This window comes from Pinus tabuliformis, chromosome 7, assembly GCF_031772625.1.
Source record: "Pinus tabuliformis cultivar Carrire ecotype Pingquan chromosome 7, CPIR1, whole genome shotgun sequence".
NCBI classification, from domain to species: Eukaryota; Viridiplantae; Streptophyta; class Pinopsida; order Pinales; family Pinaceae; genus Pinus; species Pinus tabuliformis.
In genome coordinates this window covers 180,469,934-180,542,022 of record NC_142293.1, presented here as the reverse complement: position 1 = coordinate 180,542,022, position 72,089 = coordinate 180,469,934, and the positions used below count along the sequence as shown (strand labels likewise).

The window sequence follows — 72,089 nt, the reverse complement described above, 5'->3', positions numbered from 1 at the left end:
CACGTTCTCCACCTCGTCCTCTTGAAAATTCTCAGAGTTTAATCTTGTCTAGATCCCTAGAGATATCTTCCTTTGATTGTCTATAATTAGAACCTTTGGGCTCCACTGGATTTCTTTCCTTAGGCTAAGTTTGTTCTCCTTCAGTATTATATATTGGAAACCCTTTTAATGTTTCCAATACGGCTTCAAATGAGTGCATTATAAAAGTTAATTATGGTGTTGGAGCGATTGGTGTTGATGATGGTCCTGATAGTGGCAGTGATCGTCGTGTTGATGGAGATGGTGATGACGACTGTGGTGGTGTTAATGATGGTAATGCTACCTGACCACGTCGTCATCATTGATACATCCTTACCATCGTAGTGTTTCCAAGATACATAATAAAATTGTAAAAATTTGAGGTATACTTTCAGATTTAACATATAATTTTGCAATTTCAAGTTCATAAACGAGTATAGTTTTTTTTGATATTTTTACCTGCTAGGAAGGTCTTACTGGTACCGAGTTCAAGGAGGGTGGTCTTGCAAATTCCTTGTCCTAATGTAGGGTATTCTATCATAATTCCTAATAATTATTAGTAATATGCATGGATCTTCATAAACCATAGTAATACTTTGTAATATTTGCCTAGATTGAACTTATATGAAATTGGTCTTTTGAAAAAAAAATTGTGTACTTCTGTGTTATGAAACCAGCTCAAGAAAAGATAGAAAAGATAGATCAACGCCTTAGAATTCATCCTATTTGAGGGGGAAACCTCCTTTACATTACATAAATGAACAATTCTTGGATGATACAAATGAAAAGACCTCCTTTCTATATATAGGAGTCTAAGGGGTTATAACATAATCAGAGCCGACATAACAATAATAATGTAAGGGCATAATAATAACAATAGTGAGCTTCTATGGGGCACAATAGTAACAATATGGGCACTACATGGGTACATCAATATAATAAGTGGGTTATACTAATAACAATAAGGGGTTACACTAGTAGTATAAGGGCCTAACATGCCCCTCTCCTTCAAAAAGCGTTGTCCTCAACGCTTGAGTAGTTATTGATGCTTCTGTATAAAATTCTTGTCCTCCAATGTGGAATATTCAGCGGGTAAGTTCTTCCACTTGATGAGATACTCTGAAATTGATCGATTTCGTAGCTGTCGGGTTCTTGTTTTTGTGACTGCTCCAGGTTCTAATATGATTTTTCCTTCCTCTTTAATTTCTGGCAATATTGCTTGAATTGGGATCTTTTGCAACTTTTGAATAAGTGGCCATACTTCTTTGTCCTTCTTCCATTCATCCCTTGCTTCGTTTATCCAATCTGGTTTGATAATATAAATAGCACAAAGCAATGCTTCCACATCCTCATCCTTGAAGAGTCTTCCCATTCGGTAAGGTCGCCATTTTTTAAGTGCATGTAGTATTGCCAACATTTCCTTCTCATAAATAGCCTGCTTGAGATGTAGCAGTAAAAATACCCAATCACCTACATCAAAACATTTTTCACTACGATGTTGATCTACCTGTTGTTTCGTTTGATTTTGCACTGAAGTGGCGTTATCCTTTAAAAGTTGGAGAACTTGCTGTTGATGCTCGATGTGATCTTTCTCTGCTTGAACATTTTTCTTCTTGATATGTCCTTCTATCTTTTGAGGAGTGGTAATTTCTTCCAGTCCTTTACAAGATATGGTCGGATTCATTTCTTGATGCTCGATGTGATCTTTCACTTCTTGAACATTTTTCTTCTTGATGTGTCCTTCTATCTTGATAGTTTGACAAGTGGTAATTTCGTCCATTGAATTACAAGATATGGTTGGATTCATTTCTTCTTTCTTGATGTGATCTTTCACTTCTTGCACATTTTTCTTCTTGATATGTCCTTCTATCTTGAGAGTTTGAGGAGTGGTAATTCTTGCCAATGCTTTACAAGATATGGTCTGATTCATTTCTTCTTTCTTTGGGGTGGTGTCTTGGCGTATATCCTCTTCTTTTGATGTTTCTTGATCCTTTTCTTCCTCCTCTTCATATTCTATGTAAAATAATTTCTTCTCAGCACACCTATGGCCTTTAGTGCATTTGCTATCACAATTGTAACAAATCCCTTTTTCTCTTTTTTCTTCCAATTGTTGTGGTGTAACCCTTGTAGGTTGTGGAAGGCTGGGAGAAACAACACTTCCATCTTTATAGTTGTGAGGGGTATGCTTCCTGGTTTCCATAATTTTGCTTTCCATTATGTCACAAAGCCCTTTTACTCTTTCCAATTGTTGTGGTGTTGCTCTAAAGAAGGTGTTGCTCTTTGTATCCTCATAATGTGCTATCATTTCCTTCGTGAAAATTGACCACGTAACAAGTTTTTTACGAGAACAAAGCCCTTCATACCATAAAAATTGATCTGGTTCTAAATATGAAGATGCAATACATACCTTTTGTAATAGTTGTACACCATGTAGATCAAAATATTGCTCCATCTGAAGTATCCAATTTACCGGATCCTTGCCATCAAACTTCCTCATCTTGCTTTTTCTTGATTTTAGGACCTCGATCTTGAAACGACTGTAACTCTGTACTTGCGGATATTTAAGTTCTGAAATTTCTACCTGTAGTAGCCCTCTATTTCCTCTTTTCAATGCTACTAGTCTGATCCAAATTGGATTCTTCAAGGAAGAGTTATGTGAAATCTCCCATAGTGACTTTTTTTTAGACTGGTTCACTATAGCAAACTTGTACGACGTGCCACGAGTCACTGTTTCAACCTTTTAATTTGAAACACACATGCGAGAAACTACAGTCCGTCTTCTTTCTGTACCTTCTTACGAAATTTCAATCCAATCCCCAGAGTAAAGTTATGACGATTTTCACCAGGTCACCTGTTTTGAGTGTAATTCAGGAGTCTGCAAAAAGACTAACTTCCTCAGATCCTATCTCCACAAATATCGTGCAAAAAGCTCTGAAATTCGGACCCAAGGTTCCGCACGATTTATTCTCAAATGGGTTTTTTTTGTGACTTCTGAAACGTCACAGAAAAAAAGTTATAGCGAAAATGCCACGATGACCTGTTTGGAGCAGCGAAACCCTAGAATCCAAAGCTCTGATACCAAATGTTATGAAACCAGCTCAAGAAAAGATAGATCAACGCCTTAGAATTCAGCCTCTTCAAGGGGGAAACCTCCTTTACATTACATAAATGAACAATTCTTGGATGATACAAATGAAAAGACCTCCTTTCTATATATAGGAGTCTAAGGGGTTATAACATAATCAAAGCCGACATAACAATAATAATGTAAGGGCATAATAATAACAATAGTGAGCTTCTATGGGGCACAATAGTAACAATATGGGCGCTACATGGGTACATCAATATAATAAGTGGGTTATACTAATAACAATAAGGGGTTACACTAGTAGTATAAAGGCCTAACATTCTGAGGGTCATATCGACAAGGATAAGAATGATGTTACAAACATACTCTCTAAGAAATGGAGTTAGGATGGAATAATAACCTAAATTGTTTCAATAAGCCATAATGAATACACTGCAAAATAGAGACATGAATCATGCATTCAACTATACTGATCACATTTTCTATTTTATATAACAATAGCCATTCATTGATCTTAGGATGGAAGATTAACGTATTTTCTAAATGATTCTAGTTCTTCTTGAGAATTATATTGATGTTAATTGAATATGAGTTTTATTTACTCAACTATATCACTTATACCTTCACAAGAGGTTCATGGTTTATGGGGTACCTACTTATATTTGGTCACCCTCGTCCCACTAGGAAGGGTGGAGGTATTACCCACCATTTATCCTCTCAAACTTGGGGTCATGGGAGGACTATGCAAGTCACACTGCTCTATACGTGTGATGAGGATTTCCAGATGCCTACTATAAAATTAGGTCGATATAATTGACGCCATTACCCTTGAGGTTAAAAATGGCTAGATCAGTATAGTTGATGCCATGACATATTCCAGTAGACGACTGATATGATGGAAGCAAAAGAGATTAGGAAGGATAGGGTGATTCTACAATAGCTTGGTAGTCTGTCCGGGGCCAGGATTAACTATTAAAATTATAAACCTATCAATGTTAAAAATACAAATTTTAAAATATACTCACATTAAATAAGTATTCAATCACAAAACGTAATCCTTATATAACTGGACTAATTACTAAAATAATAATACACTATAATTACGGGTATACTATATAAACCTTAACTTCAGGATGAAGGTTTTTTAAGGAAGGGAGTATGTCATGACTCATTTCAATTCTTAAGCAAAAGGGTATTAGCATGTATATTATGTATGCATATGATAACTACATATTCATACATTGCATATCTTGCACTAGTATACTTATTTAATAACTATTCAAAATAACTAAATTATTTAAGAAGGGAAGCCTAAAAATTCGACACATCCAAAAGACACATTAAATATTTCATGATTATAAAGTTACTAAGTAAAATTAACACTTTCAATCCCCTTAATGTAAATATGTACAAACATTTATTTTTAAATATTAATTTTATATATATGTATATAAGAATTGAGAACTATTCATTTATTCTAAAAATAAAAAATTAAGGCTATGTATTAAGACTCATTTGTTAAATGTTATAATTCTAATAAAATCTTGGAAGGGAGAATATATAGATGGCTCTTGTTGTTTCAGGAATTTTCGTTCAAAGTTATTGTCAGACCAGGTTGTTCTAATTTGGATCCAAATCATCTTTCTTGCCTGGGGTCTAGTGATGTGGGAGGATCAGTTGATGGCTAGTTTCCTGATGCTGACTTATTCATAATTGAAGTAGTGCCAAAATATCTTCAATAGATTGCATTATTTATAAAAACTGGAAAGTACCCGAATGATTATATTACAACTCTGAGGAAACGTATGATGGTAAGAGCTGCACATTATTAGCTTATTGTAGGTGAGTTGTATAAAATGGGGCTTGATCATATTTTGCATAGATGTGTTTTGGATCATAAGAGAGAAAATATTTTGTGTGAATGTCATTTTGGAGTTGCAAGACGAAATTATAGGGGAAAAGCGATTGCAAGGAAGGTGTTGCAAGCTAGACTTTGATGGAAAAATATTTTTAAATATATAAAGGATTATACAAGAAAATGTGATGTTTGTCAACGGGTTGGGCAACCATCTCATTGCGATGAACTTCCATTACATCTAGTCAAAGATATCAAAGCATTTGAGAAGTTAGCGGTTCACTTTGTGGGGCCCATAAACCCTCTGGCACGACATTCACATTCTCACTACATCATTACTGCAATTGATTATTTATATGCAGAGCTTAAGCAACCCCTGTTAAGGATTGCACTACTGATACTATTGCTAGATTTATATTTGAAAATATTATCACCATATTTGGTTGTCTAAGGAGTCTCATCAGTGATTAGGGATAACATTTTATTAATGAGACTGTCGCTACACTATTTTGGGAATTTATGATTCAGAATCATAAGAATAGCCCTTATCATCCGCGGGTGAATGGAACTGTCAAAACTTTGAAAAAATTTATGGAAAAGCAGCTTACTAAAGTATGTTATGCTAACCAACATGAATGGGATGAGAGGGTTCAAACTACGCTACGGGCTTATTGAACCACTGTGAAATGTATGCATAAGTATACCCCTATCCAACTGTATATGGTCGAGAAGCAATAGTACCAACTGAATTTATTGTTTCACATCTCTACATCTCCCAAGCCACCAAAATGTCATATGATGAGTCTATTAGAGAATGCTTATAGGAGCTATAGGAATTGGATAAGAAAAAATTACTTGCATATTTTCATCAAATTTTTGAAAAGGAAGGGAAAAACGATTATCATGACAGATCCATAAAAATGAAGTCTTTTTTTGTGGGAGATGAGGTGTTACTTTATGACAACAAGTACCTCAAATACCCAGGTAAGTTGTAGATGCACTAGTTGGGTCCTTTCTTTGTTGCAGAAATAAGAGATTACAGGGTTGTTAGGCTCACTTAGCTTAATGGAACTCTTTTACCTAGTTGGATCAATAACATATGCCTAAGGCCATACCATGGCCTATAAAGTTATTTTCATACCATTTTCCCTTTAAAATGGGGCACTACCTAGGTTTAGGACTGTGAAAGTCACATGAGTTAGTTAGTCAATCTAGTAGTGCCCATTGTCTTTCTATTTTCTAGCTATGACCCATTGTAACTCATTGCGATAAGGAATGTACAAAGTGTTGGTTTTATCTCTTCTTAAGTCATTTAATGTAGGTCTTTTCAAATAGCTAGTCATTTTCCTTGTAATAACTAATTTCGATTTAAATCCCATTTTGACATCTCAACCTACTATTTTCAATTATTTATGTTATCCTATCATTTCCGTTTTTGGTATTTTGTGTGATGTCATATATATTTATGTCCTAACTCTTACTGGTATCTGAAGCTAGCCCAATTTTCCAAGTTGTTGCATTAATTTCTCAATGGCTAATCATCCCACATTTTTTCATTTAGTTTTCTATAATTGTCGCTTCTCATCAGTACATTTCCTCATTGCGCCGGTGTATTCCCTAGAACCTTTCACTAGTTATTAACTATGGCTCACAGTATCAAAATTGCAATTCCTTTTGGCTTCTCAAATATTCATATTGTTCTTACAGAATACACTTTTGGGAATATGAAAAGGCTAACTTGGTCAACGTTGATCTGTCTGAGTTTTCAGTGGTGTATATGAATTCTTATGTTCCTCCTGATCGTGTTGTTAATATGTAGTTCAAGTCTGAGTTATGTTCCCTTCAAAGGTATATAATTGTCAAATTATGGTATTTTCGTGTGTTCAACACCACAAGTAAATTCATGCGCTGCACAAAGTTTCTTATCATTCATTTGCAATGGGGTTTCTTATTTCTCGGAAAGGAGTACGATCTCCATGTGGAGGCTATTCACGAGACTATTGGATTATCTATGAGTGGCCTGGATGTTTCAAGTGCATTTTAAAGTGTTTCAAAGCGTGGCAAGACGAAATGGGATGATAATTTGTATCAGAAATATGGCACTAAGTGGAAAGTCTATGGAGCCATCACCGACAAGATAAATTATGACAAGATGAAATTCACCTACTACATTATTTCTAGGAAACTTATGCGACATTATATAAAGGGGGAGTGCACTTCAGATGATATATATGTTCTGAAGGCATGTGTTTGAGGTGAATCCTTGACCTGGTATAGTTATTTGTAGAATGAACTCTTTGAAGCCTGTAAGGATGTATAAAAGCGACCGACATATTTTATCCATGGATACTCAGTCGTTTCTATTGCAATGATGAAATGATGCAAACCATAGGATAGAGATTTGGCTGAAGTTCCAGATGGTGAGACACTCGCTCTAACTTATTCTCCTTGGAGAAAGAAAATTGATCTTTCTAATAGAGGGTTCATTGGGAAGCATTCAAGTGATTATATACTAAAGTGTTAGATGTTACGCAAGTGTTGTGAAGGGTGCCTAGGCCAATTTTAGATGAGTATGAACATCAAATGTGGTTCAATATGATTCATGGTCATACATATGTTCTCCCTAAAACCATTGGTCCGAATACATTCAAAATGCGACAATTTGCCCACCATATTTTGAGGAGGCATTCCATAATGAACTTCTATCTTGGATAGGAGTTCAATGCATGAAGATACATGACGAAATTTTATACTCTAGATGCAATGCAATCTCATGATCCTTTTGTTGATCAACCATTATCTTCGAGGAAGCACACCGCTTATTTGATGCAAGATATTTAGTCAACCATGAAGAGGTTGCAAGGATGCATGTCTTTTGTTCATAATGCTATGGCCAAAGTTAGTTCCATGGTTAGTTCTATTATTTCCATTCCTTAGATACCTAGCATCGTTCCTTTTACTAGCAAGTCATTTAAGCTGCCAACCCTTCCATTTGTTTCTATGAGCCCCATTTTAGTTGCTCCACCTCCAATTTCTTATACTGACCCTTCCACCTTTGATGCTTTTTATTTCACTCAAGTTTATGAAAAATCCATTCTTTCTATCCAACTTTCTCACATTGTTGATCTCACAGGTGATGAGCCTAAAGACATTATTCAGGCTAATAAAATTATTGAGGAATAACATATATTTTCACTTTCCCATTCTATGCATTCCCTTGGTTTATCACCCCATACTACATCACAATATGCTACTATTTATGATAAACCTGACCCTGGAAAATTTAGTGGGATATTGTTGAGATGGACGTTGAATCAACTGCCAAGGATATTGCACGAATGCAAAAAATTGTAGCCGACCTTGCTTTCCATGGAGAAGTAGTGATGATGTTGCTTGTATAATTTTTTTTTGCATCATAAACAGAGCCCAACATAGATATTTCGGTAGCTCAAGTTGATCTATTTAGCAAAGATATGAATCATTGTCACGAGGTATTAAATTTTGTTTCTGAGTCATAAGATATGGTTCTTATTTTTCCTTCTACTATTATTGGCAATATCTAGAATGAATTTCAACAAGAATAGAGTTAATAACCCAAGACTTCACCTTAGGGACAACAAAAAAAGTCAGTCACAAGTGGTCTCCCTCTATAGGTATTCAATTTATGAGAGGATTTCCCACTCAACTAGAGATCTCTTAGTTCTTACTAACTCAAAATGTAATGACCTTGTTTCTATTCATGAGCAACAAAAGAAAGAACCCATCAATGTGATTGCGAAGTGGGACCAGTTGTGAGGTAAAAAGGGTGAACTGGCAAAACAAATTGAAGACATGAGTTCCAATTTCCAACAAATGTGGCTAACCATTGTTGACTTTGCGCCTAATGCTCTGAAGGATTTTTTATGTGTCAGCCAATTGAACATTGTGAATTCATTGGATCTTCTTGTATGGAATTAGTCACTGCCAATAAAGAATTGTGTGGCACGTCATTGAGTTAAGTAAAGACCTCTAGATCTTGTGGACCAACACAACGAACAAATTTCCCAACAAATTACTCAAGGTTCTTATTTTCTATATACCCTCCAAGAAATTATAGATGACTCACATGAGATCTTTCAACAAGTCCAAGATTGGGATGGTTTACTTGCTAGATGAAATTAACCCTTGTATTATCTAGGAAAGAAAATGTAACAACTTTTTGACCAATCTCTTGCCACTACTGACTTCAGAAACAACAAAATTTATTTAGTTAAGATGAAGCATTCAAGATGAAAGTTCATTAATTGGAGGAAGACTCACATACAACTAATACATGTTGTGAGACCTTTCGCCACTAGCTCAAGCTCGTTTTATGAAAATTTGTAAGCTTAATTATGATGTTGATGTTCAATGGAAGACAATACTTGCTTCTCATCTCGAGTAACCTATTGCTGACAATATAGTTGAATTTGTTAATAAGGTTGTGGAGTTGATTACTTCTTAGAAAAATGATACGAAAGTATAAATATTTCAAAGCTTAAATCTTGTAGATAGTACCAAAGTTGGGTCCTTTGTTTGAAGGAAAAATAACAAATTAGAGAGTAGAATTGTCAACAGAAGTTGGGAAACCATAAGTAGGGCTGAGTGTGCAAACAAAAGATTGACTCAAGGGAAAGTCAATGAAATCTGGTCAGGGCCTATTGAGTCCTTTTTTTCGAGTAAGTTTTGATGAAGTTTTGGTTGAGAAAAGGTTGTAGAAATTATCAACGCGAATGGAAAATTAGGTAGTCAAATAAGCCGAATGTTGAGAACAAAAAAATGGAAAGCAACAGGTAGAGGTTGAAAGTAGTTATCTTAGAATTTTATAGAGCCACGAAAGAAGGACCAAAGTACTAATTTTGAAAGAATGTAGGAGATATGGACCAAAGCACCAAATTTTGTCATAGTGAACCAAATCAAGCGAGTGGGATCAAAGAGATCAAAGCGAACCAAATCAAGAATGAAAATTTGAAGCAGAAAATATATAAAAGGTTGCAGGAAACGAGCTGAAAGAGATAGATCTAATCTATTGCAAAATGTTTTCAGTCTAAAGAACGAACATTTGTGTATGTCTTATGATTGTAATTTGGTATTATTGAGCCTCTCTCTGATAATTTCTTAAAGATCGTGTGCACTCTCGTAGATCTATAATGTAATGGATCAATTGTATTAATAAAATAAGGTTTTGTGGGGATCAATTTATTGTATATGAATTTGGAATGATTATGCTTCAACTGTCCCTTTAAAATTTTTATTATGTTATTGCAATGCATTCTTTGATATTTACTTTTGGGAATGTCGCATTATTAAGTATATAAAGAATTTTTTATCATTTTTCAAATGTAATCTATTTATACCTTGATCCTCAACACTATCCCTCTATCCCCTTCATCTTTGAATGCCTCACATGAGACGTTTCTCCCTTGCAGAGGAATGAAAGTGTTAGTGTTGCACTAGACTACAACAAAGAGTTTTGTTGGCAACCAATGACTGAACCTTGGGTCTTTTAAGTCAAATTCCACAAAAAAAAAAACTCGACATTGACATAAACATCAGTGACAAGGTTATATTTACCTATATTTCGTTGAGCTCAATCTATTTTATAAGCCATGAGTTTACTGTAATTTGAGATTAAAGGCCTAGAATCGAATGTCTCTTTTCTTTCTTGTGTGTAAGTAAAAAATGGAAAGTAGAGTGTGAAAAACTTGCCTCAATATCATCCTTGTACTCATGTTGCAGTCCGATATGCTAAAACTATACTTTCTTTGCCATGTTACAGGTTACATGAGCAGTCACATAGTTGTGGCCTTTTCATGTGAATTGCAAAGGTTATTAGGGCGTGAATTATCACAATTGTGAGACATAAAGGGTTTTGGAGTAGTTCCACAAGAATTATGTGAAATGATAGTAGGAGTTACTTCTTTCTCACAACCAAGAGGGTTTTCAAAACCATTTTGGTGAAGGAATGAATCCCAGCGATCCTTGCACTTAGTCAAATGATTTTTGACTAGTATGCATATTAACCCATAGTGGAATATGAATCCCTTAGGGTTTTGGCTGTCTCTTTGATAAAACTTAACCATTTTCGAAATGATCTTTTGTATATAGAATGGAAGTTTCAACTTAAAACGTATAAATACCATCAAAAGTCATATTTGATATAGAAATACAAGTCCACATCTACCCTCACACGTAATAAAACACCTAATGAAGTAAAGTAAATCCTTCCATTTCTTTTTGAGGAAGTTAACAAACATACCTTTTAAACTGTAGGTGACATCCTTTGAGACGAGAAACTATCACTATTGGATATCCTTTACCGGGAAATTATTTGACCAAATTTTTCCCTTGGTGGAAAGGTGTGTTGCCTTAGCAATGAAGCTTTCATCAACCAACAACTTGGCATATCCAACTTTGGAATTTTGGCCATTATAAGTGGAGGAAAAGCCCTTAACTACATCCTCATTATGGCTTTGGAAACTTTGAATAAAATTCCATAATTCGGGTTCCTGGAACAAAAAAGGGTACTCTTCGTGAGCCTTAATATTTTTTCCTCCAAGCAACTTTATTTGAAGAATAGGTGTCATTACACGATAATCCAGAGAACTCAGTGGTGGTTTTTGTGCATAAGTAAAGTCATACAAGCCAATAATAGTTTCATGGAATAAACTCTAATCTCACATAACGAAATGAAGGGAAAAAATTCCATACCCAAATACAGAGTATGCAAAAATAAAACTATAAGTTTTGAAATGACCGAATGACAGCTAGTACTAACAATACTCAATTGTATTGATAGTGTTTAAGAGCGATAATAAAACCACAAGACTTAAAATGTTTCAAACATATAATTTTTGTCGAAATATTCAAATATACACTTGTCTACTTGGAAGAGCAAAGCCATATCATCATATAACCCTTTGGTTCATTTAACACCACACCCTGCCACATCGATATAAGAGACATGTTGTTGTCCCAAGTGTCATTTCTATGGATTATAGCCTATTTATCACATAGTTGTATAAATATTTACCATTATGATTTTAATTATGAAAATAACCCTATATAGTGTTAGTTTATACCATCTTTGGCCATAATAACAAGTAGTGCAACATAAGTATCGAGATTAATAACGTTAAATGATTTTAAATAGTTTGAAAAAAAAAACCCTTTTGATATAGTAAGGAATATGAAAATCATTATTACATATTAAATAGAGTCAAAAAAACAATTAAATCATTAACATCAAAAACTCTATAACATTATAAAAACACCATTTCATATGCAATCCATAACTAGAGCAAAGGAACTATGCAAGAGTAATATTCAAAACGCCAGGTTCATTTGTGTACCTTCACCGAATATTATCAAGTTGTTCATTAAAAAACAAAATGAATGTGATGTATGTAACTATGTAAAGATCATGTTGCATTCTCTAACCAGCAAAAGAATGAATCCGTAGATGTTAAGATTGAGGAATCAGGACGTGTTCAAGTTGTTTTGAGATCACCATCAGAATCATAGAGCAAGTAAAAAGAGGATTGTGTAAAAGTGTAAAATACAAATAGCACAATCATCACATTGAAACAAATTTTTTCCATGAAAAAGAAATGAGTTATTACTTTACATCAGTAAATTAAAGTAAAAAATATAAAATAAATAAAAATATGAAAAAAACCCCATTTTATTTGAAAAATATAAGGGAATCTATGGGCCAACATACTTGCATCTACAAATAAAAAAATATTATATTGTAGACGGTAAATATTAATTAAAAAAAATGAAATACTTCAATTTCAACATTAAATAATATAATTTGACATCAATTTTATATATAGAATGAAATAAGATAATTGAAAATAAACATTTATAATTTATTTTGTAATCAATAATTTATAATTCTTTCATTATGGATAACATTTAAAACAAAACTTTATGTATTTTTTTAAAATTAAAAATTGATATATGAAGTAGAAAAATTAATTTCTTAATTTCCATAAATTTTGGTAGATAGTAACTACTAATACATACACATAAATAATAATGGTAATAGCTATTAGTAAATATATTTATTTACATCTTTATATCACGAAATATATTATTCCAAATCCTAAATATTAAAAAATAAACTATTAAATATATTTATTTACATCTTTATATCACAAAGTATATCATTACAAATCCAAAATATTCAAAAATAAATCCAACACACCAATTGAAAACATTTAAAAGAAACACATAAATAATTAAAAATACAAATATAATTAAGAAAAAACACTACATAAAAAACAAAAAGAAATGAAAAAAATATATAAAACCTAAATCAAATAACCACCGACCAATAAATGTAGAAAGAACGCAAAGAACTCACTCTAAATTTGTCATAAGCCAAACCATAAATTCTTAATAAAGAAATATCGAGAGAAGAATATTAAGAAAACATTTTAATTCCATTATAATGTTAAAACTCACAATCTAAATGTTCTCTACATGTAAATGTAAGTGGTTGTTATTACAATGATCAGAAATGAAATTATTACATAAATACAGTATTTAGCTATAAGGTATTTATGGTTTTTGCAGGCAAGGAGAATCCGACTGTAATTAAGGAATTATGGCTATACGATAATATTAATAAGTAGAATTCACAACTTATTAAGACTTGTGACATAAATATTGATCTCGTTGCAAGGCTTGAAGGTCCGAGGGGGTGAGGAGCTACACAATCAATTATACCAGAAAAATATCTTGATTTATAATTACAATATAATGATATCTTAATTTGTATAAAATTGAATTTAGCATTATGATAATGATAATTTACGATTTGAATATTATTGAGAAATTCCTTTAAACCCTTGATAATGTTGGTATACATGCAATAATATTAACCTGTCTGATTAATTATTAATTTCATTAGACAGAACCCAGATCCAAAATCACCAGTATGTAGAGGCATCAACTGTAGAGGGACCACTCTATAAAGCCGAAGAAAATAGAGGAAATTGCATATTGGACATACATATCCTACAAATGTCATAAAACATGTATACTACAGAGTAATTTTAACAAATATATCAACATAAAATTATTAGAGGTCAACTTAATACAAAAGCCATGAAAAATTAAAAAATACCAAGTAAAGCGTTTTCATGGTATCTCGCCTAATAATTTCTATCGAATGTTTAAAAACTATAAGTTAATTTAATCCAATCTTGATAAACACTCGGGAGAAATAAAAAGTAAGTATTAAAACAAACAACTGAATACTCTCTTAAATGATTTTGAATACTCTCTTAAATGATTTCAAAATCATATGCAAATTTAAATTAGTTTAATTGATTATATAGAAAGAAATCCAAGAATTTAAAAAAGAATGAATTAAGAAATTTCAAGAACTATCAAATCTCATCAAAGAATTCTACACCCATCGCTATCGGAAATAAATCACGGCTTAATTAATTATTTTCCCCGAATCTGTTACAGATTGTTATGGTAATCAAAGTAGTGTAGGTGGCACATACAATTTGATGGTTTTAGTTTTAGCAAACCTCAACATTTGTGTGATAGAAATATTAATCCCAACCACTGCGTTAAACATATTGGCAATCACCACAATTATACAGTTAATTTCTGGAGGTTTCTATTTTGTTTGCAGATGGAATTGTTTGCATACCCAAGCATTAGCCTTTTGAGCAAGTTGAGAATAATTAATATTATTTTGTTATTAATGGAGAAAATAGTTACGTTGCTGTAACTTTCTCCCTAGTTTAGGATTAGTTCCTATAATTATGGGGTTTGGGTGCAACTTCCTAGTATTGTATTTAATGATGTAATCTTTGATTGATTGATAATAGAGTGGAGGAGAGTGATCTCTCAAGTTTTGTGAGTGTAGTCTCCAGGTGCAGGCCACACCTGAGAGCTACATCTCTTTCTTTTCAATTCTGTTCACATTTTATCTTGGTATCAGAGCTCAGATTGAATGAGCCTGATCTTTTGTCACTTGTGAGGCTGAAGTGCCTGTAGTAGCTAGCTTGCCTGTGTGGCTCGAATAGCCTGTGTGGCTTGAAGTGCCTTTGTGGCTGTGTGTACACAAGAGCTCTGTGCTCGATTGAGCAAGTGGACTGCAGAACACCTGGCTCGGACTCGAAAATTTTGGCGCGGATTTTGCGCTGACAGTCGCGCCAGAACCGGAATTAGCGCGGTTTGCTGGGAATAAACTGCGCCAGAGCGCCAAAAAGCCCAATTAGCGCGGGATTTTACCGGGAAAGTCGCGCCAATTGAAATACTCTAAGCGATTTTCAGTTAGCGCGGATTTTTCGCTCGGGGTAGCGCCAAGGGATCTGCGAATAGATTGAACTTCGTTTGGCGGTTTGCCAGCGGTGGAGTGGCAGTTTGCAAGTGGTGCAGATCGGCTGAGTTGTAGATCCGTCTGGAAGAGACAAATCGGGAAAGCGCTAGAGGAGATCTGCGAGAAACTTAGATTTCGTTTGGCGATCTGCAGGGGAAGCAGAATCGGTGAAGCGGCAGATCAATCCGGGAGAGGTTGATCGGATCAATTGTGATCAGATCATTGTTTCAGCTGTATTGAAAACGCCGAATTTTCTCATTGGAGCATGAGTGCCAGATACTGTAGATCGGTGGCAGAGGCGATAGATCGATCTGACATGTATTGTTTTTTTGTTGTTGTTGTTGTTAAGAAAATTCACAATGAGTAATACGATGGAATCTTATCTTAACGAGTCTGGTAAACTCAACGGGTCTAACTTCACGAATTGGAAGTTTAAGATCCAGACCCTGCTCGAAGGTGCGAACGCTTGGACTATAGTGACAGGCGATGAGCAGAAGCCGACTGCGAGCACGCAGAAGGAAGACTGGGAAAAACGAGAAAACAAGGCCAAGGTCCTGTTAAAGATGTCTGTGAAAGACAATGTCATTGCACACATCAGAGACTGTAAAACGTCTGCAGAGATTTGGACGAAAATCAAGAATCTATATGAGACCCAGAATACAAACAGAGTTTTGGCTCTGAAAAGCAAGCTATTTTCAATGAGGATGGATGAAAGGGAGTCTGCTACTGCATTTGTCGCGCGAATTAAGGATGTTAAAGACGGATTGGTGGCCATTGGAGTGGCGGTGGCTGATGAAGATCTTGTTGCAATTACAATGAATGGGATGCGTGATGATTTCCAAACCTTCATCACTGGAGTCTCGGCAAGGGAGAAAACACCCACTTTTGATGATCTCACTGCGATCTTGCAGCAAGAGGAAGAGCGATGGCAGAACCTGAATCTGAACCCCCAAAGTGACGATCTCGCGCTGGTGGCAAAACGACGACTATCTAAAGGGAAGCAGTCACAGCAGCAATCAGTCCAGAAAGGAGGAACAACACATAAACATCACTGTCATAAAGGTATGCTTGCAAATCATTCTGAAAAGAAATGTTTTTATTGTGGAAAGAAGGGTCATATACAGAGAGATTGTTATCATAAGAGGCAGGCTGATGAGGCAAGGAGGAGACAGGCAAATCCAAAACACAGAGGATATTTTGTTGAAGAAGAAGACTTCAGTCATGAATTTCGACTGTTCACAGTCGACTGTGCCCTTTCTGCATCAAATGAAGATGACATCTGGTATGTCGATTCCGGAGCATCCTCTCACATGACAGGTAATAAAGAATTTTTCAACAGTCTTGAAGAAATTATAAATGGATCAAAAATATATCTAGGGGATGACAATGGATATCAGATTAAAGGTCATGGGGTGATTTCAGTTAAGTTACCAAATGGAAAAATTAGTCGCCTTTCAAATGTTTTATATGTACCTGGAATAAAGAAAAACCTGATATCTGTATCCATGATGGCTGACCAAGATATGAATGTCGAATTCTTCAAGACTCACTGTGTGATAAAGGATTGCAGGAATGAAATTGTTGCAACAGGCGTGCGAGTTGGAAGCCTATACAGATTGGATGCAAAAAGTATATCAAAGCAAGCCATGGTTGCAGGAGAGTCGACAGCTGAACAACTCTGGCATCAGAGGTTTGGTCATCTGAATCTGCAGGATCTCATGTTGTTACAGAAGAAAGGTATGGTCGAAGGTCTCCCCATCTTTCGTAACATTCAGTTAAACTGTGAAGGTTGTGCCTTACGAAAGATGCACAGAGAACAGTTTCCTGTGCATGATAGGAGGAGGCAAACAGAAATCTTAGAGCTAGTGCACACTGATGTATGTGGTCCCATGCAGACAAGGTCGCTAGGGGGAGCATACTATTTTTTGTTGTTTACTGATGACTGCACTAGGTATTCATGGGTTTATTTTTTAAACAAGAAAAGTCAGACTTTCCAATGTTTTATAGATTTCAAAACCCTGGTGGAAAGACAGTTTGGAAAAAGTATTAAAATTCTCCGATTTGATCAAGGAGGAGAATACAAATCAAAGGAATTCATGAAATACTGCAAATCTCACGGGATTGTTCAGCAGTATACAGTGCCGCACACACCACAGCAAAACGGAGTTGCAGAGCGTAAAAACAGAACCCTGGTAGAGTGCGCAAGGAGCATGCTACAAGGTAAGGGTCTATCTAATACTTTTTGGGCAGAAGCGATAAATACTGCTGTATATTTGAAAAATAGAAGTCCTACTAGGTTTCTTGGCTTCAAAACTCCTTTTGAAGCCTTGTATGGATTTTAACCAGCAGTAAATCACTTAAGAGTCTTTTGGTCAAAGGCATTTGCACATGTACCCAAAGCTGATAGAAATAAACTAGACCCTAAGGCAGTCAAATGCATCTTTGTTGGTTATGGCACAGAGTTTAAAGCATACAAACTGTTCAATCTTGAGTCTCATAAGACATTTGCAAGTAGAGATGCAGTCTTTCATGAACAGGTACAGGAAAGGAAAGCTGATGTTGGAGATGATTGGCACATTCCATTTCTGTTGGAGGAAAGCAGCAAGGATGAAAGGGAGCAGGAACAGGAGCAGAAAGAAGAGAATGAAGAAGAACAACAAGAAGGTGAAAGAGCAGGCCCAGTTATTGCAGAAGAAAACAAATTTGAGGTAAGTCCCCTACCAAGAAGGTCAGGTAGGAAGACTCAATTACCATTGAAATTGAGAAACTATGCTTTGATGTCAAAAGTTTTGAACATTGTAGAACCCTCTAATTACAAAGAAGCTAGTCAATTTGAGGAATGGAGAGCTGCAATGAATGAGGAGATGGAATCAATTCTTAGAAATAATACTTGGGAATTAGTAGAGCTGCCTAAAAATAAAACACCTATAGGAAGCAAGTGGCTGTTTAAACCAAAAATGAATGCAGACGGAAGTATAGATAAGTTAAAAGCTAGGCTGGTTGCAAAAGGATATTCACAGCAGGAAGGTATAGATTTTGATGATACTTTTGCACCTGTAGCAAAGCTAAATACAATTAGAATGCTTATTGCTTTAGCTACTAAATGTAATTGGGAATTACACCAGCTTGATTTTAAATCTGCATTTTTAAATGGTGATTTAAAAGAAGAAATTTACTTAGTACAGCCAGAAGGATATGTAAAGTAGGGGCAGGAACAGCTTGTTTGTAGATTGAAAAAGGCTTTATATGGTTTAAAGCAAGCACCCAGGTCTTGGTACGAAAAAGTTGATTCTTTCTTTATAGAGCATGGTTTCCATAGAAGCTTAAACGACCCAAATTTGTATACCAAGTACAATAATCAGGGGCAGATTATTTTGATTTCTTTGTATGTGGATGACATGATTATAACAGGAAATGCAGATGATTTAATCAAAGGAATCAAAAGGCTTATGGCACAAGTTTTTGAAATGAAGGATCTCGGAAGCCTTCACTATTGTCTGGGATTAGAAGTATTCAGAGATACTGGGCAAACTTTTCTTACCCAAGGGAAGTATGCTAAAAATCTGTTGGAAAAGTTTGGTATGGATCAGTGTAGAACAACAGCGACACCTTTGCAGCAGAATCTGAAATTGAGCAGTGATGATGGCACTAAGGAGGTTGATGCCACAATGTACAGACAGCTGGTTGGCAGCCTGATATATCTTACAACAACCAGACCCGACTTGGCATACTCAGTTAGTGTATTAAGCCAATTCATGTCAAAACCGCGTGAAAGTCACTGGACAACAGCAAAAAGCGTGTTGAGGTATCTTTGTGGTACTGTTCATTTTGGTATTTTATACACTGATGTATCTGATGTTACTCTAGCAGGTTTTTCAGACTCAGACTGGGCAGGTAACCTGGATGATCGGAGGTCCATCACAGGTTATGCATTTAACATAGGTTCCGGGGTAATTGCATGGAGCAACAAGAAACAAAGTACTATAGCTTTGTCATCATGTGAAGCTGAATATCAAGCATTGTGTGCAGCAACATGTGAAGCAATCTGGTTGAGGAGACTTCTTAACAATGCAGGAAAAGAACAGAAGCAACCCACTTCTATCAAAAGCGACAACCAGAGCGCTATCAAATTAGCATACAATCCAGTGTTTCATAAAAACACCAAACACATAGACACCCAGTTTCACTTTGTTAGAGAAAAAATACAGTCAAAAGAAATTGCTGTCGAATATTGTAAAACTTGTGACAATGTGGCTGATATTTTTACAAAGCCTCTTGCACGAGTGAAATTTGAATTTTTTAGAAAGATGCTAGGAGTTCAGGAGAACCCTTTCTCCATTAAGGGGGGGAGTTGAGAATAATTAATATTATTTTGTTATTAATGGAGAAAATAGTTACGTTGTTGTAACTTTCTCCCTAGTTTAGGATTAGTTCCTATAATTATGGGGTTTGGGTGCAACTTCCTATTTCCTAGTATTGTATTTAATGATGTAATCTTTGATTGATTGATAATTGAGTGGAGGAGAGTGATCTCTCAAGTTTTGTGAGTGTAGTCTCCAGGTGCAGGCCACACCTGAGAGCTACATCTCTTTCTTTTCAACAACGTTCACATTTTATCTGAGCACAAGTATAACTTTGACCATTCCCCAATACATAGAGAGTTAAAGCACTTAATCAAGACTTGGTAAATATGTATGGGAAAACATTTACTCTGCAACTCTTATTTGCAGTACTCAACTTCTACAAGTTCAGAAAACCCCTCATTTTATATAATAGCTCATCCTACTTCTTAAATATTTGTTGTGTCATGAACTAATGAGTCAAAGTTGTATGTTTAGATAAATATGAATGTAAAAACCATTTGCAATCATGGACCAAATTTTGATGGACATGTGTTTTACTCCGAGGTGAATTGTACATTTATGTAAACTCTTTTTTTACTTGGTAAATGAGTTGCAGTCTCTTTTTTTACTGGTGAATGAGCCTTAATCTCATATGAATTTATTTTCATACATTAGAATATAATCTGTGCAAATCTCTATAATTTTTTTTTTTACTTGGTAAATGAGGCGCAGTCTCTTTTTTTACTTGGTAAATGAGCCTCAGTATCATAAGAATTTATTTTCATGCATTAGAATTTAATCCAAAGTTCTATTCTATTGCTCCAAGATCTACTTTGTTTTGTCATGAGTTACTTTCTGCATTTTATTTGGGTTAAACTCTCTTAGTGTAAAAACAAGTGTTTTTACTAAGAGTAAAAAAAAATTGTTTTTAAGGGCAGATTTTTGAAGTGTATTTAAAGTTTTTTTACCCTCTGAAATGGAAACATCAAGCACAAGCTTGACTAATCTGTAGATACCTCAATTTAATGGAAAAAATTATGATTATTGGGCTATTACAATGAAGGCCCTATTTTCCTTTCAAGATATCTGTGATTTGGTGGAGAATGAATTTCAAGAATTAGCAGATGCAGCAACATACAATGCCTTGTCTCAAGGAAAAAGGGATTTGTTGAGGGAGAACAGGAAGAAGGATGCAAAAGCTCTCTTCTACATTTTTCAAGCAGTTCATGAATGTATTTTCCCAAGGGTTGCAACAACAACAAAGTCCAAGAAAGCATGAGACACCCTCTAGACAACCTACCAATACACGGAAAAAGTGAAGACAACAAAGCTACAAATGCTAAGGAGATACTTTGAGACACTTTGTATGAAAGAGTCTAAGAATGTAGACTCGTTTTTTTACACATGTAATTGGAGTGGTAATCAAATGTCTCATGGTGAAACACTTGATGAAAGGAGAATATTTGAGAAAGTTTTGAGTAGTCTCCCAGCAAGGTTTGATGTCATTATTATGGTCATAAAAGAGACAAAGGATCTCTGACATTTCTCAGTGGATGAGTTTCATGCATCACTGATTTCTCATGAACATAGACTGAATAGAGAAACAATATCCTCATTGGAGCATGCCTTCAAGACACAAGTTTCATTTGGTCAAGGTAAAGGCAGAGGAAGTTCATATGCTAGAGGAAGAGGAAGAAGCCCACACAAAGGTGCAAGAAGCAGCCCTTCAAGCTCAAGTGGAAGGGTCAACAATCAAAATCGATGTCAAGGCCCAAGCCAAAATCAAGCACAAGGTTAGAGGTGTGGTAAATCTCAAGTCCAATGTCATTACTTTAAGAAGTATGATCATTATGAAAATGAATGTAGAAAGAAGAAATATGACATCAGTAACAAACCAAGTGTAAATTTCACAAAAGAAAATCAGAACAATGATAGCATCTTTTTAGCTTGTAATGTAGCACAAGAAAAAAAGAGTGTTGTATGGTATCTAGATTCAGGGTGCAACAACCACATGTTAGGGAACATAGAAATGATTTCCAATCTCGATTAATATGTGAAATTTGAAGTGACATTAGGAACTGATAGAAAAGACTCAGTCATGGGAAAAGGAAGAGTTAATATCTTAACAAATAAGGGGGAGAAGAAGAAAATATTATATGTTTACTTTGTCCCTGGTTTGAAGCATAACCTCATAAGCATTGGACAACTCATGCAAAAGGGCTACAATGTCTTTTTCAAGAATGATGAGTGCATAATTTTGGATAGGCCTTCAAGTAGACCACTGATTGCAAAAGTTCATATGACAAGCAATAGAATGTTTTCCTTAAAGATAAAATCAGATTTGAAAGAAGAAGGTGCACAAGCAGAACTATCAATGAACTCAAGAGAGGATGAAATAAAAGATCCATCTGTCACACAAGTGAACTTTCAAGGAGAGGTCAAATATGAAAATTGGTTATGACATTTGAGATTTGGACATCTCAACTTTGGAGGTTTGAATTTGTTGCATAGGAAAGGCATGGTGAAGGGATTGCCACTCATAGAAAAACTAGACAACCTATGTGGAGGATGTATTTTGGGAAAAAAACATAGAGAGACATTTCCAGAAAAAAAGTCAATAAGGGCAAAGGCACCTTTGGAGATTGTCCATTCAGATTTATGTGGACCAATGCAAACACCATCAATTGGTGGAGGCCATTATTTATTGACCTTCATAGATGAATACACAAGGAAGACATGGGTCTATCTCCTAAAATAGAAAAATGAAGTGTTTGAGAACCAAAGTGGACACTAGATCAAAGTCTTGAGGACTGAGAGAGGTGGCGAATATATCTCAAATGATATCCATTGATTTTGCAAGGGGAATGGAATTCACAAACAATTTACAACAAGGTATACACCTCGGCAAAATGGTGTCATGGAAAGGAAGAATATGACCATTATCGAAATGGCAAGGAGTATGTTGAAGGAATTTTTTTTTCCAAATGCTTATTGGGCTGAAGTTGTCACTTGTGCAACGTATGTCATTAATAGGCGTCCAATCAAAAGTGTCAAGCATGTGGTTCTTGAAGAGGCATGGAATGGAAGAAATCATAGTGTTACTCAGATGAGAGTCTTTGGATGTGTGGCTTATGCACATGTCTTGAATGTGTTGAGGAAGAAGTTGGACATCAAGGGGGAGAAATGCATATTTATTGGATACGGTGATGAATCCAAGGCATACAAGATCTACAATCCATCAACCAAGAAGGTCATAATCAACAAAGATGTGCAGTTCATAAAAGAGGAAGCATGGGATGGAAGTTTAGAGAAGAGAGTCAATGTCAAAGCATGTATGCCACATGAGGACAAAGAGGAATTAACAACAAAAAGTAATTCCTCAACAGTGACTCCCTCTACTCATATTCAAGAACAACAAGGAAGGAAACTAGTAACATCGTCAACAAATAATAGGATAATGTCACGCAGTCAAGCAAGTGATTCTCCAAGCACGCTGCAAAGCACAACACCAAGTGACATGTCAAGCCCATCTTTAGCAAGCGCAAGAAGACCAAAATTCAAAAATTTAAATGATATTTATGAGCAGGATGAATTTGATAGTAGCGTTGGTTTAAATTCCTTATTTGCATTATTTTTCCATGTAGATTACCCAATCCATTTTGAGGATGCAGTCAAAGAAGAAAAATGGGTTGTGGCAATGGAGGAAGAAATAAGCAATATAAAAGAATGACACATGAGAGTTAGTGAACCCTCCTCAAGGAAAAGAAGTCATTGGAGTGAAGTGGATTTATAACACCAAGAGCAACCTTGAGGGGAAGATTGAAAGGCATAAAAAGAGGCTAGTTGCCAAAGGATACAAGCAGCAACATGGAAGAGATTATGCAGAGATGTTTGCACTAGGCGCGAGGATGGAGACAATGCATACAATTGTGGCGATTGTCACACAACATAAATAAGAATTGTATCAAATGGACGTAAAATCAACATTCTTGAATGAAGTGTTGAAAGAGGAAGTGTATTTAGCGCAACCACCTGGTTATGAGGTAGAAGGCCAAGAAGACACAGTGTATAGGTTGAGGAAAGATCTTTATGGGTTGAAGCAAGCACCACGTGCGTGGTATAGCAAGATAGATGTTTACTTCTTGGAAAATGGTTTCGATAAATGTGACGGTGAGCCTAATCTCTACATCAAAGAGAGTGATGGTAAGATTCTTGTTGTTGTCTTATATGTAGATGATTTATTTTTATAGCAGTGATGATTTCCTCATCATTGATTTCAAAGAAATCATGAAGAGTGAATTTGAAATGAGTGACTTGGGGTTGTTAAGGTATTTTTTTGGCATAGTGGTGAAGAAAACATAAAATGGCATTTTTATTTCTCAAGCAAAGTATGTAGCAGACATTTTGGAGAGGTTTAATAGGCATACCAACAAGCCCGCACCAACTCCACTTATCATGGGCTTGAATTTGAGCAAAGAAGATTGCAGCAACAATGTCAATCTGACATTATACAAAAGAATGATAGACATTTTGATGTATTTGACTACCACTAGGTAGGATTTAATATATGTAGTGAGTTTGGTGTTGAGGTTCATGGAGACACCCAAGGAAACACATTAGCAAGTAGCAAGAAGGATTCTAAGGTATGTGAATGGGAAAAAATATTATGGTATTTTGTAAGCCTCAACAAATGATTTTAGGCTGGTTGGTTACACTAACAGTGATTGGGCAAGAAGTGTCGATCACAAAAGGAGAAAATAAATATATGCTTTTCATTTGGGTTCTGGAGCCATTTCATGTGCCTCCAAGAAGCAGCCAATGGTGTCACTGTCAACAATAGAAGCTAAATATGTCGCTGCAACAACAACAACATGTCAAGTAGTTTGGATGAGAAGTGTCACGCCCCCAATTCCTTTTTCGTTTAATTGGCCAGGTGCGGCACCGCCTAAGTTAATAACTTGTTCCGTCGTTAATTAACTTTACGAACTACGCCTTAACAATTCATAATAAACATGAATTACATATTATTAATCTACAGAATCCATTAACAATATAAGAATAATAACAACTCGGCAATAATATAAAAGAACGATCTTTTATTATATAATGAGAGTTTACAATGACCGGGAGCCGCGCTCCACCGGCATTAATAAAACAAGAGGGCGCCCGCCCATGCAAGAGCGCACGACGGTCTGCCACAATACACCATCGAAAATACAATAATACAATGCGCATACACGAACTTGGCGTTGGGCGGGCGGGCGCACCCGTGCACGACCCGTGCCCAAGCCTCAACCCAAAACTAAGTGTAAGCGGCGTGGGCGCCCGTGCGCACCACTACAAACTCTACACGACCCTCGCCCGGCTCGGCGGGCTCATCTCCACCCGAGCTGCGGTAAACCTGCGCAATCTCTTGTGCGCACACACCTTGTGCGATGAGAATGCGATGAGAGATCGATGTGAGTTCGATGTCCAAATGAACGTGCGCCTCCAAGCTTATATACGCTCACTTGTTGTGTCGCCCTCCATGCGGCCGACCTTCACTTCTATCATCATAACGCCCAACGATTATGCCAAATGCCGTCGGCTTGCCCCAACGCTTCGTGCATACCTTCGTCGGCTCGTTCATAAGGCGGGCTGCCTATCCGCCTTATAAATGGGCGAGCGCCCTCTCATATACGCGCGCACATATAACTTGTGCCTTCGTCGTTTTGGAGCGCTCGCACATCAACACTTAGTCGATTTTTCACAACGGAGGGAGCGCGCGCCCGTGCCCAAGGACGCAGGGCGTTACAAGAAGGATGTTGAGGGATCTTCGCCATAACCAAGAGGGAACAAAATTTTTTTTCTGTGACAACACTTCCACAATTGCATTGTCAAATAATTTTATCTTTCATAAGAGGACCAAGCACATTGATGCTAAATATCATTTTATTAGAAAGTTAATTAACAAATGTGAAATTGTGTTGCAACATTGCAGGTCACAAGAACAATTTGTTGATATTTTCACAAAGCCATTGGCACGTGAAAATTTTGTTTATCTCAGAGACTATTTGGGAATTGTTAATGGAGGAAATTGTGATTAAGGGGTAGTGTTGGAAATATTAATCCCAACCACTGCCTTAAACACACTGATAACCACCATACTTGCCCAGTCAACTTCTGCAAGTTGTGATTTTGTTTGCAAGAAGAAGCACTGAAGTTTTAAGCAGAAGTACAATTTTGACCATTCCACAACACAACAGAGAGTTAAAGCACTTAGTGAATAACTTGTAAATATGTATGGGCAAACATTTACTGCGCAACTCTTACCTTCAGTCTCCAACTTTTGAAAGTTTAGAAAACCCCTCATTTTGTATAATCACCCATCCTGTGTCTTAAATATTTTCTTTGTCACGAATTAATGAGTCAAAGTTATGTGTTTAGATAAATATGAATGCAAATGTCATTTGCAAGGTAGAGCGAGAGAGAGGGTGAAAAGTTTGAGAGGTGAAGAGAAAATCGTGGAGCAAATTTTGGTGGGCACGTGAAAACAACAGTTATTGTGTTTTATTGTGTGTTACTCCGCAACCCCTGGTGAAGTGTAAATTGCAACAAACTCTTTTTTTACTTGGTAAATGAGCCGCAATCTCATATGAATGTATTTTCATCAATAGAATTTAATCCACAGATTTATTGTGTTGCTCAAAGCTTTACTCTATTTTACTCTAGTTTTTCATGAGTTATTTTCTGTGTTTTATTTAAGTTCTCTATTCAGTTGTGATTTTCTTGCCGCTACTAAACATTTGCTTGCCGCAATTGATTTTTGAGTCAAACTCCTATCCTCTGCCCCTGTAAAAATTCCTAACATTGTGCACAATCTTTGGATTTCTTTGGCACAATACATTTGCGCATCTTAAAACCTTCTTTACCAGTTAGAATTGTAATATTGTTGATTAAAAATTTATAGAAAAAAAAAAATTATGATATTCTTAAATCTTACCTATTGTGTCCAATTGGGCCCTTCCTTACTAGTTAGAATTGCAATATTGTTGATTAGAATTTATCAAAAAAAATATATTCTTAAATCTTACCTATTGTGTCCAATTGGGTGTTCATTTCCAATTCAAAGAAAATATTTTGAAGTAAACCAAACCTAATATTAATAATTCTTAAAGAGAAAGGAAAAACATAACATTCCACAACGAATTAACAAAACTCAAAAAACATATATTGGAAAACTGAATCCAATAATTACCAACCGATAAACCTAGAAGAGCAAGAACAATGTGTGAAACAAGAATTTGCCAACCCATTAGATGATAAAAAGCACAAAATTGTAAATCAAGAAAAAAAAGAGCTCAGAAACAAACTACTCCATCTCAAACGAGCATACGTTTAGCGAGGTGCAACAGATCCACTGGAAACATGAATCAACTAGAAGGAGATTAAAAATTGAAACTTATAACAAGATTTTGACTAAAATGTACTGTAAAAATTGCAGATTGGTAAAATTAACGTGAATGCAAATAATTTATACCCATATAGGTAGAATAACTATTGAAAGTGAGTTGCACAAATATGGGCAGTGGCATAGAATCTGATTCTTTCATTATGATCCAATACATGTGTGATGAAGGTAGAAATAAGACATTCAAAATATGAAGTAATAGGATGACAAAGTGGTTATATATATATATATATATATATATATATTAAAGTTAAACATTAGAGAATACATTTGTAAAAATTGATCTAATGGGTACCAATTTATTCTCTAATGTTTAACTCTAATATATATATATATATATATGAAATTTAAACATTAGAGAATAAATTGGTAAAAATTGATCTAATGGTAGTCAAAAGAAAATCGACTGCTAGAGTCTTGCCTTGGGAAGGACTAATAATATTGATATATTGCTATTACATTGCATTAAGAAGTAGATATGTAATTCATCCTTGTAATATCTCCAGCTAGTTTATGTGGTGTATATAATTAACATGAAGTATATTATTATTGTGCTCTAAAGAGAGTGATGTCAAGATCATGTTAGGGTTTCAAAATGGTTACATAACCGAACTTGTAACTAGTTACATCACTCATCGATCGAAGAAAGTAGTTAAAAAAAATATCGAGAGGATGGGAGTCTTGGGGTATACCCCCTCCTATCCTATAGACATTTCTCTCTTCTAATCACAAAGGCATAGAACTAAGCTAGGAATCTAGCAGAAGTTAGGAACATCATTTTAGTTGCCTTGACATTCACATGTTTGGGGAACACATTCAAGAGAAGGAAAGACAATCCCATCTCAATCAAAGTGGAATAGGAAGACTGCCATTCTTTTTAATGAAAGAGATGAATCATGATAAGTATGGAAGCGTTGGAGTTTGTTTCCTTGTGGAGAATCGAGGGAAGATTATTTCTTGTTGTGGCATGGGTTCTAACCTCACATTCTTGAAATTCTTAGATGGTTTGGTGAGAATTTTTTAGCATATTGATATGCTACTTAGGAATCTTTATACGAGTATGTACTCTCTTACCTTGCACTGTGAATTAATTATGTATGCGAACTTAGTGATAGAAATTGTTGTATTTTGCTTATTTAATAAGCGTAGTAGGTAGGAAAAAGAGGAACCTACTTTTTCTGATGAAAACTTATTACTACATGCGTTAACATGATTGGATACAAAAAAGAAATACCAAAAAAACGTAGATTGTTCTGCTTGGAAGTATGATGGTGAAAAGTAGGTTCTTAGAGATTCTTGAAAAAGAATAGGTACTTATATACATTAAAAGTTAAGGAAGAATTGTTATTTTTTTAAGAAAGAGAACATGTTCAAATATAGTAAGAAGTTAAAGGACCCGTGTTTCTTTCCTAAGAAAAAACATGGATTCACTTGCATGAACATTACATATTTTGATTATCTTTCTTTTGGAAAATATGTAGTTGCATGCATGAGTATTATCTATTATGTTAAGATTCTTTTGCATTAAATGATAAGAAATAAGATTATTTTCTTGGAAACTTACTCATAAGGTATTTGCATATAGAAAAGAACTCATGTTTTTTATAAGGAAAGATTGTGTTTGTATCCATAGAAGGAATGATAGTTGTGTTAAAACAACATAGGTTTCATGCACAAAAATATTTTAAGTCATGTTATTTTTCATAAAGAATGCATGTGAGTTTTCCTTGAGAAAAGATAAAGAAACTAAGTTATTTTATTAAAAAGAGATTGCATGGAATTATGTGTGGGAAGTTAGAATATTAATTCCTTTGAAGTTATTCACATGATTCATATGCATTGGATTCCTAAAAAGAACTACTAGATCTTTAAAGACGAAATAGGTTCTCGCATGCACTAAAATAAATCTATTATGTTAGATATTTCTTGCGAGGAAATAAGTTATTTGTGTGCACAAAATAGAACTACTATGCTTGATATTTCTTCAGAGGAAATAGGTTATCCGCATGCAAAAAAGATAACTACTATGTTTGATATTCCATCAAAAGAAACATGTTATTTGTTTGCACGAAAAATAGAAATATTGTGTTTGATCTCTTGAATGGAAATATGATCTTTGCATGCATCAAAAGTAAACCCATTATGTTGGATTCTTTGAAAATAAATATGCATGAAAATAATATAATTATTATGTTAGAAATTGTGAAGAGAAACAAGAATTTGCATTCAGAAAAGAATAATTATTATGTTAAAACTTGGAGAGGAAAACAAGTAATTGCATGCAATACATGCATTAGCTTTCCTTTGGAAAATACATATATGTGCACACAAGAAATAATAGCTAACAAATTATTTTTCTTTTAGAACATAGCATGTATTTACGTATACAATAGAATTTTTAAATAGCTATATCTTGGGAAATATGCATTGGAGAAGGGACATGCATTTACATGCAAGATAATAATATTTTTTATGTTAGCTTTCCCTTACAAGGGGACATGCATTTGCATGCATAATAGTAATAATAATAGCATCTATTGTATTGAAAAGATTACTTAGCTACATGCACAAAGAAGAAGATGTGGGGCTAACTTTCTAAAAAGGAATGTGTGTTTGTGCGAGAAGGATCATAGTTAGGTGGTATTTATTTTGATATGCTTTGAGAATTATTTTCTTATAATTAATGCATGAGCAGTGTCATTAGAAGAAACATTTTGTGATATTATATTTACATTTAATGTATGCACATGCATAGATGTTGATGAATTACTATTAAAGGTTGATTACTCATTAATTAATACTTTATGTAATCATGATATCAACGTATGTTGATGACATCAATGGAAAGAAAGATGGTGACTAGTGAAAATGATATATTATGTTTAATATTATGATTGGTAAATAACTAATGGTTCATGCAGATGAGTGCGAGTTGCAGGATGGTCTATTGATGGAACCACAAGGCCACAAAGATATTTAAAATTTGTGTGTAAATGATATCATGATTATTGTAACTATATATGTTGTATTTAAATGATATTTCCTTGTAATACATTGTGACAATGGTTAAGAGATGGACTCCTTGAGAATCCATTGAGTGATGGGTGAACACCTTCATGAGCGTTTAATAATAAAATTAAACATTTGCTAGTTTTCACCCTACGGGGTTTCCAAGGTATATCGTTATTCAATGATGTGATGACTTATTGTGTCAGTTTGATGATGATGATTCCTTTCATGGTGTGATGTTTATAATATCAAATATGTTATTAACTAATCTAGTTAAAGGAATCATGAAAATGATGAAATATTATGTGAGAAAGTTTATGTTAATATGCTACAATGGTGGTTTTTAATGGTCATGTAACTCACTATTCCTTACTAAAGTTATTATATGTAATGATGAATATTCTATCTAGTGGTTAATGAGGAATTTATAATAGTAACTTGGATAGTTACCCATGGGTAAACAGTATAAAAAATTTATAACTCCATGCATTTTCATGCGAGACTATTGAGGGATGTTACAAGTGGTATCATAGTTGAAGGTTGCAGCAATGACGCCTTTTGGGAATTGGTAATGGAAAAGAGATCCAGGTATGATACTAGTGGGCATCAACTCAGGTATGATTCTAACAATCTACATATCAAATGTGGAGTAGACTATTATCAACATGAGATGCATGATGCATGTTTATAACTTTATTTAAAAGTAATATGTAATAATGTTTGTTGCAAAACTGTGTTCATGACATTTGAATATTGTTGAGGATAAAAGACATGAAAATTGTTGTTGCAGCTATGAACAATATTGAGTACTCACTAGCGAAAGTGAGAGTTGACTACCAACCTATGGATATATGTCAATATTACTGATACAATTAAATGAACATGAATAAAGTTACAATGCAATATTTATAGAAAATGAATTCATGAATTTAAAACATGGGAAATGTCCTTGAAAAAGACGATAAATAATTTTAAAAGGACATTGAAAAAAAACACCCTTTAGATGTTAAACAATGAGTCAAGTATGGAGACTTGACTGTAATAACTAGTTGTTGATTGAGCCTTGTCATGATTGCATTAATATCTTTAATAGGATTGATTAGTTAGTGTTGCATCAATAACTAATAAAAATTATATGGATGGATTGGTTTTAATTGAAGATTACTTCATGTTTTAAACAAGTGATTATGGTATTTATTTCATATGTGAGTCTATTGGTAAAAATACATTGTGAGAATTAGAAATGTTTGGATTGTTATTCCAACTATTATTGACATTCACATTAATGAATATTTGTATATACTTTTATGCATGACAATATTGTAGGCATGAAACTAAAATGATTGTGAAAGTGAATACTTGTTTAAATAATGCATATTTAGGAATAACATTGTTGATGGGATTAAACTTTGGTGGCTTAATGGAAACATGAGTATTTGTAAAGGTAAAACGTTGCAAATTTAATTTCAAGAGTACATGAGAAAGTACAATGTTATGATATGCATGATTGTATTATTGGGAAATAATAATGTATGTCACCTGTATCTCAGTTATGTTCCCTGTCAATCTAGATATTGTGAATCGATGTTAAGGGGCAAGTATGTTGTATGATGTACATAAAAGGCTTTCTTTCTTTATGTATAATGTGCATATTGTTTATTATGTAAATTATTTTGGTAAAGAGTGCTAAAAGATAAATTTAGCGTGCCATACAATTGTGAATAGTTGTGAAAGGCTGGAAGGCCTTGGGTTGATGGAAGTTGCCTTCGTAGAGGGGTTGATGGTGCTTTCTGTCTAGATTTCCTCTCCCTAGAGATAGATGATTTCAGTAAGGGAAAAGAGTTGGCCAATATGGTGAAGAGGGGAAAATCCTTAGACAACATCATTGATTTTGGAGTCTGTTAGAGGAGACCCAAAATTCTTAACAGATGGGATGTTGTAAGAGGAATAGGCATGACACTACCAAGAGGAATCATATATTAGACCTTATGTGGTCATTGGAATTCTTGAGTTGGTTGGCCGTTTGAATTTCAGACTGGATCTGGTATGGTATCTATAAAAAAAATGTCTGGTTGTGAAAATGGCTTGATTAGGTTGTGGAAACCAATTCCCATTGGTGTGAAGGAGCATTATTTTTCCATTGTAGTTGTCATAGCATAAAAAATTAACTAATTAATTATGTAGTACGTTAAAAGTGTTTTTGTCTATATAATTGGGCAAATATTTTATGCAAATTTTGATAGGAAAGGAGTCTAGTGCTCGGAAAGGAATTATTGGAAGTTTAAGTTCCTTTATTGTATTACTAATTTTTTTTTCTAATGTCTTAGTAGGGTCTAGGATAGTATGTAGTTAGTAAATTTATTGGTCATTCCGATGATTAGAGAGATAGATTCTCTCTAAATACTTTTAGAAGTAATATGTGGATATATTTAGCAATGGCTAAGATAGTGTGCACATGGCACAATGATTTATCATTTTGATTATTAGAAATTTGGTGCTCTCTGAGTACTTGTGGAGGTACTATGGTTAAAATATCACTTGACATTGCATGAATAATTGGTAATTAAAAGCATTTCATTTGATTGAAAATGTTGTGACTAATGTGATTGAATTTTTTATTCATAGATTATAGGGTACTTACCATGGAGTGTTGATGGGTTTTCCGACCATTATTAGAGTGCTTGCATAAAAGTGAGCATGACTTCCAAGAGAAATTGGTATGTAACGATAAGTTGGTATAGAGATTATGTTTTGTTTTGATGAATTTAATAATGGATAAGTGATAAGAAAGTAGAAATTGCTTATTTTACAGTTACAAATGCTTCTGCTTATTGATAAACATTATTTATTTTGTCTTATTAATATTTCCTAGAAATAAATCCTTCATTTCGAACGAAAAGGTGAATCTCTTTTCGTTGTTATATAATGAATAAAATTTAATGATAAACACCGAGGATGGTGTTCTCTTTAAAGGGGAAGTATGTAATATCTCCATCTAGCCTACGTGGCATATATAATTAACATGAAGTATATTATCATTCTTCTCTAAATCAAGTGATGTCAAGGTCATTATAGGGTTTGAAAATATTTACAGAACCAAACTTGTAACTAGTTAGATCAGTTGTCAATCAAAGAAAGCAGCTTAAAAAATATCAAGGGGATGGGAGTCTTGGGTGATACCCTCATCATATCCTTTAATTCCTTCTCTCTTATAGTCACAAAATCATAGAACTAAGTTAGGCATCTAGCACAACTCAGGGAGATTCATTTTAGTTGCCTCTACATTTACGTGTTTGGGTAACACAATCAAGAGACAGAGAGGCAATATTGTCTCAATGGAAGTGGAATAGGAAGTCTGCCATTTTTTTAATGAAAGAGATAAATGGTGAGAAGGAGGGAAGCGTTGGAGTTTGTTTCCTTGTGGAGAACCGAGGGAAGATTATTGCTTGTTGTGGCATGGGTTCTAACATCACATTCTTGAAATGCTTAGATGGTTTGGTGAGAATTCGTGAGCATAGTGATATGTTTATTGGGAATCTTTATACGAGTATGTACTCTCTTACCTTGTGCTGTGAATTAATTATGTATGAAAACGCAGTCATAGAAATTGTTGCATTCTGCTTATTTAATAATTGTATTAGGTAAGAAAAAGAGGAACCTATTTTTACTAGTGAAAACTTATTACTGCATCTGTTAACATGATTGGATACAAACAAACAATACCAAAAAAATTGTATATTCCTATGCTTGGAAGTATGACGATGAAAAGTAGGTTCTTAGAGATTGTTGAAAAATAATAAGTACTTATATGCATTAAAAGTTAAGGAATATTTGTTATTTTTTGTAAGAAAGAGCACATGTTCAAATGTAGTAAAAAGTTAAAGGACTCGTGTTTCTTTCCTAAGAGAAAACATGGATTCACATGCACAAACATTAGCTATTGTGATTAGCTTTATTTTGGAAAATATGTAGTTGCATGCATGAGTATTATCTATTGTGTTAAGCTTCTTTTTGGAAAGATTCTTGTGCATTAAGCAATAAGAATCAAGATTATTTTCTTGGAAACTTACGCATAAAACATGTGCATATAGAAAATAACTCATGGCTTTTTTAGAAAAGATTGTGTTTGTATGCATAGAAGGAATGAAAATTGTGTTAAAAGAACACAAGGTTCATGCACACAAATATTCTAAGAAATCATGCTATTTTTCATGAAGAATGCATGAGAGCTTTCCTTGAGCAAAGATAAAGAAACTGAGTTATTTTAGTAAAAAGAGATTGCATGGAATTATGTGTGGGAAGTTAGACTATTAATTCCTTTGAAGTTATTCACATGATTCCTATGCATTGGATTCCTAAAGAGAACCACTAGACCTTTAAAGAGGAAATAGGTTGCATGCACTAAAATAGATCTATTATGTTAGATATTTCTTTAGAATAAACAAGTTATTTGTGTGCACAAAATTGAACTACTATGCTTGATATTTCTTGAGAGGGAATATGTTATATACACACACAAAAGATAAATACTAGTTTGATATTTCTTCAAAAGAAATATGTTATTTGTTTGCATAGAAAATAGAAATATTGTGTTTGATCTCTTGAAAGGAAATATGATATTTTCATCCATGAAAAGTACACCTATGATGTTGGATTCTTTGAAAAGAAATATACATGAAAATAATATAATTATTGTGTTAGACTTTTTGAAGAGAAACAAGAACTTGTGTGCAGAAAAGAATAATTATTATGCTAGACATTGGAAAGGAAAACAAGTAATTGCATGCAATAAATGCATTAGCTTTCCTTTGGAAAAATACATATATGTGCACGCAACAAATAATAACTAACACATTAGTTTTCTTTTAGAACAAAGCATGTATTTGCATGTACAATAGACTTTGTAAATAACTTTATCTTGGGAAAGATGTTTTGGAGAAGGGACCTGCATTTACATGCACAATAATAATATCTATTATGTTAGCTTTTCCTTAGCAGGTGTTATTCATTTGAATGCATAATAGTAATAGTAATAAAATCTATTGTATTGAAGAGATTACTTTGTTACATGCACAAATAAGAAGTTGGGCTAAATTTTTGAAAAGGAATTGTGTTTGTGTGAGAAGGATCATAGTAAGGTGGTATTTATTTTGACATGCTTTGATAATTATTTACTTATAATTAATGCATCAACAATGTTGTTAGAAGAAGCATGTTCCAATATTATATTTAAATTTCATGCATGCACATGAGTATATGCCAAATAATTACTATTAAAGATTGATTATTGGTTGATTAATACTTTATTTAATTATGATATCAACATATGCTTACGACAACAATGGAAGGAAAGATGGTGATTTGTGCAAATGATAGATTATGCTTAATATTGTGGGAGGTAAAGAACTAAAAGTCCATGCAAATGAGTGCGAGATCTAGGATGGTCCATTGATGGAACCACAAGGTGACAAAGATATTGAATATTTGTGGGTAAATGATATTTCCTTGTAATATTTTATGACAATGGTTAATGGATGGACTCCCTTATAATCCATTGAGTGAGGGGTGAACACCCTCACGAGTGTTTAATAAACGTTTGTTGGTTCTTATCCTACGAGGTTTCTAGGGTATATTGGTATTCAATGATATGATGCCTTATTGTGTCAGTTTGATGATGATGATTCCTTGCATGGTGTAATTTTTATCATATCAAATATGTGATTAATATTTCAATTTACATTTTAAGTAACATAATTTTATATGAACGATAAAGTAATTAAAAGTAAAAAGTTTTTTGTATTTTTATTTTCGAGCATGATGATAAAGTGTATTTTCTTACCTATATGTGTTAACCATAAATAAAATATTTCAATGTTCATCTTATGTAAAATAATTTTATTAGCTTTATATAGATACAGAGAGAAAATGTATATGATGAAAAGTAAAACATTTCTTATCCTATTAATATATATTTACAACACTTCTTAACCTTTTAATATAAAACACAATATTAAAACCTATTAGTAGTGATAAATATATATAAAAACATTTTAAGATTAACAATGTGGGTTATAAACAAAATTTCAATGTCTATGTTAAATAAGAAATTTTAGTATCAACTTTCTCTCAATATAGATCCATATTAACCCTATTTATATGAAGCACCAAAATATATTTAATATCTTGAAATAGATTTTTTTAAGTTTTAAACTCTAAACATTTATTTATAAGATATTTGATTTGATTTTTTTTTAACACTTAAAATTTAGAATTAAAATAAATTTATATTAATTTTAAATTTACACTTTTTTAAGTTTTAAACTCTAAAAAAATATCTATGAGATATTTGATTTTCTTTTAACATTTAAAATCTAGGATTAAAATAATTTTTTATTGATTTAAAATTTACACTTATAATTTTGTAATTAAAATTCAAAAATTTTGTTTTTAATTATTTGGCTTTTTTAATTGTTAATACAATTTTATTTTTTCACTTTTTTATCTTTAATATTTTTCTTATTTGTTGTGGATTTATTACACCGTTGGATATGGTTTATTAAATAATATGATAATATTTTTCATAATAAAGAATCTTACACATGAAATTAGTAATTAAGTTTCCAAACTGTTTTTTTATTTCAAAACTTATAATGTGTTTTTTGGGTTTCATTTTTATAATGAAATTACACATTCTTACGATAACATAAATTAAATGTTATATAAATATTTTAAGGATTATTAATATTTATTATTTTAGCCTTAGCCCAGACAGAACTACATAATAGATTACAAATTGAAACATTGTGTCTCACAGAAGCAACAAGGTTGGGGAAATTAACCGAGAATAAAGGAAGACTAATCCGCATAAAGGTGAGCTCCACTGATCATAAGCACGACATACTTAGTAAAACCTCAAGTCTAAAAGGAACGGGAATATTCATAAATGAAGATCTCATTCCAGAAGACCAAGCAGAATTAAGAAAGGAGGTTCAAAAGGTAAAAGAAGCTAGAAAGGAAGGAAAATGGGCAATAATCAGAAATAGAAAAGCCTTTATTCAAGATAGAAACCAAAAATATAGTAATCAATAGCAATTAAACATGCTCCGGATCCTTTCTTGGAATTGTCGGGGCTTCCCATGGAACAAAGGCCCCAAGCTAAGTTGGATTTCAAATGATGTTGATATTATTTTGCTTGTTGAAACTTGGGAGCACGAAGAATCTAAGGTCCCTATCATAGATGGCTTTACGCTATGGTCTACATCGAACAAGAGATCCTCCCATAGAGGCATTGGGGGAATAGCTTGTTACATTAAGAAGAACATCTCCCCCCATGTTAGGATTTATAAAAGCGACCCTCACAACCAATATAGTTGGATAGAGATCAAAGACGTTAATAATAAAAAGTCCTACATAGCAATATGTTATTTTCCCCCCATTAATTCTAACTTCTATAAGAAGAAGAATCTAGATAAAACTAACCCTTACAATGGTTTAGAGAATGATATTTCTAGCCTAAGGAATGATGGTAATATCCTTTTAATAGGTGACTTTAATGCTCGAACTTCAAACAACCAAGCTATTTTTCTAAGCAATCATTCCAACCCTAATCCTCTTTGGTTAGACGAAGACCCTACTCTGGCTAGCAGGTACAAAAGGAACTCTGAAGATCTAGGGGAAAATTTGTTTGGGTCGGAGCTAGTCAAGCTCTGTAGCGCTCAGGATCTCATAATTTGCAACGGTCTAAAGAAGTGGCCCAATTCTAGCAAGATGACCTGCATCCATGGACTTGGTAGCAGCGTGGTAGACTACGTTATTTCCGATCTCCTATTATACAACGAAATAATAAATTTTGACATCTTAAACGACCACGAACCTGACTCTGATCATAGGCTTTTACTTATAACTCTCAATTTTGTCATGCATAGAGCTCCCATAGAAAATAATACTTATAGCCAAAAGAACTTAATATTTGATAGAAATAAAAATGATCTCTTTCTAAATGAATTAAAAACTAATTTGCTTCCTTTATCTAATATAGACAACATATCATAATTTTACTACAACCCTCTCATATTCTATTAACAAGTTCTCAATTGAAGTTTCAAATAATAAAAGAAATAGCAAAACCAATCCATGGTATGACAAAGATTGTAAAAGTGCAAGGAGAGCAATTAAGGAAGCTGTTGATGAATCTCTTAAAATGGGCAAGATAAAAATATACAAAGCCCTAACTAAAAGGAAAAAGAGGCAGTACATTCATCAAAGACAGGAGAATCTCTTACACCTCTCTAAGGTAGCTCCTAAGAAATTTTGGAGGCAGATTCTAACTAGGAAGACTAAGGATAATAATAAAATTGCTCTTCACGATTGGAATTCCTATCTTAAAAAGCTTTATGAATCTCCCAATGTCATGGATAATTTGGAAACCCTTCTCACAATGAAAGAAGTTTTCTCTTTAGAAGACATTAAGTTTGGGGTTAATCGCCTCGCTAATGGGAAAGCTACGGATATTGAAGGTTACCAAGCGGAAATCTTAAAAATTGGAGGTCCTGTCCTCATCCCCCACATCCACAAGCTTTTCAATCAAGCAGTCAAGCAAGGGTTCCCTAAACCTTGGACTGAGAGCCTCATTATCCCTATTTTTAAAAGTGGGGATACAAATAACCCCTCTAATTATCGAACAATTATGATCAGCCCTCTCTTAGCCAAGTTATATGGTAGTATTTTGGAAAAGAAGTTAAGCATATGGCTTGAAAGTGAAGGTAAGCGGGCTAAAGGCCAAGCAGGTTTCAGAAGGCATCACTCAACAACAGACCACCTTGTTACGCTTAGGATCATTGCGGAGGAATGTCGTAATGATAAATCTAATTTATTTTGTTGCTTTGTGGACTTTAGAAAGGCTTTCGATACGGTTCCTAGACACAACCTTTGGAATAGATTAGAAGAGCTAAAGGTTCCTCTCGAGTTGAGAGCTACCGCTATAAGGTTATACGAGAATGTAATTGCCAAGCTAAAGAGCAATGAAGGGTGGTCGAAAGATATTAAGTGTAACATCGGAGTTAAACAAGGTTGCCCCCTCTCCCCTACCCTATTTGGCATTTACATCGATAAGCTCGAAGTCTATTTAGAGGAAGCAGGATGTGATGGCACGATCTTAGCTGGGATAGTCGTCATCCTTCTTGTTTATGCTGACGATATTGTTCTTTTGGCAAGGTGCCCATCTGATCTTAATAAGCAACTCAGGCTTCTTAAGGATTTCTGCTCTACCATGGGTATGACTGTTAACACTGACAAAACAAAAGTTATGATTATCAAATCCAAGAAGGACACTTACGCTAATTTTATGTATGACAATAATAACTTGGAGGAAGTGTATTCTTACAAGTACCTAGGAATTGATATTCATCACGAGCTCAACTGGAACCATACCATTGAGAAAAGGATTAATGGGGGGTGGAAAGCTTACTTTGGTCTTGAAAATAATTGTAAAATAGCAAACCTTGTAATGTGGGATAAAAAGAAGTTCCTCTTTGAAACTTTAGTCACTCCTGTTATCTTATGTGGCTGTGAGGTTTGGGGTTGCAGCATCTCCAGAGAATCATGGAGAAAGATTGAGCAAATCCAGAAGCGTTTTATAACTTATAACCTAAAAATTAAAAGTAATACACCCTATCATATTCTCCTTATAGAAGCAGGTATTTCCCCTATTAAGAGCCTAGCTATGCTTAGGTTTCTGTTGTACAAGCACAAAATCAGTAACATAGACGATCATAGACTTCCTAAGCTAGCTTTAAATTCTAGCCAAAACCACCTAAGGCTCAATCGAGGGTGGCATAAAGACACAAGGGCCTGGTTAAACTATTGGGAGATCAACAAAAATGATGCATTGCAAAACATAAATAACATTACAGATATTGTTACTTCTAAGTTCAAAGAAACCATGTGGTGTGAGAAAGACTTAGTGGCTAAAAGAAAATTAAGTTATTATAAGAAGGTCATCAACCCCACCCTAGAAGATCAAAAGTATCTCTCTATTTAAACTAGCTCAAAGAAGAAAATTAATATAGCAAAGATTAGAATGAATTCTCATGAGCTCCATAGTGAAAAGGTCGTTGGGAAGTTCCTAAAATGCCATGGACGGAAAGGATCTGCCATATATGTGAGAATATGAACATCGAGGATGAAAACCACTTCCTCTTAGAGTGCCCCGCGTATAACCACATTAGATCTCAGTTTCACAATCTTTGCTACAATACTGACCTTCCTAGCCTTTTACAATGTCAAAATTATAGTGAGCTCGGGAGGCTTCTCTCCAAGCTTTTTGAGCATAGGAATAAAATCTTAAATCAAAATAGATAATTTATTTCTTTAGGTCGGATAGACCATTATTTGGTCTCAGTAGACGTTAACCACCATCATCATCATCATGAATGTATTTATATTTATATTTATTAATTAATTTAATAAATATCTATTTTAAATTTAAATTTATTTTTCCTTTCTATTATTTTATAAAAATAATAATTTTTATTTACTTTATAGGATTTAATTTCAAAATATATATATTTTAATTTAATTTATTTATTTTTTAAATATATATATATAAAATATTTAGTTCACATATGTTTTGAACTACAATCAATAAATTCTCATTCGATTTGGATTTGGGTCAACCTGAATTCATAATATTTTGGAAGTAATTCAAATTAACATATAGACGTGAAATAGTAATTTATCCCTCTAACTTTCAATCGAAAGCTCTACATAATAAATTCTCATTGAAATTGGACTTGGGTCAACTTGAATATTTTGAAAGTAATTCAAATTAACATATGGCGCGTGAAATAAGGAGGATAAATTATTATTTATCCTCCTTATTATAGTTATTAAATGATATAACTATAATAATTTTTTAGGGATTATATATTATATTATAGTTAACTCATATATTAAATTGGTGTATTTTTTGTTTGGGATATTAAGATTTATTTTTATTTAAATCATTTGATTATTAAATTAAACATATATATTTTATTTTTCTGATTTTGAATGTGTAACTTTTAAGAAAAAACACTTAATATATATATAATAATAAGCAATTATTTAAATGAAAAGCCTCCCATCCCGATCTCTTTGGTTTCTTGAATTGAATTTGAGTGAATGATATATTCATTTAAATCTAAATTGAATTTGAATTGATGTTATTTTTAAATCAAAACTAGATTTTTAAATGGGAAATTAAATGTATCCTTTATTTTGGATTTTGAGAATTTAAATTTATTGAAATTTTATTTTTTAGGAAAAATTTAAAAATTAATCACAACGAGAGATGCCATCTTGTAACTTCGAGCCAGAGCGAGTTTATAGCCGTGCCCATTGCTGCTGCTATTTTCCAGGCTGCGAAAATATAGTTTAATTAGTCGCTTTTTAGAAAACAAAAACTAAATTATAGGGAAAAAAAACAATATATGCTCTCTTTTTCCAAATCTATTTAAATATCATCAGTCAACTATATCTATGTATTTAAATATCATCACCCAACTATATCTATCTATGGCAGAGTTATTTAAATATCATCAGTCAACTATATCTATGTATTTAAATATCATCACCCAACTATATCTATCTATGGCAGAGTTCAAATAACTCTGGAATTAAATGATTCAGGATTAGGCCGCACAAGCCACACTATAATAATATCGATATCCCCTTTATGTTTGAAGGAAGAAAAGGCGAATTATTGTCACCCCGAAAAAATCAATTCTCTAAACATTTTATGATCCGAATCCGAAGGTCGCATAAAATGATCATGGCCTGCGTCATTACTAATAATGACCTCTATTATCGCGATCACGGACACATTCCGGCGGCATTTTCTTGTATCTGATCCTGTCGGTGCAGTAATTGTAGATGGTGTACTTCTTCCTCACCCATTTCAAGCGCCGCCATTGCCGGTCATCCAGGTCTCTGAACTCCACCTTATCCCACCACCGCCGCCCCTGCGTAGCGCACACCGACTGCGCCGGAGAAGCCTTGCAGGCATCCACGTAGAATTGCTCGTAGGATGCGATGAAGGGCGCCTTGCTCCAATCGGTTTTCTCCGCGCCCCCTCGGGTGGCCCAGTTATCCCCATCCCACAGGCTCGAATGGACCATCATCGGTTGGTTGAATGGGTACTTCACCCCCAGGTCCGTACAGTTCTTGAACACGCGGATTGGTACCGAGTCCACCAAAAACCTGCACGAAAAACCCATCATACCAATCAATATTCATGAAGGACAGGGGCGTTAAAAATCGAATACATTGTGTGGTTTTTAAGGGTTATTTTTTACAGATTTTTGGTTTAGATATCATTTTTGGTATTCAATTGTTTTAAGTAAGTCATTTATTTATGACTATTTTTATGAGAGAAAGAAATAGTCATAGAGGAATTTACCGCAGTTGAATTTTAAAAATGATATTTAATGTAATGCACTACTAAAACCCCCATATTTAAATTTCTGGTTTATTTTATGATTTAATTTGTCTAGAATTTAGCAGGTGTTTATTGAAATTATTGGTTTCACAAATAAATTCTTCACAATGGAAGTAGTCTAAGAATTTTTGAGAGTGTTGAATAGTTTAAATTACACAAATCAACATTTGATCATAAATTTTCTGGATTCCTGATAGAAATCTACCCTAAATTCCAAAAAATTACATTTAAAAGACTGCTCCCATTTGCTTTTGCCTTGATGATGATGATGGTGGTTAACATCCACTGAGACCAAACTTTGGCCTATTGGACCTAAAGAAATGAATTATTTAGTTTGATTTAAGATTTTATTAAGATTTAATTCTTTTGCTGAAAAGGGTTAGAGAGAAACCTCCCGAGCTCAGTGTCTTTTTGACGATGTAAAAGGCGAGGAAGGTCAGTATTGTAACAAAATTTTTGAAAGTGACATCTAATATGGTTGTAGGCAAGGCACTCTAAAATAAAGTGATTTTTATCCTCTTATTATCATATAAATAGCAAAACCTTTCCATCCATAAAATAAGAAATAAGAAATAACTAGAATGTCCGGGGGTTCGAGTATGGGGCTTACACGATTTGGTACGTGTTCCAGAGCACTGCGTAGGAATGGTAATCCTTGGTGGGATCGAACCAGAGATATATGCGTTGCTCTCTGTCACCTTTGCCTCCCGTGAATACATTGGTCTGAAGAATGTAGGGTTGCCCAGACCTGTTGCCCAAAAATTCGAAGTCTATCTCGTCGTGATGCTCAGTTTGAGAAGAAAGCTGCTCGCCCCAAAATAAACAGACACACAGTAATTAAACAACAGCAAATTTAAGAGAAAATATACTTAATTATGATGATTATACTCACGTAGAAGGCCGTGACAGTGCCAGCTGAATCACCCTGAACCAGCTTGATCTGCATGCTGAAGTGCCCAAATAAATATGTCCCCTTCGACTCGAACCCCGCACCTGCCAACCCCATATTTCATTTGAATTTGTTATATCGGCCACTGATAAAGATAAAACCCTAGATAATCCGTGGTTAGCTCAATTTTTTCGTTAAAGCATTTTGCTACTGGAAAGTTGTTAATGGAAACTCATGGATAGATAAAATCGCTTAGATAATCAATTTAATGGGTAGCACAATTCTTTCTTTAAAACACTTTGATAATGAAAAGTTGTAAATAAAAAATCAATAATAAATTCTCCTTGGGATTGGGCAATATCATCGGGATTCGGATAAGGCTTTTAATGAGCCAAAAAAGGCTCAGATACAACCAATAAAATAAATGGATAGGATACTGACTTACCATACTTTTTGTTGAGGAGAAGTTCGACCCTTCGACCACCACGGAATTCTTTGAAGTGGCCTGCGCCCCAGCTTGCGACGTAATTTTTGCTGAAGGGCACACTCACTGGCTTTCTGGGCGTGCCCGCCATGGCAACAGAATGGAGTATGAGAATGAGAAACAGGCCCAGAAACTGGGCAGTCTTCATTGCTTCCAAATGGAAAAGAAGATTTGACAAGGGTAGGGACTGGTGGTAAATGGGTTTTATAGAAGCAGGGACGAGCAGTAGGGTTCGCCTTGAAATATCCAGAAAACGGGACGTGGAGTCTTAAGCGTGTTAATGATTATGATTATATCATGACATCTGAAAATTTGTCGGAGTGTAGTTATCGCATTTCTTTTAAGTCGCATGTGTATTCATAAAATCCACCAAAATTCTCCTGGCCTTAGTTCTCGGCCTTGTGTGCGCGTCCAGGAGGATACATCAAAATTTCTTGCCAGGTTCATGGGAATTGGGTCATCAAAAAGCGGATCGCAATGAAGAGATGGCGAGGTGGGATATACAAAAACGTTTCTAATTTGATGGTTTTCTCTTGCTATTCTTGGTTGCTATTTAGACTTCATAATAGCGACATGATCGTTTTATTCCGCGTTGAAATCCAAAACCATTTAAAATGTCACAATTGCACTCTGAATTGAATAGAAATTAGTGAACTTTGCTATATTCTAGAAAAGGAGTAATTTGAACTCACATTTAAATCATACATTTAAATCATACCGGAAAGAATTTAGCATTTTGAAATTTTAATAAATATCAAAATTAATTTATGTTTTGAAAACAATAAATTGTATTTTTGGGTTCTTAGTGTGTTTTGTATTGTCTTTGTTTGGCCTGTGTTTTTCTTATGAAAAAACAGTTTAACAACTTTATATATAGATTTATTTGGCAGGAGTGAAAATTTGCTCTTTTGTAAACCATCACAGTGATTTTTTTAATCATAGTCATAAAACGAATTACATCAACTAATAACAATCAATAATGATTGTTCCATCTAGTAGTTTAAAAACTAAAATATAATATATTTTCCTAATTAAATATAATATATTTTTCCCAATAATAAAAATAATAAATTACATTTATAAGGTGGAAAATCTTCACCAATTAAATTACCAATATAGATCCATTATAAGTATGAATCTAATATGAGTCTAGAAGGATCAATTTTTTTCATGTACAAACTTTTTTAGAGTGTAAAATACAATATGTTTTTTTCATCATTTAAATTATATTTTTGAATGCTATATAAAGTATATAATTGGTTTTATATATACTCTATATAAGACCAAATATAAAGTTTAATTGTAAAAACTTAATTTTTTTCATGATATATACATAAATTTTTAACTGATATATAATATATACATAATTAATATTACTATATTTTACATGACATGTGCATCAAGAAATTTTTATAGTGCAAATTAAAATAGTTTTTTTCATTATTAATATATTTTTATGTATATGTCAATATTAGTTAGTATTACAATATTTTATTTTAATTTTTTTTTCTATTTATAGATATATATGAAGTTGATATTGAGTTAATATAGATTTTCAAATAATTTATTTAAATCTCATGTTGAAATATTTTTTAAAAGTATAAGATTTAGATATTTTACTCACACATTTTTTTACTTCTAATTACTTTATGGCATATTCATTTTTTATTTATTATACCTCACATTATTTTTCTATTTAAAACATAATTTATTTTATTTTATTTTTTTCTAAAAAAGTCATGTCAATTCAACATCTCATCATACTAGGTTGTAGAAAAAGCCTCTAAGCTCAACAAAATATAAGTCAAAACTCAATTAAAAAACAAAAACCTGAGTGGCTGGTATTATTGGATACTAAGTAAACATAATATTGTTAAATAGAATGTTCTGTTAAGAGAAATTTTATATATTTTTTTATTTTTGTTTAATAGTTTTTAAATAAAAATAAAATTTATAAAAAATCTTGTATTAGATTGAAAAAAATAATCACCAAAATATATAACTTTTATTTACGTAAATTTTGTATAATCACTAAAAAGTTATGTTGTTAAAAGAGCTATAGGTTACTTTTCTTCACACTGGTGAATAATAATTAGTTATTATTTTCATATATATGTAAGTGTTAAGAATGTAGTTAAAGATTTAATATAATTATTTAATTATAATTTGTTTCTGAGATGATTTAGTTAATGAAAATATATAATAGAAATAATAGAAGTATTTTATCACTCTGATCTATATACATTGCAATTTCAATGATAATAAATATGTTGCCTACCGTTAAAATTCTCATGGAAATCGATTTTGATATTATGGGTTGGTAAAAATAAAAATAAATTATTTTATATAATAAAACGACTAAGTTCAGTTCCTTCAAGCTAAAATCAAAATGTCCAATTTGATATAGAAGAAAAGAGTTAATCCCTACTTTTACACATAAAAGCATTCATTTGTTTTAGTTATATAATTATAGTTATAGAAAACACCTATTTGGGTATTTGGGGTTATGAAAGTGTATGCCGTAATAAGGTATGTAAGTGATTTTTATATAAAACAAATTAAATAGCTGTAAAGTTAGTTTTTGTTTTATAAATGGGTATACAAAATTTACATGGTGTAAATTTATTTTGTGTTATTTATATTGGTGTAATTATTGTTTATTAGAAATTTAATAGATTTTAAATATTTTTTTTTCTATATTAAGACTAACCTACGTACCCACGAGAGATTTGAACCAGTGACCTATCGCAAGGAGTGCCTTAACAGCGCACCCATTCACCGTCAATCCAAACCCCCGTGGGCAATAGATTTTAAATATTAAAATGAATTAAGTAAATTATAATTTTATTTTAAAATAATAATAAGTTAAATATATACACATTTTAAAAGAAACATGTAATAAGATTTTTAATCATGGAAATTTATCTCTACTTTATTATGGATATTTGTTAGAATACCATGGTTTATCATTACCACATACTCAAAAAATTATAAGCCATTTCATATGGCTTTATTTTTAATTACTGAATTAAATTAAATGGAAAAAATATGCATAACTACTTTGAAAATGAATCTAAGCCTTTAATTTGTGTATGTTATTAAGCCACCACAATTAAATTTAAATCTACTAAAATCTAAATCCATCCTCATTATGATGATCACCAATTAAGTAGACCTATAACTTTACAAGGGTAACTATAATCAGATTTATAGAACTATAATTTTGAAAACATTCTCATCATTTAAATCCAGCTCACAATTTACTATAATAACCACATTGTTTAACCAGTAAAATAATAAAAATATAGTCACCTGAACTTAAGTGTAACACACATCCATGTCAATAAAAAAAATATATATTATCCAATTTTAATGTTCTCCATCATGAAACTTAGAGACAACCCATTCTACAAGGAAAACATTTTATTATTACCTTATCAGATACCACTGTCACACAGTAACCTGCTTGGGAAACAATTTAATCTTACCCAAAAACCCATAACTATGTATTGATTACTGCACCATGGGACATCTGGTTGAAGTTATTGCTTTTAATTACTTATGTTATATCCTTCATTCTACCTTACTCAATTGGATTAGGTTTCGATTGAGCAACAATTAATAAGGGTTACCATCGTAATTGTTCACCACAATGTCAACTTGGCATTAACCAATGATTTTGTGTTTTGAGAGAGTTTGATTATTCATGTTACTGGCATAGTCATATGATACTTGTGATATGCCTCTTACCTTAAATGCTTAAGTGAATGACAATGGTATTAATTTTGGCATAGATCCTACTTACGGGATCCTTGATTCCAGGTCCATGGTGAAGTCTCATTGTGAGTTCATCTGGCATTGCCACCACACCCTCCAGACTCTGCGTTGATGGTTTTCCTTTCTCTCGGCTAGTTTAGGTGGGATTTAATGCCAAGTTGTTGGGTTATCTCAATGATTATGGCTTTACAAATTCACTTACGGGTTCCCACCATACTGAGTTGCTTTTCCCATAGCTCAACGATTGATTTTGCACTTCAGGGTGACAGTTGGTGGCCCAATTAACAAAGGACGACAACTGGTGTTGATCCAACCGTTGATCTTGTAGGGTTTGGGTATGATGGGCCAACAATATGTAAACAACATAAGGGTAACTACACGGTTTTTTTGTGGCTTTCTTGGTCATTCTTATGCATCAACTTGGCTGCAGAGGATCTGCTTCAGTTACTAGCTCCAAGAGAGTTGTTTTACACTGCTCCAATGGTATTTATCAACTCATCGAATTGCCTCCCTATACTTTTCACTGTTGAGGCCCTTTTCTAAATCGATACCCATCTTTTGTGTTGTTTGTAGGTAAAATTCCCATGGAGGGCTAGGGTAAGTGGCAGGAGGATGACACCTCTACGTTCAAAACCCTAACTACCTGCTCAAACTGGTATGGAGGGTTGGGATTATGGACTTTCTGTTTGATTTTTCCTTAATTGATTATCTATGACAACCGTTCCTTCATCATGCCAATTTTATTAGAAAAAATTAACAGGGGAAGAGGAGAGGAGTCTCACTCAAAAATCGGTTACGACAAAGTCAATGTGATTTACGCATCATTGGGTTGTAGAGTAAATTTTTGTAAAACTCTATCAAACTAGTTTTCACGCACCCACCAATATTTCCTCCACAATTTTCTCCTCACTACCTCACAACTCTCTAACTTTGCTAATATTATAAATTACTTTTACATCCATATTTATCTAAACATACAAATTTGACATTAATACATGACAGAGAAAATAATTAATATACAACATGGGCAATTTTACATAGTAATTGGTTTTCTGAACTTGCAGGTGTTGTGGAGTGTGGGCACAAGTTCTAGAGTGAATGTTTGCCCATAACTATTTACCAAACTTCATTAAATGCCTTAAACTCTTTGCTTTTTTGTGGAATGGTCAGCGTTGTACTTTTGCTCTGACTTTAGTCCTTTTGCCTCTAAACAAAAATGCAACAGTGCAGTAGTTGACTCGGTGTTGAGTCATGGAAAATGTATGCATATATTATTTATTTTATTATCCTTTTCCTTAGTTATATCCCTTCTACACCCTAAAGTGTTAATATATCAAGGGATTATGGTAAAAATAAGGAAATTATCTATCATCACGATTTAGCTAACTATCATCAGTCTTCATGTAGGAAAAGGACAAAATGGAACAACTGTTGTTCCCTAGCCAGGAAACAACGTACAGGCAGCAAGCCAAGGATGGAGCGTGCAGTTATGGATAAGAACAAATAAGATCACATCATCAACCCAAAAGACAAAGAGCTAATTGAAGATGGAAGTTTGAGCGAGTCCCTCAAGATCTCTTGATCCTCAGGGACCGTTGTTACTATTTTAGCCTTCTTATCGCATGGCCATTATAAAAGGCAGTGATTATAAAGAGAACGGGAGAGAGATTATTAAGAAATTACTATTGTATTGTTACTTTGATCATCGACTCTCGTTGTTGAAACAGAGTACGAACTGCTGTAACTATTTTGCAAATGATTAACACATAATACAGTTGTTGTTCCTTTCCTCATACTGAAGTAATCTAGTGGTGTTCACTGGCGGCTAAGGGCCCGGCCCTGGTGGATTCACTTGTTGTTCTTCTATCATTCGTTTACAATTTCTGATGTGTGATGGTTTGGTTTGATTTCCATTTGATGTAATCGCATTGCTTTGCTATTTCGTATTCTAGTAATTACTATGTTTTACATGCTGTAGAAGTATTGGTTCAAGTTGTTATTCAATTACACGTTTCAGTATTTCTTTATTATTTCAGGTTGAGTCATTTGAGTTCAACATTATATTTCTAATCTAGTAATTAGTTCAGTGTGCTGTCTTGAGATTCTCCACTGTAAGAGCATTGACTATTGCTATCTACGCTCTCAGGCCAAGATCCCTATTATTCAAATTAGAAAATACTTTTGGAATATCAATCAGTTAAAAGAGGAATGAGTTATTGCTACTGTATTCTTGACTGATACTTGAATGAATGTTTGATTTGGTTTTATTAGCAAGATTAAGTTTTCTTTCAATTGTAATTTGAGTTCACTAGCAGAATCCATTTACTTTTATGTTTGAAAGCACTATACTACAATTTAGAAAAATTACTCTTGAGTAAATAGCCGCCACATACTGTGTACACTCTTGAAATAGAAAATCTTACCTAGATTGATAACTAATGTGAAGATACTTAGGAGTTAAAAAGACACCTTTTATACCTTAACATTTTGGCACCGTTGTCGGGGACAATGTAGCCATTTCTAAGGAGTAGTGTGCATCTGATGAGTGCCTATTAGGAGAGAAATGGGTATTAAAAATGAAATGTAAGAACCTACATACAGAGCATGTAAAAGCCCTGCTCCCCCGCCCGCTTTCCAACAGAATTGTTAAGAACTTAGGGTAGAAGCAAATATTTGAGTTGTGTGTATGACTAAGAAGAAAAAACCTGAAAACAATCCAAATCCACTACCCAAACCTGACAAAGGTAAGGGAATGGTGAACATTGGTCGATCAACCTTCATAGACGACATCATTAAGAAATCCAAACTCAGCCATCAGTAGGCCCTAGGAAAGTTGCTTCCAGACAACCTATTGGCTTCCTTCGGGCCACAAATTCACCATCCGTAGCCTTTGCTAAGGTGCATAGCAAAACAGAAGAGACTGAGCAAAATTTTCAAGAAATTGAGAATTCTTTCCCAATTTCTTTACAAGAATGGAATTCTAGTAATCTCCATGAAGGAGGAGGAGAAACAGGGGAAACAGAGGATCCAAGATCCCCTCTCGAAATAATTCAAACAATCAGTAGCCCAGATAAGAGGAGTGGTGTTAAGTTTATCCAAAAAGAAGCAGGAGAAACTGAGGAGCCAAGATCCCCCCAAGTAGTAGTTCAGTAAGGAACACTCATTGTCCCAGACCAAGGAAGTGTTGTTAAGCTCATTCCTATTCCTCCTAGTCATCCTAGGAATAACTCTCTGGAAATCCCAGAAGGGTATTGGCACATATTTGATCAAATGACCCAGAACTAGCAAACACCTCAAACCTCCACACTGCGGTATCTCATTTTGGACACAACGATTAACAAACCTATGAAAGCAATTCCTCTCCAGAATATTCCTACCTTCCATGGGCTAACGTCAGAGGATCCAGATGCATTTATGTTTGAGTTTGATGTATTATGCTGGGGGTATGACTACACCACCGATCCCCAAAAACTAAAGTTATTTCCCCCCACATTAAAAGGAGCATCTTTACGATGGTTTATGGGGTTAGGTGGGGGTGTTATAAATGACTAGGATCAGATGAAAACTTCTTTTCTAAAGAAATATTAGGACTATTGCAAATCCAGAGAATTAAAGGATGAGATATTTCAAATGACAACAAGACCTAGTGAAACACTAGAGGAATATGTAGAACACTTTCAATACAATCTCCAGAGAGCTCCTTATGCATCTTTACCCTTGCCTAACAACGTGTTAAAAACTACACTAATTAAAGGAATGAAAGAACAATGGATTGAAACATTACACATTATGGTTAAAGGTTACATATACTAAGAAAATTTTGCTAACATAATTAATTTGTGTATCAGGTGTTCAAGAGGCAGCACAAGACTGAAGCCAGCAGAACGTGACATGATCACAAGGGATAACAAAGTCTCTAGTGGAGGGGTAACTCGCACAAAAATTGGAAATCTACTAGAAGATTTCAAAACTGATATTCTAGGTACTCTGAAAATGCAGTTCGACGTTATGCAAGACAAACAAAATCAAGTAGAAGCAGAACAAAACTTAGCGATATTCTGCCCTAGATGCAGAAAGAAACATAGCCACAAAGAGTGCCTGTTGGATACGGTCAAAATCTACGCCATCTGTACAAAAGATAACGCCATAGAAAGCTACCCATCACTCCCAGGACTGAAAGCAGTCTACAAAGAAGCAGAAGAAGAAACTGAACCAGTTTACCTACAAAATCAGCGCCGCCAGTGGCAGTCGCAACAAACAGGTATGCCCATTGATCCATCCTCTTCTTTTCAGCCTCCTCAGTATAATGCTCAGCAGTATCATGGAATGTGGCAGAATCAACCACCTTTCTCCAGCTGGTCACAACATCCATTCTCCATATCACCATGGCCAAATAAAAAAAATCAAACCAATTGGCCGAACTTTCCTTACTGTCCACCATTTTGGAAAAATAACACATATTCAACACAATGGCCACCCTCCACCTCGCAGAGTCAAAACTGGTAGTCGAACTGGCAAATACCTGTAAATCAGCCAACCAGAACAATCCCTCTCCCTCAACCCACACTTCCAGCACCTTATACATTGTAACAAAATCCCCAGACCAACTTAAGACCTCAGCTCCCAGCCCAACCCAACCCAAACCCCAATAAAAGACTGGTTCAATCTATGCAAATTATTGAAGGACCAGAACTAGAAATTGAGTTAAGGGAGTGTAATGACCTTCAATTAAGATCTGGGCATATAATAGAATCAGAGGGGGATAAAAATGTTCAAATTGAAAATCCGTTACCTATAGAACAACACCACAAGAAGAGAATATGGTTAGACAGAAAACTCATGAACAAGCAACCACCTCTTCTCCACCATTCCTAAAATGACTAATCATACCTCGCCCAATAGAACACCCTATTTTTGATATTCTGGGAGAATTGAAAAATTTGTGTATAAAAATACCACTCCTCTAGGCTATTTAAGATATCCCAATTTATGCAAAAACCATCAAGGAACTATGTATGAAAAAACCAAAGAGGAAAATAACAACAAATCAAACTATCCATGTAGTCGGTACCCTATCTGACTTACTATCAGGAAGAGAAACACCTATGAAATATGAGGACCCAGGAAACCCTATAGTCACGGTGCAAATCAATGGATGCTCCTTTCCCAATGCCTTAGTTGATTTAGGAGCAACAATCAATATTCTTACAACCACCACTTGTCAAAAGCTTGGCATTACATCATTAGATCCAACCACAACCTTATTGGAGTTGGCTGACCAATCGGTAGTCAGACCAGAAGGCACATTGCATGATACAATGGTGTTTCTAGACTCTTGGGAATACCCTGCAGACTTTCTGATCATCAACCCTAGAAACTGATTGGATGGACAACCCTTAATTCTAGGTAGACCTTAGCTAGAAATTGCGGATGCTTACATTAGTTGTCAAACAGGCAGCATGATTATAGCAAGAGGAAGAAATGTAAAGAATTTAGCCTTATATCCTTGAGCTCAGCCAAGTTTAACAATAATCAAAACCAGAAAACAACCTGTATCATACCTAACTGAAAACATTAGATCATCACTAACCATAGAAGATGTTATCGAATTTAAAGATCAAATAGAAGACAACATCATTAACAGCTTCATTAACCAACCAGAAGCCGAATCCCATTTAAATTGTCACATGATCAAAGCAGCATTCGATAGTGAAGTAGAAGAAGATTCCCTAAAAAATACTAACGATCAATCAATACCAACCACCTCTGTTTATAACAACAAAACAATAGAAATTGAGCCAGGAAAAACTTTGAATATTAACAAAAACCTGACTGTTGACCAAGAGCAAAAGCTTGTTCAGCTCCTGAGAAAATATAAAGAAGCTTTTTCATGGGATTACCCGGACATGAAAGGAATTGATCCCCAATTGTGTACACACCACATCTATATAGAAAAGGATGCTAGACCCATTCGCCAACCCCAACGGAGATTAAATCCTCATATTAAGGACATTGTGAAAGCTAAATTACAAAAACTTTTAGATGTAAAGTTTATCTACCCAATACCTGAGAGCAAGTGGGTCTCTCCATTAGTAGTGGTGCCAAAAAAGAATGGGAAGTGGTGGATATGTATTGACTATAGAGAACTGAATAAAGAAACCCAAAAATACCACTTTCCCCTTCCATTCATTGATCAAGTCTTGGATACATTAGCAAGAAAGAAATTATTTTCTTTCCTAGATGGCTTCAGTGGATACAATCAGATTCAGATTACCCTTGAAGATCAGGATAAAACCACCTTTACCTGCCCTTGGGGAACATTTGCTTACAGGGTCTTACCCTTTGGGTTGTGCAATGCACCTGCCACATTTCAGAGGGCTATACTCAACATTTTTTCAGATTTGATAAATAAAGGGCTCAAAGTGTATATGGATGAGTTCACACCTTATGGGGATGACTTTGAGCCAACATTACAAACATTAGAAAAAGTGCTACAAAGATGCATTGCCACTAGGTTCTGTTTAAGCCATGAAAAGTGTCATATGATGATGATCGAGGGACTCATCTTAGGTCATTATATCTCAGCAGTTGGAATACAGGTAGATTCAGCTAAAATTCAGATAATTCTATTAATACCTACCCCTACCACACAAACAAAGGTACGCAATTTTTTGAGATTTTCTGGTTATTATAGAAGATTTATAAAGAATTTTTCTCAGATTGCTACACCTTTATATGCACTAACAGGAAATATTGATTTCATTTGGATAGATAAATGTGACAATGCTTTTGAGGATCTAAAAAAGCTTGTATCAATAGCCCCAGTGCTAAGGGGCCCAAACTGGGATTTTCCATTCCAGATTTCATCTGATGCTTCAGACACAACAATCAAAGCAGTTCTTGGACAAGAAGAAGATAAAAAGCCATATGAAATATATTATATCAGCAAAAATATATCTTCTGATGAATTAAACTATACTATGACTAAAAAAGAATTTTTAGCTGTAATATATGTTGTAAATAAATTTAGACATTATATAAATAGATATCCTGTAGTTTTATATACAAATCACTCTCCCATTAAATATTTAGCAAATAAACCTGTTACAAATGGAAGAGTGACAAGATGGTTGATTCTCTTGTAGGAATTTGACATCACAATAAAGGATCAACCTGGAAAAGAAAACCCTGTAGCTGATTTTCTCTCACAAATGCCAAAGCCAGCTGACGCAGCAGCAGTTGAGGATCAATTTCCTGATGAACATTTATTTGTTGTTACTGTCAGAACACCATGGTATGCGGACGTTGCAAATTACTTGGCAGTAGGAAAATTACCCAAGCACCTAACACCTAATGAGAGAAAACAAATAGTGCAGCGCAGTACCTGATTCTCTTGGATTGGGGGCTACTTATTCCACATAGGGGCAGATATGCACATTAGAATATGCATCCGGGAAGATGAAGTGTTTGACATTCTAAAAGCATGCCACGAGGGGTCGTGCGACGAACATTTTGCAGATTGCGGAACTGGTCACAAAGTCTTACAAACAGGCTATTATTGGCCCACTATCTTTAAAGATGCTAAAAAGTTTGTTTAATCCTGTGATAGCTACTAGAGGGCAGGACGCCTTGGACAATCTGATGAGATGCCTTTGAACCTGTAATTAGTAATCGAGCCATTTGAGCGGTGGGCGCTAGATTTTATTGGTCTTATTAACCCATCATCCAATAAAAAAACATGCATACTGGTTGCAACAGAATATGTTACTAAATGGGTTGAGGCAGAGGCGCTACCAAGAGCTACTGAGGATTCAATGATACATTTTATTTTCCAATTATTTGTGCTATATGGCCTGTCGAGAGACATAATTATAGATGTAGGACCGCAATTTGTAGGTAACAAGATTACTGCAACATTGAGAAATTACCATATTCTCCAAAAAATTACAACTCCATACCACCCACAGGAAAATGGCCAAGTAGAAAGTACTAATAAGGTAATTGAGGCAATACTTACAAAGACAGTTGCATCACACAGATGTGACTGGGCTTCCAAATTGCCAGAAGCCTTGTGGGCATACCACACAACATGGAGAAATACCACAAGATATTCGCCTTATCAATTAGTCTTTGGTAAAGAACCCATCTTCCCAATCGAATTCGAGATTCAAACATTAAGAACAGCTCAAGAGGTGGGTTTGAATTTAAATGAAGCTCAAATCAATAGATTACAACAGATCAATGAATTAGATGAAATCAGGCTATTTTCTCTTCAACACACTGCACTAATCCAACAACAGAGAGAAAAATGGCTTGCTGCCCTTATTAAAAAGAACATCTTCCACGAAGGAGATTGAGCACTCCTATACAATTCTAGGTTCTAGGATTTCCTCAGAAAACTCCATACTAGATGGTTAGGACCTTATGAGATACAAAAAGTGCATGATAATGGCACCATTACATTGGCAACCATTGATGGATCTAGGTATTCTTTTAAAGTGAATGGTCATCGAGTGCGACTTTATCATAAACCGCTTACTAGGGAGTCCTTTTGCCAATAGTTATGGGAAGATTCCACCATGCAAATTCTTGTTGAAGAGGATAACCCATCCTCAGAATCAATGTATATAGACTGTTCTTTCTATTTTACTTGTATAAACTGCATTTTTTTGTACAGATTTTTGTGTTGTTCCATTTAAGGAACAACTGTTGTTCCCCTTAAGGAACAACATCTATTCCATTTAAGGAACAACAATTTTCTCTTTATTTAATTTTCGTGTTGTTCCATTTAAGGAACAGTTGTTGTTCCTTCTAAGGAACAGCTGTCGTTCCATTTACGGAATAGTAGGCCCCTGTATATATGATGTCCTTTTGTTGTTCCTCTTAAGGAACAACTACTGTCCCTCTTAAGGAACAGTAGTTGTTCCATTTGAGGAACAAAATTTTTCCGTGCGCTTTCATTTTGTTGTTCCTCTTGAGGAAAAACTACTATCCCTCTTAAGAAACATCAACCGTTCCATTTAAGGAACAACAGCTTTCGTGTGCTTTATTTTTGCTATTCCTCTTAAGGAACAATTGCTGTCTCTATTAAGGAACAACAACAGTTCCATTTAAGGAGCATTAGTTTTCTGTGTGCTTTCTTTCTGCTGTTTCTCTTAAGGAACAACTGATGTCCCTCTTAAGGAACAACATCCGTTCCATTTAAGGAACAACAATTTTTGGTGAGCTTTCTTTTTTGTTGTTCCTCTTAAGGAATAGTTGTTATCCCTCTTAAGGAACAACAACCATTCCATTTAAGGAACAACAGTTTTCCGTGTGTTTTCTTTTTGTTGTTCCTCTTAAGGAACAACTGCTATCCCTCTTAAGGAACATCAGTCGTTCCATTTAAGGAACAACAGTTTTGTGTGTGTTTTCTTTTTTCTCTTCCATTTAAGGAACAACTACTATTCCCTCTAAGGAATAACAGTCGTTCCATTTAACAAATAGCAGTTCCATTGCGTTTATTTTTGCTGTTCCATTTAAGGAACCGTTGTTGTTCCCTTTAAAAGGAATAACAGTCATTCCATCTAAGGAATAATAGTTTGGTATGCGAGTGCTTTACGTTGTTCCATTTAAGGAACAACTGTTGTTCCTCCTAAGGAACCGTTGTTGTTCCTCCTAAGGAACAGCTGTTGTTCCTCCTAAGGAACAACTGTTGTTCCTTCTAAGGGACAACAGTTTCGTCATTTTTTTGCTTGTTGTTGTTCCTTTTAAGGAACAACAGTTTTGCTTCAGTTTGTTTTAATGTTGTTCCCCCGAAGGATCAACACTTTCGCTTGCATCTGTTTTCCTGTTGTTCCTCTTAAGGAACAATTGCTATTCCTTTTAAGGAACAACAGTTTCATGTGCCATTTTTTTTTTCTTCTGTTGTTCCTCTTAAGGAACAGTGGTTTTGTGTGCGAGTTGTCTTTTTGTTGTTCCTCTTAAGGAATAGCGGTGGTTCATTTTAAAGGAAAAACACCCTTTTTTGTGCATTTTTTTGTTGTTCCTCCTAAAGAACAACACTCTCTTTGAGAAGTTTTTTTGTGAATATTGTTTCACTCTTCATGATCCTTTGAAGGCAAGAATACACACATATATGCAAGGATACAAAATTTAAAGGTTACTGGAATAAGAAAATCAAAGAGAAATTATCATCTTTAATGAAATTGCTTTGTATTGATTAGAAAAGGAGAGGACATAACTATCTATATCACTTTGTTGTCTTTATCTTCACTATAACTCAAATTGATTGATTACTTGTACCATGCTGGTTCTTCCCTAATTTTCATAATTCTCTTTTCTTATTATCATTGAATAAGAATAAGGGTATATTTTCTTCTATTGATATGATCAGACTTCTTCCACCATCCCTACTCTTAAGGAGTGTTGAGCCATCCTCTATATATAAGTAGGAAGTGCTATATAAAAGAAAAGAAAAAAGAAGGAAAGAAAAAAATATGTATATATGTTTACTAACAATTTTATGATGTGTCAGATAGAGGATAGGGGGTCTCATCATGACCCAGCCTACCATGATCATAAGGAAGTAGTGAAGTGGCATTCCCATCATGGCCACAATGCTAGGGATATGGTCCAATGAACACATTAGAAAAATAAAATTCCATGGAACAGGAGGTCTCATCACGAGCCAGCCTGCCCATCTTTCACTCCCTCCCAGTGAATGGCATTATGATCCATCTAGTTACCAAGTCAGCATAGTGGCCTCCATTCTGACATCACAAGGCACTTTCCTAAGTATACATAGAGGATCATGGTTCCAAAGGGTGAAAAAGAAACTCTATCGAGATTATAAACACTTGTGGGCAACAGAGCTCTGCTGATGGTATTGGAGTCATATTCTTCAACATCAATAGTAATTATAACTCCCTTTTCTTATTTCTTTATCTTTATTTCAAAAAATATTATGCTCCCAATTGCTTTTTAACCTTTATGCATGAATTATTGCTTAAAAAAGTCAATCATAACGGTTTAAGTAGAATAATGACCGCATAGCATCTCACCCATGTCAGATGTCCTTTTTTTGTTTTTCACATCACTCCATGGCATTTCCATATTTATTCATAATTCTCATGCTATGCATTGATTTCAGCAACTCAATATTTTTGTGATCTTGTCATAAATATGTACACCTTGCCATTTTTACCACTATACGATTGTCGTCAGTACGTCATTCCTTCATTTATCCGGTTGAAGGCGACCTATCATTTTTCAGGGGGGCGTGGGTGACTTCCAAAGAACTTTTGCATACGTGTCAGTCTTTCATTTGGTTGTGCCGGGCTACATGATATCTCATAATAGAAAGTTTTTAACTGTATCTTTGTCAAAAAAAGTATTATCCAATTTAACAACTTGTTGTTCCATTGTTGGCTCTGTGTATTGTTGTGTGACCTGTGTAAAGCTAACAGTGTGAAGAATTCAGACAAAATGGGAGGATGATCAGTATGTAGTGATCCACAGACACTAGTTATTTCCGATGCCACCCAAGAAATTCTAGTACGAGTTGGATGGGTTGCATATTTTACATGACTGCAGCAACCCAATGAAACCGTGGCTATCAAATTTTTACAGAATATGTAGGATGATCATTCTATAGTAAGAGGAAGATGAATAACAATGACGGATGCAGTAATAGATGAGGTATCTGGATTGCTAGCAGTCGAACCCATATGGACACATAAAACGTTGAGGCTATAAGACGCCATTACCATCTTTCGAGATGAGGGACAGAACCTAATTGTCAAAGGCAAAGGAGTCAAACCTTCATCTCTAGGAGAACCATGGACAGAGCTGGCTGGAATATTTCAGAGTTATATCACATGCGACGGAAGAAAATATGTGGTAAGACCATGCCACCTTAAATTATTAGTAGTTTTAAAACAGAAATGTTCTGTAAACTTGCCTGCATATTTGAAATTCTTGTTTCATGACGCTGCTGAAAGCATAAAGAAATATTGACATATAGAGACGGTTGTAATTCATCATTGCTTAATTATGTTGATAGTAAGTTACAGTCTAGCCCAACAGCAAACCAGTTAGGAAGAATTAGTGTTTACTATAGAAGGGGGGTTAGCCTTACCTGCCCCAAAAATGAAAAGGACTTCCAACACAGCAAATAGACGACAAAAATGTAGACGATATGTTGAGAAAGTCAAGGAATAGCTGAAAACTTTTTGGTTAGCAGCAGCCAACCCTTAGAATTATCTAGCCCCGAAAACGAGCAACCTTTACAGCTGGAAGGAAGAGATAACCTAGAGTCAGAACTTGAGGAGGAAACAGAGCATATTAGCGAAGAGGCGAGGGATGAAACAAAACTTCCCTTAACTCCCAACACAAGTCCACCACAAGATTTACTTCATGATGTTGAATTAGCATGAATTTTGACCAATACGAGTGAATATATACAGCCTGAAAGTCTGCTCATCCTCAATGTTGAAGCACCACAAGCAAAAGAAAAATCTGCCCTCAATTGGAGTATATCAGAAGAAATAATTGGTGAAGTAGAAACATGGGTAGAAGCCACTAAGGAGGAGGTGTACCAAATTAGGGATACCCCTCCAGAAGAACCTAGTTAGGGCAATTTAAACACAGAAGATATGGGCCGTGTTAGCACCTAAATCTTCCGTAGGCTGAAGGAAGGAAAAATTGAGGGTAACCACAAACCACACTCAGTCTGGTAGCTAGCCCTACCAGAACAGGAGAGGGCTCTCTCCGGGTCATGCTCAGTGAAGAATAAACAAATAGGGTCTGAGAATGACTTAAAATGGATACTGATTTTCGGTTAGGTAAATAAATATTAAAGAGGTATTTTGATGAATGACTGAGTTTTCTGGGATGTATGGGACCAAGGAATAGCATGAGCAGAGAATTTAACTCAAAGACGCAGATTATTTCATGAGGCAAGACAGGCCGAAAGTCTAGCAATTAAATTTGAAATAACATGAAATGGAGAGACTGTTTAAGAGGGTGAAAAGGGAATAAATACATGAATCCTTTTCAACAGAAGAAAACATAGAACATGAAAACTTTCCCAAGGCAGAGCTCTAAAACTGAATTCTACCTTTTCTTACTTAGAAGCTCTCACTGGAAATGAATATGAATGAACTATGAAACAAAATGACATACATATGAAATAGAAAGAAAATACATTTTCTAAACTCACACCACAAGAATCTGAAGAACCAGAGCTGCAACCTTTCATTAATTCTCTATCAAAATGTACAGTGAGTAACTGAGTTTCTCTCCCACCACTTCCCAGAAACTCCAACAAACCCTTTACAAATGATTTTTCATACAATAAACAGACTCTGCCATTAGGAAATGGATCGACCCAAAGTTGGGGAGTTTTTTAAATCATTAGAAATTGGAAATGAAAAGCCAACCATTAGTGACATGTGCAGCGTTACAAAAAAAAACAAAAATGGAGCATAGATTTTTTGGGTGACTGCTCGACTTCCTTTTGCCACTTGGATAGAAGCCAACCTTTGATGAAAATGCTTTTAAACTTTACCTTTGATGTCGGGAAAAACATATTTTTAATGAACGGGCCTATTTGGAGAAAATTGCAAATCGACATCTCGCAGAGCGGAAGTGATTTTGGCCTTTCGGTCTCTGTTCGCCGCGCCAAAAGATGTATGTGTCGTGCCACTTTGGAGGTAGTTCGGAGGCACTTCATAAAGTCCAAATTGAGCCCAATTATGCTTTTTTGAAAGCCCTGCCTATCTACTTTCCAACCCAAGTGGAATTTCTGAATTTGGATGCCATTTGCCCCTCAAAAACTGCAATCTCCCAAGACTACTTCCTGTGTGTCAAAATAGGGGCAGAGGGGTCATTGTTTGGGTGTTTTTGAGCTCCTGAGGACTAAAAAATTGCCCAAACTTCTTGGCCATGCACCAGCAGCCGTAATTTTCCATGGAAAATCCAAAAATATAAACTTTTTGTCATTTGGATCTCCCTAGTGAAAGCATGCGCTAGGTGGCGCGACACACAGGGAGAAAAACCCTGTTTCTTGTGCACAAAATTTCAAAATGCAAAAATGTGCTCCAAATTTCTTGAAATTTGGGCTGTACTTTCTCTATCACATGTCATGCTGGACCAACGAAGCCTCGGCCAAGATTCGAAGCCAATCTTGCTCTTTTTTCCTCTTTTGTCTTTTGGTCACCTTCCTCAATTTCGCCTTTAGGCTCCTGACTCTCGCTTTGGAGCTCATGTTTCGGGCCATGTAATGGTGAGTCATGCGCCTCAGCATTGCTTTTTCCCTGTTAGCCTTCTCCAACAGCTGCTCCAAGTGAATGTTCACTTTGTCTAAAACATACTCCCGGTCTTCAGCTCTTTGCTCCATAAGTCTACCTTGTGCTGCCATGATGTGTTTCAGGTTTTCCTTGATCAGTTCCAACTCTATCTCAGCTTGCCGATCCTCAAGTTGTTTGTTCCTCTACTCTAGACATTTCATATTCCATTTGGCTCTCTCCAAGTCAAGGGACAAGGCTTGGATCTCTGTTTCCTGCTCCTAGATGATCTCTTTAAGCTGTGCACTTTGCGGATCTGTATCTGTATCATCATCATGAAGGAGAACGAATTCGGTCTCTCGTTCACTTGATGGCCCCTCATCATGCATTGGCTCCTTACCTTTGTCCTATACCTGTAGTGCTGATGTCGGAAGCAAGGCCCCTTCCACCCTGGGTGGAGATAACACTCGCTTTGCTGCTGCAAACAAATGTCTAGCGCCCCTATGATATGTGACGAATACTGGCACACTTGCGGTCTCATGGTGCTCATACTGATGAGAAGGTTCCCCTTTCTCAAATCTAGTCTCTGGAGGTCCCTGTGAAGCTCGGAAGAAGTCACGGGAGATGAAATCCTCCAAATTGATACCCTGTAAATCAAGCTGATGCACCACCAAAATCTTGATGAGAGCAAAATGACAAATGTTGTTGAACTGCTGCTTAGGGGTCTTGTGTTGCACAAGGGCGGTCATCCTCTCTATGTTTCGGCATATGAAATATGGGATGTTCATCATGCGTACCCGGGTGAAATACATGAGCAATTTTATGTGATAAGCATATAACCGGGAGAAACGGCCTTCACAACTAAAATACTTCATAATTAACTTCATTAGAGGGGCATATTCATCTTTAAGATACGGGAAGGGAAATACCCTCTTAAGCTGCCTCAAGAAAGCAGGTTTAACATATGGCTCATAATGCTGTCGGTCAAGTTTTTGTCTCTTGTACCATGGCTCTCCAATATTAGGCATGTCGGTAGCTGATGAGATAGAGTCTCGTGTAAGTGTGAAAGTAACCCCTGCCAAAGTAACTTGATCACCATGTAAATGTAGAACAAATAGGCGAGCCAACTCATGATGGAATTGAACATTTGCAACCTTTTCACAAAACTCATAGCATGACTGAAACCAAAAACAAGAGATGGCAAAAGGGCAGGCCTGCAATTCTGTGAGGGTAGTCGGTTCTTCTCTAACATGTCTGCCACTTTTGTGAGGCCTCCGGGGTGCACGTTCTTCCATGGGTGAGTCACTGTGAGTTTCCTCCTCATAGTCGGATGAATGCTCAGATGACATAATTGATGTTATGAAAACTGCTTGGAGAAATGAATGTTGGTCGCAATACTGTGTTAGACTGTTGTTGTGATATGTTGAAATCTGTCACCAAGGGAGCAATGTAACAAGGGATTGTTAGGGAGAGAAAATATGAAGGGATTAGGAGTATTAGGGTAGATTTTATTCAGGGCAGTGTAGGAGGGTTTGGGAACTTGGCATAAGGTAGGGTTTGGGGTTTTATATTGGGCAATGGGTGAAAGAGAATGGGGATAATGGTTTAGTCAATTTAGGGGATGGGGAGAAATGGTATTCAAAGGGATATGATATAAGGAAAAAGGGAATGGAGGACAAAGGGACAGATGGGATGGAAGGGGAAACTTGGTAACACAATGATGAATTTGCAATCCTTAACATCAATTGACATAATGATTTTTTAGAGGTAGGGTTTGGGAACTTTTGTTTCAATATTTGGAACCATAAACCGCCATCACACAACCCACAAAATGTATGAGCCACAGAGATATCGACCCTACCTAGCACGTCCGAACAATTCAATGGCGATTTGGAGGATTTTTGGGCGTCTTTGGGGTGTTATACTGTATGCGCTGTGCCGCTCTTTCTATGCTCCATGCCCATTGAAATTAACACTGGAGGAATGCGCCCAATGCGCCGCGCTGGCTCGGTGCACCGCGCCACCCACTGTATGCACCGCGCCTGTCAAGACACCTTCAACCTCACCCAAAACGCGTGCTGGCTCACCAAATTCCTTTGAAATGATTTCTCTCCGACCTTGGCATGTAAAATGACTTTGATTCTTATGAGAAAATCTATATAAAGGCATGGAGTCATGGGTTTGATTTTCGTTTCTTCAAAACCCACTTTGCAATGTTTCATTTTGGTACTTTTTCCACAACTTAATACAACTCTGTATTTCACATTCCCTTTTCGGATTTTTGACTAAAATGATGAAATTTTTGGCATTTTTTTGCAGGAGCAGTTGGCATGGCATTTGGAAAAGGAGGACCAGAACCAACTTTTCAAGTGCTTCATGTTCGAGTACTTTACATATTTATCATAAACATTAATTTGACGATTTCCTCTTCAAAACAAAGTTTTGAAGAGGAGTCACCCTTGAGCATCATGGACGATGAAAATCTGGAGATGAAACTTGTTGAACCTCCCTCTGGCCTACTGGCATGTTTGGGTACTCTGAAAACACGACTTATGAAACCCTAGACCTATGACTGATATGATTTTTTTCCCATTAAAATACCAAATATTGACTGTCATTTAATGAACTTTGATGAACAGAGCTGAGCCAGCAGGTACAAAGCATGAGGGGTAATGACTGGCAAGACCCTTCCATCTGATTTATGGCATGCCCCTAGTGGAATGCAGCTGAGTGAATGGAGCGAGACACCTAAAAATGAAATGTAGAAAGAGTTTTGATCTCGGATGGAGGACTGACAAGACCGACTCTAACATTGGCTCCAATGGGGATGGTAGCTCCTTGGAGGTGCCAAGAACAATAGATCTTTGGGAGAGCAGACAGTGCCTTCGTCCATTGGGCTATGGAGTCATCATTTCGACAAACGACACGAAACTCTCGACTCATTTATTAACATGAAACTTGACTCAAAGTAACTCAAATTTGAACTTAAAATGACTCAAAGACTGACTAGACAAATTCAAACTAAATCTGAAATAAAATGGTATTTACAGTGACAATGGAAACAACAAAAAGCTTTTCAGAAATGGTACCGCTTGAGAAGCCGACCATTGATCGGCCCTCCTGGACAATATTTTCCATTCATTTCCTTTAGAAGAAAGGCATTTTGACCCCGATATGCTGCAATCTTGAAGGGACCCTTCCAGAGATTCTCGAATTTACCGTGCTTACCCTTCTCCTTGTTCATCGTATCCCACTTCAGCACCACATCGTCCAAATGAAATTTGTCCGCCTTTGCTTTTCTGTCATAAATTTTCTTAATCTTCTCCTGCAAATTGGATGTCTTTTGGAAAACTTCTTCTCCGGTCTGCTGCAAATGGATCATTTGATTTAGTCTTCTCTGCATAGGATCGTCTTCACTGTCAGCTTCCTGAAGAAGTTTGACTATCGAGGCTACGAGAGAGGTAGGAAACAATGTGTCAACTCTGTACACAAGCTCGAAGGGGGACATACCAATGGATTTCTTCTGACTGACCCGATCTGCCCAAAGTGCATTGACCAACTTCTTATGCCAGCTCTTCTTGTTGATTTCCAGCAGCTTCTTAATGATGTTGACTAAAGATTTGTTAGAAGACTCCGCCAATCCATTGCCTTGCAGATGATAGGCAATTGAGTGACCCAAAATGATGTGGTATTTATGACAAAACTCTACCATCCTTTTTGATTTGAAAGCTGCTGCGTTATCAGTGATTAACTTATTCAGGCAACCAAAGCGAGACAAGATGTTATTTTCAAGGAATGAAATAATTACCGCATCTGTAGCTTGTCTGGTGGGAATTGCTTCGATCCATTTCGTGAAGTAATCTGTTGCCGTGAGAATCCACCAATGCTGACTGGAAGAAGCGGGATGAATTTCACCAATGAAATCCAACCCCCATTGCTGAAAAGGGGCACTCACCTCAATGGGCTTAAGAGAAAAAGGCTGTAATTTCTGCCTTCCTTAAAAAATATGGCATTTCTGACAGCTCTTGACAACCTTATATACATCAGCAAACAATGTCGGCCAATAGTATCCCACTCTCAGAACTTTATTTGTTGTTGTTTTCCAAAAAATGTGACCACCACAATCTCCTTCGTGGAAATCCTCCATGACCTGCTTTGCTTCTTCTTGCACCAAACAATTCAAAAGAACACCACCGGGATCTTTCCAATAAAGTGCATAATTTAGAATGAAAAACTTGGTAGCCTTTAATTTGAGAGTTCTAGCTTTGTTTCTAGTCATGCCGGGTGGTGGTGACAAATTTTGAAGCACATATATGATATCTGAATACCACAGAGAAAGAACAAACATTTCAGATACCTGAATTGACGAACCTTCCTCATTCTTATTGGACATAGCAGCGATCAGATTTATGTCTAAAGCGTGCAAGTTTGATTTGGCCATTAACTTTGCCAATCCCTGTCCTTTAACAAGATTTGTGGGCTTTATTTCCACATCATATTCCAACAAAGCTGCAATCCACTTGCCTCGTCTTCCTTCCGGATCTGTCTGCACTAAAGCATCTTTGACAACAGCGTTAGGAACATAAGCCAAAATATGAGAATGAAGAATGTATACCCGAAAATATTTCAATGCTTTTACAAGTGCGAGGGCTTGCTTCTCAATGATGTTGTACTTTAAGGCTGCATCTCTTATAGTTCGACTGAAGAAAGCAATGGGTCTTTCATGATCATATATTTTCTGCATCAACACCGCTGCCATAGTATGCTCCGAAGCGAATGAAAACAATATAAAATCCTGAGTGTATTCCGGGATGATTAGAACTGGAGCTGAAGAAAGAGCCAATTTGACTAAATTGAAATATTTTACAGCCTCTTCCACCCACCTCACTTGGCTGTCCTTTTTAACCATGTTTGTGATCTCTCTTAGGTGTTCAACAAGATTAGGTATGAAGCCGCGTAAAAAAATCATTTTACCATTGAAAGACTGAATCTCCTTCTTATTCTGGGGTAGATCGATTTGCTGAATCGCTTGTACACGTGTTGGATCAATACGAATGCAATCTTTTGAGATAATGTGCCCAAGTAGTTTGCCCTCCTCCATGGCAAACAAGCTCTTTTTGGATTCAGCGATAGACCATATTTTCTGCACTTTTGAAAGACAGTTTTCAGATGGTACATGTTCTCTTCATCAGATTTGGAAAGCACCGTTAGGTCATCAAGGTATACAACTAGAAAGACATCCTTCTCATTTGCAAAAGCCAAGTCCATTGCCTACTGAAAGGTAGCACCCGCGTTCTTCAAACCAAAAGGCATTTTAGCGTAATGAAAAGTTCCCCACGGAGTGGTGAACGCTGTCTTGTCTCGGTCATCTTCGTGGACAAAAATTTGGTTATATCCAGAATAACCATCAAGTAGTGACATACGAGATGCTCCAAATACTCGTTGAAGTATATGATCCATTTTGGGCGGTGGATAGTTATCTTTCAATGAAACTTTATTGAGATTCCTAAAATCAATGCACAAGTGAATCTCACCTGTCTTCTTCCATACGGGCACCAAATTAGAGATCCAGTCTAAGAATATGATGGGAATGATGATTCCTGATTTTTACAACCTATTTATCTCCTTTTCAATTGATGGCGGCAGTTTGGGATTTAGCCTTCTCAACTTCTGTCTGAAAGGCTTCTGATTAGGCTTAATGGGTATAGTGTGCTGAATTATATTGGTATCATATGTCTTCAAGTCAGAATAGTCCCAAGCAAACACATTAGCAAATGAAGAGAACAAATTGATATATTTGGCTTTCATCTTTTGTGGCAATGCTTTAGACAGTTTTACCATTTTAGGATTAGCAGCTATTCCGATATTGACCTCTTCAACACCCTTCTCTGTTGGCTGCAATGTTGGTTTGTGGGCTACGTCATCTTGATCAAAGAGTTCTTCTAAAGGTATCAAGCCTTTAGGAATAATTTTATCCTTTAGCTACAACACGTCCATTTGATTGATATGCACCTCATCTTTACCATCATCATTTTTTGCATCAATTGAGGTCTCTTTAAAATTACCTTTGTTTTGCAGGAAATCATCAATCTCCTCATCATCTTGGAAAACTTGCCAATATCTCTGATTTTCGGGGACAGTCGGACGATGCTTGACATGGATTTCGAATTTATTACTGGAGTTCATTGGAATCTTCAAACTACTGGCTGCCTTAGCAAGAGCATCAGCAATGTTGTTTTGAACGCGAGGCACACATGTCAAGGTATATTCTGAAAATAATTTTAGGATGTCTAGGACTGCATTCCGGTAAGCCCGCATTCAAGGATGCTTTGCTTGATATTCGCCTCTGACCTGCTTAATCACCAATTCGGAGTCGCCATATACTGCAATCCTCTTAGCATTCAGCTTTCTTAGAATCTTTAGGCCAACAATTAGATCTTCCTACTTAGCCTCATTATTCGAACAATCAAAAGCTAATTTGTAGGAGCATACCCGCACATTACTAGGCACCTTGTTCGGGGTGGAGAAAGGACTGCATACCCAAATACCAATTCCAACACCATCATTTCCCACTACACCGTCGAAATCCATGGTCCACAAACCTTCTTCTTCTTCTTCCAAGTGCTGAAATTCTGTTGGCTCTGTTTTTCCCATTTGCTGTCCATTACCTTCAACTGATTTATCAACGGTGTTTTGTTGTTCTCATCCTTCTTTCTTCAAAACTTCTCTGAAATTTTCTACTATTTCTGGAATACTTTTTGCTTCTACTAACTGACTATCAACATCATTAAAACTATCTGAATACAAAACAAAAGATTCTATATCTGTATGTACATAATTAATTGGATGATTAATGGGTTTCTCCTTGCTTGTAATCATGTATTTCATTTTTTGTTCCCGATACAGTTTCCTCATTTGGCCAAACATAGGAATCGTTGCATAGGAGAAATCTAGTTGTAGTGTCCCTTTCAATTTTTCTCCCCACGACCTGGAAAGAAGCATGTCGAACTTGGGAGGAATATCCGCTACAACAATATCCATCAAAACATTCTTCATTGGGATTTGATCCAGAATCACAACCAAGTCTTTGATGAGCCCGATACATCTTACTCTGCTGGAATCAAACGAATAGAGATCATGGTATTTCCGAGTGACGTCCAAACCCAGCTTATCCATGATAGCCTTGAGCATGAGATTGTGAGAAGCTCCGGAATCAAACATGGCATTATGTAACACAAAATAATGAAATCTTAAATTGATATAAAAAGGTGGCACATCATTATCTGGAGACTCACCATTCAATGTTGGCCCAAAAATCATTTCGGGTTGATCATCTTCAACATTCACCATATCAGACATTGGATCACAATTAAAAAATTTAGAAACTTTCCCTCTATAACTACTGTTCTTCATTATTTCAGTCAAGGGAATGGATACCTTTAATTTAGAAATTTCATTCTCTAAACTAAAAGTGGAAGTCTTTTCTACCTCTTTGACTGGGACTTCTTTCTTTTCCTTTTCTCTCGATACAATTTGCTGATTTGATTTTTCTGCTGATGGTGATTTGCTGCTGTCAGGATCAAGTGCCTCTTTGCCTTTCTTTTGTGCAACTGATGAATCATTCTTTGATGTTGAAACTTCCTTCCTCTTCTGAATTGGGTTAACCGGCACATCTCTGTTTCTTAGTGAATATTGTCACTGCTGAGCGGACAGAGCATTCATATAGCCTCTTTGATACTCATCTGATTCTTCTTCCAAAACTGTGTCACTTGCTAGAATGAAATCTACGTCTTTGTGTGTAGCTGAACTTTCCGCATACTCCTCCTCTTCAGTAATGTAAATAGGAAAATCATCAGGAGTAAAGAAGTGGTTCTCTTCCCCTATTACCTTCCCTTCCTCATCAGACTCCAGTCCATGCACAAAATTTTGTTGCAGAGGTGGCTGTACTGGCCACTGTGCTGTCTGATCTTGGGCTCGCTGATCTCTCTGCCTTATTCTATATTGTGACTGCTGCTGGCCACGGAAGTTAGGATTTCTAACTTGTGGCTCAAGTTTGTCGAGTTTCACCCTTTCAAGCATCTGCTCTACCTTCCTAAGTAATTGATCCATTGAGGAAGACTCTTCCTTTATTGTGACCTTCTTTTCTGCTTTTGCTCTAGCCCTCTTGGTCAGCAGATTTTCTTCAACGCTGACCGCGATTTTCTGCATGTCTTCCATTGTGGCTGGCTCTCTCTCTCTCAATTGATAAGCCATGTCAGCATCAAAACCATCTGGAAAATTCATCATGGCTAGTCCCACAGGTGGCCTTAGATGATCGGGAATTTCATTATAAATAGAATTGAATCTAATGCAGTAGTCTTGGACCGACTCACCAGCGTTTCGTTTGATTTGTTCATATTCAACCAGAATTTGAAGATTCTTTTTCACTTCCCAGTGATCTAAAAATTTTCTTTGCAGTTCGGCCAAGGTAGCGATACGTGCAGCCGGAAAACCTCTGAACCATTTCCTAACTTCACCGGAAAATGTCTGTACAAAGAGTCTCATTGTCACATTCTCTGCATCGATCTCACGAAGGTCACATAAATCTGCCATTTTGTCCACATGTTGCTGAGCGGTAATGTTGTTAGGAGCGCCATCAAACAAAGGGATTTTTCTTTGATAATCTGCGGGCACGTCATCTAGAACTTGAGGCAGCACAAGAGGTGCAAAACGAGCAGCCATCACTCTTGGTGGGTTTGGTCTTGGAAGTGTTGGAGGAGTGTGTAAAATTTGTAGGGAATTAACAATTGGAGTTTGAAGCTGTGTCACAATATAATTATCAATTGACCGGTTAGTCCTTTCAGTTTCTAGGTCCACAAGAAACTGTGGACTGGGGACAGTAGAGTCAACAACCCTTTCGGATTTGGTCTCGAACAATGATAATTCGAACTTCTCATCAAAATCAAGCTCTTCAAGATACTCGAAAATGTCAGGACATGAATGGGATTTGAACACGGGAGTTATAGAGCTCTCTTGACGAAGAAGTCTTGGAATCAAATTGGGATTTTCGTAGATATGAGGAGGATCTGGATCTGGATTAGCTCTGGTATATCTTCTTGAAGCCAGCGTGCTATTTTCAAAAAATCAAAAGGACATGAACAACTTACTCAGCCTATCAAATCCTAAACTTATCATCCGGAAGCTTAGAATTATCAGAAGTTTGGGGTGTTTGTAGGTTAAGCCTACCATTTACGCAATGGAGAAGACTAACAAACAAAGAATTTCGTCCCCAGTGGAGTCGCCACTATGTTAGCACCTAAATCTGCCTTAGGCTGAAGGAAGGCAAAATTCAGGGTAACCACAAACCATGCTCAGTCTGGTAGCTAGCCCTACCAGAACAGGAGAGGGCTCTCTCCGGGTCACGCTCAGTGAAGAATAAACAAATAGGGTCTGAGAATGACTTAAAATGGATACTGATTTTAGGCTAGGTAAATAAATATGAAAGAGGTATTTTGATGAATGACTGAGTTTTCTGGGATGTATGGGACCAAGAAACAGCATGAGCAGAGAATTTAACTCAAAGACGCAGATTATTTCGTGAGGCAAGACAGGCCGAAAGTCAAGCAATTAAATTTGAAATAACATGAAATGGAGAGACTATTTAAGAGGGTGAAAAGGGCACAAATACATGAATCCTTTTCAACAGAAGAAAACATAGAACGTGAAAACTTTCCCAAGGCAGAGCAGTATAACTGAATTCTACCTTTTCATACTTAGAAGCTTTCACTGAAAATGAATATGAATGAACTATGAAACATAACGACATACATATGAAACATAAAGAAAATACATTTGCTAAACTCACGCCACAGGAATCTGAAGAACCAGAGATGCAACCTTTCATTAATTCTCTGTCAAAATGTACAGTGAGTAACTGAGTTTCTCTCTCACCGCTTCCTAGAAAATCCAACCAACCCTTTACAAATGATTTTTCATACAATAAATAGACTCTTCCATTAGGAAATGGATCGACCAAAATTTGGGGATTTTTTTAAATCATTAGAAACTGGAAATGTAAAGCCAACC

The 72,089-nt window shown here is 35.4% G+C and overlaps 1 protein-coding gene across 1 annotated transcript; it reads right to left on the bottom strand.

Moving 5' to 3' along the window:
- Positions 1–41,957: 41,957 nt before the first annotated feature.
- Positions 41,958–44,131, bottom strand: LOC149246449 (xyloglucan endotransglucosylase protein 34-like). Its single transcript, XM_089441562.1, has 4 exons — positions 43,942–44,131; positions 43,500–43,600; positions 43,218–43,411; positions 41,958–42,369 (listed from the first exon to the last, which is right to left on the bottom strand). The coding sequence occupies exons 1-4, from the start codon at positions 44,126–44,128 to the stop codon at positions 41,958–41,960; spliced, it is 894 nt and encodes a 297-aa protein (XP_089297688.1). The 5' UTR covers positions 44,129–44,131.
- Between the last annotated feature and the right edge of the window lie 27,958 nt (positions 44,132–72,089).

Bases quoted from the DNA above. Each gene is read 5' to 3' on its own strand.
- LOC149246449 (XM_089441562.1), bottom strand. From the start codon at position 44,128: ATGAAGACTGCCCAGTTTCTGGGCCTGTTTCTCATTCTCATACTCCAT. The intron at 43,601-43,941 runs GTAAGTCAGTAT...TGGGGTTGGCAG, and splicing joins TCTCCTCAACAAAAAGTATG to GTGCGGGGTTCGAGTCGAAG. The intron at 42,370-43,217 runs GTAAGCCCCATA...TTTTTCGTGCAG, and splicing joins TGGAACACGTACCAAATCGT to GTTTTTGGTGGACTCGGTAC.